Genomic DNA, 72,089 nt, shown 5'->3' with positions numbered 1-72,089 from the left:
CTGTGACGGCGTGTCAAGGCGGTCACATGACCCTAAACGCTGCCCCGCCTTCTGGCTTCTGAAACCCTTAAAGGGCTGGGAGGCGCCAGCGCGAAGGGGTTAAAACATTGCCATTTCAGACATTTCACCTTTTGATACAGGTATTTCTTAGGGCTTGGAGGGATTGTTATTCTTTATTCAAAGAGCATCTAAACAGCAACCACATCCCTATACCTCTTAGCACACTTGAAGCCCTAGTTCCTCATATCTCAGTTAAATCTTGGTATCATAAAAGGTATTATGGTTATTGGAGACCTATATAAAAAACACACCCTCAAGTAAATCTTGAGGGAATTTGGCCTTTCACATTTAGAATGTTTTAAATATTTGCAGATCACACATTGCTTATCAAAACACCCAAATAGAATATTGTCTAGCCATAAAACGGCTCGGACATTTTACACATCCTCTGCACCTAAACAGAAATGCATCTCTCTACACCTTTTCTAAAAGTGGGGGCACCTTTGGGTATATACCTGTTACATTTTTATATAATCCTTTATTATATATAGGATTACACCTGTCAGGGATCCCGGGTATGACCAGAGGTGTGTGACTGACGCAGGGAAATGCAGACTTCAGATATGTTATAAACAATGTAATTTATTCACACTAACCATACAAACATAAACGCAGTGCAATACTAAAACATAACACAGTGCAAACAAACCAACCAACCACCCACAGATAACAGTACATACAATGCAAGCGTCGTCAGGCAGGCCGGGTCAATATCAGTCAGGCAGGTAGGTACAGGGGGAGCAAGCGGAGAATGGTCGGGGTCACAGGCCAGGTTCAGCAGGTAGCGGGCAGCGTGGTACAGAGGGTCAGGCAGAGGAGAATGGTCAGACAAGCCAGGGATCAGAGCAGGGTCAGCAGAGAATCAGACAGGAACAGAGAGCAGGAACAGGATACAGGGCCCAAGAGAAACACAACACCAAGGCAGAGTCTGCAGGTCTGAATGTCCCTTAAATACACCAGTATAATTAGTTCCAGGTGTTTGACTGGCTGCAAGGTTGAGTCTCTGATTGCTGGGAGCACCCGCTGGTCAGCCCTGGTACTGCAGCTCATAAGGCAGCTGAGTCCCACTATTGCTGGCCAGTCCATTCCTGACAACACCAGAGGACTATGGGAAAATAGGTTATGAGCTGGATCCAATAGTGGGGGTGTCAGTGTCCTTCTACTCTCCCGTATGTTGTTATGTCAAATGCATATCTTAAGTAACTGCAAAGATAATAATTAGGCTTTTATTGATCTATTAATATATGCATATATATTGATAGTCTGGGTACAACAAGAAAATAGTTGTCTCCCTCTGATGATCTTTTCAGCATCTTTCTGGTTTGCTATATGGACAGCACTCATGCATGTGGATAAACAGGTGTTGTGATATTGTTTTTGTAAGTACAAAAATGCTGCAAGTGTTGGCAAACATCTCTTGATTATATATAAATGCCACATATATAAAATAATATACTGTTTATCAAAATTTGGGCAGAAAACACCACAAATGAGTTCTATATGTTGGCTGTAAATTGGTGAGATAAGGTTTATGCATTGGTATTGCTTTTTTGACCTTGTTGTGTAAAAACCTTTGTACTGACATGCCAGAATTGGAAACCTAACCAAGAATACATGTAAATTGGTGGTCCCCATGTATGGGTTTGTCCTCATACATGAAAGAGAAAATCCACTTATTACAATTTACTGAAGGTATAAATGTTCCTACACGGGCTTGTCTTGTGGCTCTAGATATTGAGGTTCTGTAAGATTACAGGTCATTGTGAAATTTCTGATAGAAAGGAATTTCTAATAGAAAGAGGACAGGTGCATTGACATTACAATATGTTAAGTTTGACATTGTTGGAATTTATTCTAAGACATAATATCTTTGCTTGTGATGGATTCCACTGATTTACACTGCCATGTAGGGTGTAGCACCTATTCAGTGAAGTCTAGATGACATTTTCATGGTATGGGAAGCATCCAGGATGGGTTTTACCTTTTTCCAACTAGCCTAAATCAAAACAAATTTAATTTAAATGGCCTGTGAATGCCATCAAATTTCATTTTTATATTTTCAAATTGGCAAACAATCTGACTGCATTTTTTTTTACAGTTCTTCATGTCAGCAGCACACATCCTGCCTTCCTTGTCTGAAGCATACCTTTAGCCAATACCTGCAGTTAAGGGAGAACTGCTCCAATGAGAAAGATTTCAAAAGGGACTAGACATCACAGCCTTGTGAAAAGGTAAATCTACAAACTACCCTTTCTGTAGAAAAAAAATATTTTTCTTTTCTTGTTTGTTTATTTTTTTGTTTATTAGTATTATGTATAGCGGAATGTCTTGTAAAATTGATGAATATGTTTTTAAATTAAGTATTGAACATGTAGAACACTTAACAACTGGGAAATTAGCAGGTGTGAGTGCTCCACCAAATGGTTACTAGGTAAAGCTGTATGGGCATCTGGCAGATCCTATTTACACACTAGGATCTATGGCTAGGCTAGGATTTGTCTGGCATTAGGGATCTTCCTGACTCCACCCTTCTTCCCTTGTATCCTCTCCAGGGAGCAGGGTCCGGGTGTGATGACAACAGGGTTGATACCCAGGGCAGAGCGAACATCAAAAATAAAATATAAAAATAATAAAGCAAATAATATCTGCGTTATATCTAAAGATATAAGGCAGCTAGCACCAATAGATAGTATACCAAACCTAAATAAATATGCACAAGAGTAAAAGCACAGCATCAATCGTACAAAAACTTCCAGTGAAAAACTTGAACGTAACCCAGAATCGTGCAGCAGCATGATGTCAGCACTGTATAGGAGTTTACAATGCTGACATCATGCCACTGTGCGATTCCCGGGGCGGCAGCGGTCATGTATGTAAGCTAACATTGCTTTGATGTACTTGGCACGTTTTATGCATATTTTATAATAAATACTACACTATTGGAGGAATATCTGCTCCTTGTGAGCTTTATTTCATCACAGCCCGTTCACACAGAGTGGTACCTGCGAATACAGTCATTTGGCAGTTATGTGCATTTATGGAACTTCTGTTAAGACACAGGGATGTTCATGCTATTGTAATGACAGTCATCAGTTTTGGAGAGTGTTTAATCCACAGGGAGACGGTGACAGTTACTTTATTGGAAGCAAGAGCACTTTGTGGCGGTGGACTGTTACTTTCAAGTTTTTTCACTGGAAGTTTTGATTATATGGATGGTTATTTTACTTTCACCTGGTTCTTGAATTTTGGTTTTTTGTCATACGCTGGTTTTTGTCATATGTTTTAATTAGATACACTAATTTGGAAAAATTTGGCACTGCACTTTTACTCTTATGATGAGAGAAACATCTCTGTAAAACTCTGTTTAACAATAAACAGACTGTAGATGATACATCGGTGTATAATTGGCAAACAGTGGGACAATTTTAATGAGTAATGCAAAGCTGAAATTTACTAGAGACAAAGATCACAGGCAAAGGTTTTGCTACAAGAAATAGGATACTGTAGAGGATACAGCAACATAAATTTGGCCAGTATCAGGCCAGGTTTAATCAAGGATAAAAGAATAAAAAAAAGCAAGAATTTATTTTACTACAATAATTAAAAGACTGCAGATCACATGCAGCAGTGTAAATTGGCCAGCAGAAGAACAGTTTTAATGAGCCAAGCTAGGCCCAAATTTGCTTGTGACAAATAGCATACGCAAGTGTTTTGCTAGAATTAAAATATTGTATAGGATACAGTAGTGCAAAACCTACAGCAGGACAGTTTTAACTGGCCTAGCAAGTGTATGCCTATCTTTTATTTTTACTCTGGGGTTTAGTAGTGTACAGTGAAAGTCAGTGATGTAACTTGAGGTTTTTTAAGCGCAAACTGTATTTGCACTTGCAATGAAATGAAAGCTTGGGAGTAGCACACCTGAAACAAAAACAACCTTTTTTTGCCACAAAGCTTTAAAAGAAAGTGTATTTAACCACAAAATAAAACCTTAAACTTAACTCTATGAGTTACTGAGCTCCATTCACAAAGTGGTATTTATCGCTTTAAAAAATGTGGTAAGATAACGCTTTAAGAAATGTGGTAACATAACGCTTTAAGAAATGTGGTAGAATACCACTTAGCATTTTTCAAAAAGTTTTTTGACATTCACTGAAAAAATGCTTCTGAAATACCGCATGCGGTATTTTTCCGAAATATGCAGTATTTATCTCATGAAGCCATGTGGTATTTTATCTCATGCAATATCCAGTGGGATGGATAAAGCAGAGGTGGATTAGAATCCCTTTCAGATTTTATGGCTAATAAAGAGGTAAAATTCTTTAAACCGTAGAAATATGCCAACTCAGTCCATGAGGTCCCTGCAGCATATATTAATAAATCAAATTTAAGAAAGGTGACTGGAATACCAGTCAAAAGGAAATTGCTTTCACAGGACATGTGGTATATCAAACACAATTATGTTCATTTAGGTAAATGGAAAATATATTTAGAAATGTCAAATATTGAACAAAAACAGTATAAAAAAGCACACACGTATAAAAATATTCTTCTTCCACCAGTAAAAAATACAATGTGTGTCATTTTGTATACTATTTTTATTCAATTCTTGACATCTATATTTATTTTGTATAGAGTTTTGGATAGGGTGGAGAGGTATTAGAACACAGGTCAGTTTTTTTTTTTTGCTGTCTGTGCTCTCATTAGGGAGATTTACCTTCTCTATTTGTCCTGTTTACCACTCTATCTAAAACTAAAAAAAAATTACTTTAGTTATACTTTAGGTAAATAAACCTCAGTGATTTCCATATGTACAGTAGGTTTCTATACATTACTGTGTAGAGAACTGATCCAAAAAAAGAGTGGTTACTCAAAATTGGCTATTACATTTATACATTTCTTAAATACCACATGCCTGGACCACTACTTAATTACTGCATGCATTTAATTATTTATTTCCTAATGTGAATTGACTTTAACCCCTTTTTTTATGCTGTATTTACAGTGTTTCCAACAGTTTGAAGAAAATGCTGCAAAACGTCCTAGCGAATTTCAAATTTCAGGTCCGTATGCAATATTTAGGGGAAATGTGTCTAGACACATAAATACAGCATGCAATCTGCTTTAGTGAATGGAGCCCATTGTCATTACAAAGACAAATGGGAATTTTCTTTAGACTCCCTCAAGAACTAGTTTCAGCCACCTCATTATCTTACATTAAAATAAGGTTGAATGCATTCCTAAAAGGCCAACATATAACTGGATATTAACATTTGTAGGTAATAACATTAGAGATTGTTGATCCAAGGAATATCTGTTTGCCTACTGGAGTATCAGGAAGGAATTTATTTTTTCCCCACTCCTCTGGATCAAACGATGGATATAGAACTATGTACATGGGGGTTTTCTATTTATTTATATTTTTTCTATTTTTTTAACTAAATAAACTGTATTTTCAAGCTGAGTAATTATATAATTATGTGAAAGACAATGCATTGCTTGAAGCACTACTTCACCTGAAAATGAAGTTCCAATTTTTCTCCTCCTTCCCCTTTCCTTCCTCTTCCATCTTTTTAAATGTTTTTTTTTCTAAGAGCAGGTACCTATTTCTGGCTAGGTGAGTTGAGCCAAAGCTAGGCCCCCTTCCCTGGCTACAATCTCCTACCACATATCACAAGTCCCAGGATGCTGCAGGACCATTCAGAAAGTGCAGCATATCACATGAGCTCTCCCGCTGGGCCTTGATGCCTTTTTTAACACTGCATCCAACAGACCACATGTCACTCAACAGAGAGGGAAGGGGGATGAGGAAAGAGGGGGAGAGAGAGAGATACAAGATGGAGGGTTTGGAGCAAAATGGATGACCGTGTCCATCTCTGTGTGCACGATTGCTACAACCTCCTTTGACATCAACACACCCAACCAGGGAAATAAGTTTAATGTTAGTTAAATAATATTGGGGCAGAACAAGATTCAGCAAACTGTTTCAAGGACCAACTCTTACCACTCATCCTCTCCAGAGACATTGCCTCAGTCAGGGACATGGACATTGAGGAAGCTCCCTACACCTCTGTTCTGTCACATCTGCCCCATGTCACATCTTCCTCTCAGCTCTTGTAAGAGACTGAGGAGGCTGGTATACTCTACAACATACACCATGCATGAAAGTTTAAAGTAAAAGGCATTATTTTATTGACAACTTGAAAACTCACTAATGCTTGGAAACTGTAGTCTTTGTGCTGATAACACTTGTAAACATTCTAGGTATGTATTATTTCAGTTTATTAGAAAATATGAATGTGTGAAATGTGTGTATACCTAAACTGTGGGCTATTAGGCTTTATGTTTTCTATTATTTATTGTAGTATGTTTTTTGATGTTTGTGTAATATCGATTTTGCAATATCCCTATCCACAGTAAGCTAATACTTACAGAAAGAAGAAGATCGGTTGCACGGTATACTATTTAAAATGTTAGGAAAAAGTGTCAAATGAATGTGTTCTGTTTAATTAATTTGTTAATTTGTTTATGCAACCGAAAGTGTAATTTGCAAATGTGATCAGTGATCATGTTCTGCTGCCTTCTTTCAAAGTCTATTAATAAGGAAAGTGACATATGACATTTAAAAAAGAAAGAATGGATTTGGTTTGAAGCCATGTTTGGTATTAGCCTTGGCGTAATGAATATATTTCTGTTGATATATATTGTAATTTACATGTAGATCATAGTTTCAGCCAAAACCAACACGTAAGTAAAAAACACATTTAAGGTTTTTTGAACACTGTGGTGGGACCTCTTGAATTACATTCTGCAAGTAGAATTTGCTTGGTGATAATTGTTCAACATTCATTACAAAAAATATATTATGAGTTTAAACGCTTGGTTCCTTCATTATCTTGCGCTTTGCAGCATTCAAAAAAGATGTACCAATGAAAATGATTGTCCATTATTTTTTAGAAAAAACATACAAATGTACAAAATGTATAAAAAAAATGATATAAGCTCTACTGGAACATTTATTTAATTTTCCATATTTCTAAAGCACTTTTATATTCTGCACCACTTTATAGAAATATTTGCATCAGTCCTTTAATAGGTTTATGGCAAATTTACACTCATGCCATCACAAAAACAAACACACATTCTAGGTCAGGAGTCAGCTTGCCTATCATATTGCTTTTGGAAAGTGGAAAAAACAGGATCACCTAAAAGGAAGTCTGCATTAATATGGGAAAATATTTAAACTCTTGAAAATAATTTACCAAGTAAGAACTGACCCCAGTGCATCAGTAATATACTGTAAGTAAAGAGATCAACTTTTTATTGTTGTTTTTAAGAAAAGGAAGTGTGTCCAATCTACAACTTTATAATGCATTATTTTGGTAAATTAAGACACAAAGGGAAACATAACCAATTACATACAAGGAATATCCTTTGTAACGGAAACTGTTTACTACTGCCATTGCACGTTCGCCTGTATGGCACAAACTGGTGACTGACAAAATAGTAGTTACCTGGCATTTATAAAGCTGTCAAAGACTGTCACCAAATGTAAGCTGGCTGTTCATTGTTGCCCCAAGGCTTGGGAGGATCTTCCAACTTTGTAATGGCTAACCACAAAATATATTTTTTACGTAGACCTAACACTTCAAGTTGAAGGTCTGATAGCTGTGCAATGTGCAAGATTGTATATATATATATATGAAACTTGCACATGAGAGTAGTTCAAGTTCAGAAAATGTGTATCTACTAACAGTGAAGTGCTCCTTAAAGAAGAACTCCAGGATAGGGAAAAAAATCAAACATTAGTACACCCTGCACAAAACACTATGCAGTTAATACAAATTTGAAAATCCTTACCATTTAGGAGAAAAGTCAAATTAATTTTCATGACCTCATCTCTGTAATTCAAAAGATAACAGCATCTGCTCTGCCAAGGAGGTGTAACAGAATGGATTACATTATATCCTCTCCTCTCTGTGCAGTAAAGGAAATTACAGTTCCCATCAATAACAGGGAACTGTAGTGAATGTGTGCAGATACACTAGGCCTGTACATGTTGGATGTGCCTGGGAGTGCTGGTCCGCCCACCACTGTAAGTGGTGCTGAATTACATCACTGCTTCCTGAAGAAAGAACTACAGAAGGGAAGTGCCAAGACCAGTGGCTGTGGGAATAGGAAGCACAGCAGCCACCGATCTAACAAACAGGAAACCAAAGACAATTGACAGTTTGATTTGAAAATGAATAGGCTATTCAGAGCAACTACTGAGTGAACCAGAAGATAGACGACATATTCAGTGAACGTAGGAAATCAGCAACAAGGACTTGTAAAATATTTTTTGCTTGGAGTTCTACTTTAATATAAATTACAAAATGTAGACTCAAAAAGTGAATATAAACAACACGGCTTATAAATGACACATTCATCTTAAATTATGTGCAGAAAAAAGTAAAAAACATGAAAGCAATCTCATATATCATACAATTAGATTGTATGTGAAAAAAAATCCCGCAAGAACAGTCTCATATACAGTATCATCCAATTAGGTTAGATCATCCAAGTGTTCAGAAAACACACCACCACAGTTATTTTGTTCCATGAGTAAAGGTAAATCTTCCACAGTATCAGAAACCTTCCACCATGGACTTCCACCAAAGAATATCATACACATGCCCAATCGGGTGTCTCCTCACCTGATGCAATGGAACCTTTAAAAAAAAAAAAAGGTCATTAGAAGTGCTTTTAACACATCGGAAAATCAGCAGCACCCAGGTCACATCTCCATATTCTGTAGCCCTTGCTTAAAAAAGCTCAAAGAGATATATCCAATGTAGATCCAATAGTGTAGTATTTCCAGTGCCTTTTTAATAAAAGAATAAAAAGGAGCAACACTCACAATACGCAGAGACACATACAAGTGTCAGTTCACAGCAATTCATATACACAGTGGTGTATATATTTAAAAAATATTATTATTATTGTAGATTTATTGTTCAATGGATAATTTTAGACAATTAGTGGTTTTAAAAATAGTAATCGATCATAAGCAGGGTGTTGTAATGTTTTCTGGGAACTATGTACCCGACCTAGCTGGACACTCACACTAGTCATAATCTACGTTTATTGCACAGAGAGCCAGCGGTGATGCAATTAGAACTAAAATACATGCCTAAAGTGAACCTCTGGGGGCAAAAATAGCAATCCAAACTTCATTACTTTTTTATTGCACAAATGTCCTACAATCTTTAGTGTGATGGCTCATCTTTCACAGTACCTGCATAAGTGACAAATATTTGTTATACTTAACAAGCAAAAAGTATGTTTTTTGCATTATTTTTGCGATAGGGAGAAGAGTTTTTTTGAGTGGGGATGGAGTGGGATTTGGTGCATGGACACGTATCTCTTTTCCCCCATACAATGTAGGTGCATGTGCTAATTTTTGCAGTTCCTTATTGGATACTACAATTTGATGGGATGAGGACATGTCTGTATGAATTATTTTTGCTTCCAGAGCACTAGTGATTAATAGTAAACTAGCATGCATATTGAAATTAATTGAATGCTTAACTGTGTTTTATTTGCCTTTGAGTACAGAAGAGAGTTCAAACATTTTTGTTTTTAATGTTTTTGTTTTTTAGGATACATATACTGTCAAGGCTAATTAAACAATCCTTCTGACAATAAAGTTCCAGGATTCTCTTGGGGACCTATATACTTTTTCTATCGTGTCTAACTGTTTATTGGTCCCTAATGTTTCTTTTATATTTGCTTCTTTTCCTCTTGCTATTTATTTTTTTATTTATTAAAATGCTTCTACAGTTTTGTATGTTATTCTTATCATAATAGATTCATTTTAGTTATCTTTTAGGCTTATAAAGGACAGCAGATTTTGTCATCAACAGAAAACATTTTCCTCAAAATACACAATAAACCACCCATAGCGCTGTGTTTGCGGAGAAACTTTTTTTCTTTTTTTTTTTTTTTTTATTAAGGAAGCCCTTTAGTGATCAAATGGCATGGGATCCTCCAAATATAACCTGGCCCTTATCTAATAAATCTTTTTGAACATGTACAACATGGTCAAAAGTCCTTTACTGCTAATAGGAAAATGTATCTCATTAGTGCCTTTCATAATTGTTCTTCCATGTATGTGGTTTATTGCCTTTCATGCCCTTGTGGCATCTTGTAAGTTGGCCTCACAATTAGAACTCTACGTAAGAGGTCTGGTGAACACCATGGATTTCTCTGAATACCACAATAAATCATCCCAAGACCTCCGAATATAGGTCATTAAATCCATACCAGAGATGTTTCAAGCGACTTTGTCGACAGGAAACTTACTGGATTTTCCCCCTGTGCACTCTGGGCCCTAAGGATCTCAATGAAGAAATCAAAATGAATACTATTATTTAAGATAGGGAGTTGTTCACCATCTGTTTTTCTGTCCCAAGCTCACTGTCTGCATTTTCTATTACATTTACAAACATATTTTAGACTAGTTAATAGTATAGTATCTTTCATTTACATAATACATATGATCAGTCACATTATCTATCATTTTTGGTCACCTTATCTGATGACTAATTTTTTACCTAATTTCAGGTTTCTGAAATCCTCTCTCAACCTTCTTTTTCATACCTTCATTTACCCTGGGGAATAAGTAACCTATGATAATATATCATCACTTGGGTGGTGGTTCTTGTATGCATAGGAACGTGTGTGTGCCTGCATGCGGGCAGATGGAGGTTGGCATGAGCGAGTGTGCTCCAGTGCCACCAAGTTGCCACCATGTGGATACATAGGTATCCCCTTATCCAACCACCCCTATACTGAGATATGAATACATATTTGTACATTACTATGTGGTATATTGTTTTCCTCCATACTAAATATAGTTAATGTATTAAATGTATGTGTACATATTGTGAGCTGGGGATAGGCAGCTGGGATATATGCTTCCTGGGTTAAGCAGTCTTTCAGATGCAGATACCAAATCCAGTGAGATTAGTGGCAAACAGTGAAGGTGTTTATTTGTGCTATTTACAAAACTATACACAAAGTACTGTACAGTGTTTAACCAAAATAAACAGGGCAAGAAAATGTTAAACAAAAACCTAGCTATGTCCCAGCTCTCACTACACAGTACTGTAGGTCCTAACTACCAGACTGATGAAGCCTACCACTTGTCAGCCACAACATACACAGCTTGTTAGTTTCCACCAACCTTTCAGCTCTCCAGACAGGACTTGTCTGATCCCCAGGCTGAGAGCTCTGGCTGCAAGACTTAGGTGGATTGAATTGCCCATGGAGAGAGAGGTAAACCCTGCACTGGAATTCATGTCAGAGATCCCTAAAGATATAGGAAAGGAACCTGGGAGATCTATAAATCCCAATCAGGACTTTTCCCAGGGTTCCTTTGGGACACTCTGCCATAGTATACATAATAGAAGCCTTTAGGTGTATGTGGTTATTCATTTGGATAGATATGATTGACATTTGTGACCATCATTATTCATGTAATTCTGCTTATAGTTATTTATTGTGGAAGGTCTATTTTATAATTTAATACATTTTTATTGATATAAACATATTTCTTATATGTTTTTATTGCACATTACATTACGTTCATAGAATGGGAATTATACTCATTTATATCGATTGTGTCCTTTTTTAATGGACTGTTGGAATTTTTTCCCGCTAATATTGGTAAGTTGTCAGCATGTTTTATACAGTACACTTGCTGTTTTGTTCTTTCTGTGTAATGTTAGAATTCTCCTTTAATATTGGCAAGGGTATAGTCGGCTGTCCTTTACAGTTCCTCCTTGTTTGGAGCCAATATAAGATGGATATTCCTTTCCACCAATTAGATCTGACGAAGAAGAAACAGCTTTGCAATGTGTTATCGTCCACATCCACGGCATCATATATCTGTGCTGATGTCACTTCCGGCCTGAGCGATCTTGCATTCCACATCGGTTACAGCGATGGCTGGACTTTTCCTGGAGTCCATCACTCACCGAAAGGCCGCATTGTGGCTGTAAAAGAATTGGCCACTGCCTCAGTCTTTAACTGGCCTTCACAGCAAGGAGTACATGGAAGGGTGACGCATGTCAAACAATAAAAGAGAGAAATTCCCAGCTCAACTTACCAAATAGCTTGAAAACAAACTGAATTAGCCTGTCTAACAGTATGCATTAAAAACAGGGGTTTAGTTAGCACACATTTGCTAACACATGCGTAAGCTGCAGAGCCTCTTCATGGTACCCCGATATTCTGCAGTTCCTAACTCTAAAGTTGTTGTTATGTCTCCGTACTGATGTCAATTCTGGCCCGATGCCATCTTGCATTCCACACTGGTTACTGTGGCGGGCCGCCCGCTTCCTGGAGTCCATCATCACGTACCGCAAGGCCGCATTATGGCCGAGGAGGGATCTGTGGATGTATGAACATGCCTCATTTTTCCATGCATCTGTGAATTACTAATTGTACAGTTTAATAAACCCAAGTTTTATAATGCTGCACTTAGTCTGGCACCAATTTGTTTCCCTTTTTCTTCATTACCGAGTCCCAGCTTCACTCTAAGAGTGCTGCCACGCCGCAACTGTTTCTCACTGAACTTTTCAAGAACTGTTTTTATTTATCTATATACTTCTCCAGCACCATTTCTGCTGGTTTGCAAGTTCTCAGACATGAAACCCAAGCTTAGGGCCCAAACCCAGATGCTTGAAGCCTAGTGCAATAAGATTTTTTTCCCCTAAGATTTGTGTTTTAAGCATAGTGTAGTAATTAGCAGAAACACAACTTAGTGGGGGAACACATTCAGGTCGTATGATAGGCAAATGTTGAAATATAGGAAAACTGTTGACAAAAGGGTCATGGTGAGCTGAACAGAGCCAAAGGACAAATGTATATGCCTCAAAAATCATAAAGTGTATTTATAGCCAAGACTTTGTTTTCTAGTTTGGGATGGAGTGGGGAAAGGTTATAACTCCCTTTCAGATTTTACTGCTGTACAGGGCTCTGTTACAGAGATCTCCCCTCACTTCCTGTTCTGGTGACACGGTTTTACCAGAAAGGAAATCAGTTAAAATCTGCAACAAGGAAACAGACTACAATAAATGCTGACAGAAGTTCTTGCATTCTCCCACTTAACTTAAAAAAAAAGTCATTGGTGCTTTATTCTGTTCTATTCTAATTTTCTTTCTGGTGAAAAGAGTGTCTCCAGAACAGAAAGTAAGGGGCAATTCCTATAACAGGTCCCTGTCCAGCAGTAAAACAATAACAGGGGTTCTAATCCTTACCTATTCCACCCAAAACTAGAAAATCAAAACAGAGACCATTCAGCAACATCCTGTAATCCACATCAATCACTACAATCATAACATTCCGTTGCATGGCAGTCTGTACCTGACAGATTCTCTATGACATATGAAACATTTCAAGTGCTGCAGAAGTATAAACGTATTGGGGAATTGTCTATGACACCTTTTAGAATTCTGACATGCCTCCACAGAATGAATGCCAGTGTGGGTGACAAATTTATGTACCTGTTGTGAATCTGGGGTACGCACCACAAGTGCGTCACACGTGTCCATACAGACCATCCAGCCTCAGTACAGCTGAGCTTCCTCCTGCCATTGCAACTATTAGACATCTGCATATAAAAAAGTGCAGCGCATAAATGTATAATAAAAGAAATTATATTGCCGGTGCAATTTGTATGATATGAATCATACAAATGTATACTAAAGTCAAAATGATCAATCCATAAGCTAAATAATGCAATTCGCACATAAATAGCATCCAAAAATAAAACAGTGTGAATTACGTGAAGTAACGTGTCCGTGACACTACAAAACACAGCAAACACAGCAGTGCTCAGTTCCAGATAAATCAATCAAAGTGACAAAAAATAATGTATCCATGGCATTACAAGGCACAGTAGTGTTCAATTCAAAATTAGTGCTGTGGAATCCAGTGAGACAATCTACCACCGCTATGCACTCACCAGAAAGCTACTGGTATGGCAGCATTGTAAAACCTCTCTCAGATGGATACTTGTAATCTTTAACCAGAAAGGACTTCTAAGGAAGAAAGTTCCCCACAGGAGTCCAGAAATCGATATATAGTGTAGTACTTTATTTGATTGAGGATAAAACATTCCATGTGGAGATATAAAACAAACATGTGTCTTTACACATACCAAGATGGCCACCACTCCTGTTCATGGATGCAGCGGTGTGACATCAGCAGGTAGGCTCCACCCAATGCATTTCGTGCACATGCATGTCCTCAGGGGTACGCCCATACCATAGGTCTCCATCTGAGAGAGGTTTTACAATGAATGCCATACCAGTAGTTTTCTGGAGAAGTCCTTTCTGGTTAAAGATTTCAAGTCTCCATCTGAGAGTTTATACATTGCTGCTATACCAGTAACTTTCTGGTGAGTGCATAGCGGTGGTGGATTGTCTCACTGGATTCCAAAGCACTACTTTTGAATTGAACACTACTGTGCCTTGTAGTGCCATGGATACATTATTTTTTGTCACTTTGATTGATTTATCTAAAACTGAACACTTCTGTGTTTGCTGTGTTTTGTAATGTCACGGACACATTACTTCACTTTATTCACACTGTTTTATTTTTGGATGCTATTTATGTGCTAATTGCAGTATTTAGCTTATGGATTGATCATTTTGCCTTTAGTTTACATTTGTGTGATTCATATCATACAACTGTTATTATACATTTATGAGCTGCACTTTTTTATATATTTATTTATGAGATTTTTTTTTTTCTCATATCAGTGCTCGCCATATATTTACATTGGACATGTGCAGTTTGTTTCGTTCCAAATCAAAATTCGGACTAAATTTTTGTTATTTGGATGTATCCAAGTTTCCAAATTACAATAGTAATGAATTGAAACGAATCCAAAAAAGAAGATAAAATTTTGTCCAAAATTAAAAATGAATTTGAAAACGAAATCAGATTTAAAAACAAATTTGAAATATAAACACATTGCTGACTCCCTGATTTCATTCAAAGACTATGCGTATTATTATTAGAATATAGCTGTCTTTCGAAAAGAATAGAATAAAACAGAATAGAATACAAAGTAAAGGAATAGAACAGAAATTAATAGAAAATAAAACAATAGAATAGAATAAATGTATTAAATAAGTGTGTTAAATAAATGTGTATGTGATATTTATCAACACCTATTAAATTGCGCTTGGTGTATCAAATATATTTAACAAATATATACATATATATATATATATATATATAAATAAAAAAACTGCTGCCACTTTAAATAAACCATAATAAATAGGTGACCCCTATGAGTAAGTCGGAAGTGACGAAACGAGTCAGGGCGTGACAGTGCGGTGATGAGAGGCGATGTTGCCAGGAACCGGAGGTGATGCGACGGTGTCAGTGAAGTAATCCAGAGGTGGTCAGAGCACCACTCTGTCACTCCAGGCTTATTCAGTAATATTATACTGGGCTTTTTACCACTGTTTGCTTATGAGTAATGTCCATGTGGATTAATAAAGGATCTTGGTTTTAATACTACACCATTGGAGCGCCTCTCTGCTGTTTGTTTTACATGGTGATCATGGGAAAGAGGAATGTCATGCTTGTATGATACATAAGCATTGGAATGTATGGAATCCTTAATAGTCTGAACCATTATAACTCTATGATAGTTGTACCCCATTGGTTATAATCTACTTATATTTGGAGAATTATTCTTTGAAGCCTGTTTTGCCAACAATGAAAGTGGGAGGCAACAACTATTGGTGAGTGCACATCCATGTGGGGGACACTTTGAGGCACCTGGTTATTATTAGACAGCATGTAATAGATTCCAAAGAAGGAGGAACAATTTCTGTGGACTTTAGATTATTATATATAATTTTTGCATTCACAGTAATTCACTGATATCATTTTATTGATTTATTCACATTTTATTGTGTTGTACTCACTACATCACCCCATCACTATTAATGTAGCGCCGCTATATCACTTTATGTGTTGTTTTATTCACTCAATAGAATAGAATAGAAAGAATATAGCTGTCTTCTGAAATTCAAATTTTGAAAAGAATAGAATAAAACCGAATAGAAAATAATAGAGTAAAACAGAACAAAATAGACTAGAATAGAAAATAAAGGAATAGAATAGAAAATAATAGAATAGAGTAAAACAGCACAGAAAGGAATAGAATAGAAAATAAAAGAATAGAATAAAATAGAATATAAAATAAGGAAATAGAAAATAATCTAATAAAAAATAAAACAATTACCGTATTTTCTGGCATATAAGGCGACTGGGTGTATAAGACGACCCCCTAATTTTCCAGTTAAAACATAGGTTTTGGGTTATACTTGCCGTATAAGACTACCCCCCTTCCGAGGCATCACCATTTAAAAACATCAGATTTTTTAATTGAAATGGTTATGACTTACCAGTACTTAAAATCCTTCAAAATCCTCATGTTCATCCTCTGACATCATAAGTTCATGAACGACATCTTGTGATACATTTGTAAGACAGTCATATGGATCAAATTCCAAATCAGATGGTTACCGCTGGATGTGCGGTAATACGGTAGCTTTGGCTACATACAGTATATATACAGCCCGCTGGATGTGCGGTAATATGGTAGCTTCGGCTACATACAGTATACAGTATATATACAGCCCGCTGGATGTGTGGTAATACTGTACATACAGTATACCGCGCTGAGCCAAGCTGGCTCAAAACAAATGTCCCTATGACAGATGTGTGGTATATACAGTATACTGAGCCAAGCTGTTTCAAAACGTAACGGTACGTCCCTACTGTAATCAGACCTCTGGATGTGTGTATCTACAGTAGCTGAGGATACATACAGTATACGCTGGGCCAGTCACGGTGAGCGATGTATTCTAATGAATACAAAGCCTGCTCGGATTGTCTGAGGTTGTGACATCATCAGCCCACCTCTCTGACTCAGCCAATCCGAGCAGGCTTTGTATTCATTAGTAGACTACATTACTCGCCGTGATTGGCCCAGTGTATACTGTATGTAGCCACAGCTACCGTACATACACGCATCCAGCGGTCTGATTACAGTAGGGACGTACCGGTACGTTTTGAAACCACTAGGCTCAGCGCAGTATACTGTATATACCGCACATCCAGCGGGCTGACAGATTCATCTGTCATAGGGACATTTGTTTTGAGCCAGCTTGGCTCAGCACGGTATACTGTATGTACAGTATTACCACACATCCAGCCAGCTTGACGCAAACAAACTTAAGGTTCACATTTTATACCCCGCGTATAAGACGACCCCCAATTTTTGGGGTATATTTTTAAGTATAAAAAGTAGTCTTATATGCCAGAAAATACTGTATTCACAATGAATTTGGATCAATTTGATATTTTCAGCTTTATTGTGAATACTTTGAATCCATTGGAAAAATTTGAATCCAGTTGAAAATGAATAAACAAAATGAAACAAAATTTTGTTAAGAATGCAACAAAACAAAATTAGTAACTTATATGAATTGATCTGAAACTAAACAATTGTTTTTTCATTCTGCAGCTATTTCTAGCAGCTATCACACAGAGTGCAGTGGCAAGGGAGTTTTGAAGATGAGTGAAAGGAGCCTGATGGAGATTCTCAGACACTAGATCCCCATCAGGTCTGCTCTCCTTGTAATTGATAGCAGGGAGTGAGCAGATACTTAGCCAACAGACAGCCTGCAATTGGCTACAGAATCAGCCCACTGCCTGATGTCAATCACAGGGAGAAAGCAGACCTGATGCAGAACAAGTGGCTCAACTTCTCCATCAGACTCCATCCATCCACTGTCAGCATCATTGATTGCTAGAAGGCTGACTGCTCTGATGCTGACAGCATTCCTAACAACCACTGACAGGTGGGGAGGGGAAGAGGGAGCAGTGGCAAATATGCCACCTGCTACACTGCATACAGAGACAGGAACTCTGCCTTTCTCTGTATGCCAACCTAAAGGTAATTCTAATTACCTCCACCTTTATTATCTACAAACTGGAGGTAACTATTTTTGAATGTGATGCAGTGCATTGCAGAAGAAAAAAGCATGACCTTTAAATCCTATGGAACTCTTCACACTGGCCAGTTGCGGGTGCATTGTGTTTTTCAAAGTCCTGCTTGCTACATTTTTGGTGCGATAAAAAAAAGCACCAAAAACGCACCTCCCCATTGAAATGAATGGAAAACGCATAAAATAAAGGCAGAACCACATCAAAAATACACCCTCGGTTTTTTGGTGCATTTTCTGAGTCACTTTCTTTCACACAGGTGCAGAATGCTCTAGAAATGCAGATAAATGCGGTAAAACATGATAAAAACATGGCAAAAACATATATTCATTTTTACTGTGTTTTTACAAGGGTGCAGTGTAAAAGTAGCCTAAGGAAGAATGTAAGGCAGATGGGCTGGATATAGCTAGCTAAATCAACAGCAGATGACTAACCAGACTTTAAAGAAGTTCAAACAAAGCTCTTTTGGCTGTACTTCCCCTGTAGATCACAGGAGTGCAGTTCATTCTGCACTCCTGGAACCCGCTGTCAGCTGATGTCACTCAGCCAGTCCAGGCTGGGAAAAGATGGCAACTTCAAAGTCATTATCCAACCCAGAGTCTGGAGCAGCACCTGGCTCAGCCTCTCAGTGATCTGCTGAGAGCCTGAGCCAGCTGCCCCCTCCCCCTTCACAGCCTAGAGCTCCAGAAAGCGCAGGGAGTGCAGAGAAGAGAGCATTGACTGATAGTCCCACTCTCTGCTTAGAGCGCTGTGAGAACTCAGCGATCATGTGATCGCTGCATTCTCACACTTAGAGCCAGTGGGGGACACATGCTGCATCTGACCCAAGTATGCTTGGGCAAAAAAAAATATCCCACATTTCTCTTTTAACACAAGCCTTGTAGGATAACTGGTAACAGCATAACCTTGCATGTTAAAGATATTGAACTACATGTACCAACACGCCTGCTGGTCTTTGGGAACAGAGTTGCAAAATTAGCAGCAAAGCTGCAAATATGACAGCAGGCCATTTTAAAGGACCTTAGCCTCAGAAATGTGTTGTTAGGGATTTACTGAATTTCCCAGACAGTGCTATCCTGAAAAATGTGACATCATTGTCCAAATGTGTTATCACACACTTGACTTCAATGGTTTTCAATTTCAGTTTAATGGAATACAGGCCACCAGGTAGACATTCTAGTCAGCACTAAGTATAGTTTCATATCAGTGTGCTTTATTCTGCCATTACCCATGGTTCACACTATTTCGGGCTGTGCAGCCCATATTTGTTCAGGCATGGTAGCCCATTCATTTGAGGTGAAGGTGCATGCACCTTTTCAAAAATGCGGCTGGCAGGGAAATTGTATGGCCCTTTTGACCATGCAATTTCCCTGTGGTTCCTGCACCAACAAAAGCACTGCAGGTTGTGATACATGAAGGTGCCATTCAGCACATCTCGTAAGAGCATCACAATTTGGCTGTAAGTGGTTGTAGGTGTGGGAACGGGTGCGATTCCTGTATCTGCAACCAGCCTGCAGACTGTGGGCAGCTGTGAACCTAGGCTAAAGTAAGAGGTTCTGAATGTATATATTATGTCAACACTAGTCACTTAGAAAGTAAAAAACAAAGCATGCAGGATATGCACATAAATAAAGATTTTCAATAATGTTCCCCAACAATCTCAAATGATCCACAACTATTACGGCAAAATATTAATTTAGGTGCATTCTATCAGGGCACATGCACATATTCAAAGCTTCTCTCCTCTCATGCAGTGGAAGTATTTGTTTCAACTCAACCACTTATTACATAGGGATAGATTGGTTCGTAGTAACTATCAGGATTGCTTCAAAGGAGACCCAGTTTATGAAGGAGCGATGTCAGTGGTGATCTGTGTGAAAATTCTTTCTCCCAGATTCTGCAGCCCAGAAGTGGAGAATCAGAGAGAGAAGAGTGAATCCCGGGATAACTGAGGAGGAAGATTATTGACTTCCTTCTTCCTCAGTCAACCCCAAGACAGTGAAAAGCCCCCCTGTCTTTCACAATCCCTGATGGGGTAGAGCAAGTTAGAAAGACAATATATATATATACTGTATGTGTGTGTTGAGGTACTCAGTGGTCTCCTCTGAAAGATCCACCAACGAAGCAGTGGTTATAAAACTGTGTGTTTGGCTTATCTCTTACTGTAATCTCACTATATCTTGTGAAATTACAGTAACAGCACCCGTTTTCTAGAGTTCAAAGTGTTTGTAGATCGCTTCACTCCTCATTAGGAGAAGCGATCTACACAGTTTCATAAACAAGCACTCAGCAGAGAGCTGTCTCCTCTTTCATGCATAGGCATAGATTTCCAGTGGAAAGAACAAATATGCTGTTCTCTCCCTGCTGTCCCGAGTACACTGGCCTGCTGTACATAGCATTGCACTCTCTAGCAATGTGCCCCAGTCTATGACAACAGAAATGCCTAATGTGACTGAATCTACCGTTCCCAGCCACTTGCTTCAACCTCTTAAGCAATGCTAGTGTTGGAATCCCATCTATTTCCTCTCTTAGAATACCCACCTTAAGTATATAAGTCCACATGTATCTTCTGGAGATCATAGGCCTTGCTTTCCTTTTATCTGACCATCTCTGTTTGAACTGATCGGATTCCCCACTTATGGGAAGTACCAGTGCCACATGTTCTACTTCTATTTACAGGCTTAGAGCTTTTGTCCTTTGTTAGGGCATCATTAGACTTTTTTAATGAGGGCTGCACACTGCTCATTCAAATCTTAAGCTTTACCTACAGGGGTTTGAACACACTTTAAAGCCACTGCAGGCTTGACTTTGAGTGCCCTACTTTCTAAATCCCTTGTCTTGCTTGCAGTGTCTTCCAAACACTTGGTCACCACTGCCAGCTGCTCTTTCAGAAAGTCTCATTCTAATTCTGCCTTTTTCCTGTTTTCAGATTCAGTATGTAGCTCATACAGAAAGTGCAAACCAATCACAGCTATTGCCCGCATTTCTCCCTTATTGAACCCAAAATATTTAAGACTAAAATCTGAGGAAAAAATCAGAGACTCCGTCACTCCATGTTCTTTTCAAAGGAGAAGCATACCTAGCAAGCCTCTTTACAACAGACATCCACTCATTGTCTCTGGCTCAGGTAGGCAAGGTGTATGTCCCCTCCTGGACACCAGACATTTCTGCAGCCTTACTCATCCTAAACAGTGTAAGCAGCATTTTCTCAGAAAATAGGTCTGCTTCAGCAGAACTTAAGGGCAAATCCTGGCATGAGCCCCCAATTGTTTTGCTTCCATCTTTTAAGGATTTTTTGCAGTTTAAGCCAAGGAAGATTAGACCTCTGTAGTGTATTATTATTTGCCTTACTAAACAGAAAATGCTGCACATACAACAGGAAAATAGGTCATTACAGTGCATAGTATATCAAAGCATGTATACAATATACATGTGACAAAACTATCTATCCTTCCTAACAAATAGGCATCAGGGGTGGACTGACCATTTGGAAACTCGGGCACTGCCCGAGGGTCCGGGGTCAGTAGGGGGCCCCATGAGATGCCCCTGGTACCTTTTTCATAGGCTTTTTTGAGTTTGGGCAAGGACACAGGGGCCTCATGATCCCCTATTGCCCGGGGGCCCCATGAGTTGTCAGTCTGCCCCTGATAGGCATGGACCATATATGTGATGCATAAGCATACTAATCAGCTACTCAACTTGTGCTTTCCATTGATGGAATCCTCTTCATGGTTTCTTCCTTCAGAGTCCACCACAAAACATCTATTTGCTCAAAAGGCTTCAAGAACAAATCTGTCTTTGTCTGAGCACATGGCCTGTTCCAAAGTCCCATTACCCCCTTATTTCCTGTTATATCCTAACCTGTAGCCTGGCTTCCTGTGCTGAGCTCATAAACCATTCCAAATAGGTTTATTTGCATATCAATAGAGGAGCCTAGCTTCTAAAAAACACGCATGTAACTAATTCTATATTTATGCTATAAAAAAATCACAAAAATAGCCATAGCAACACAACTGTCTGTGTGTTGGCCCCATAGTTAGTGTATACATATATATATATATAATTGTTAAAGATTTACCATTGGATCACAACAACATATCACCAGGTCTACTATTTTTAACAACTACCTGCCACCAATTTCTCTTTGCATCTGTAAGCATGTACACTGTTATGTTGTTGCTTTATGTAATACTTTCTGATTGTCTATTTATTTTTCTTGACACATATCTATTTTTGCAAAGTTAGGCTTTCTTATGCCCCCAACTTATATTCAAAACACATTGATCAGCATCAATATCCTAGAGCAGGCATCACTAAATGGCAGACCAGGGTCTGGATGCATACCGAGTCACTGTCCCATACAGACCCATGCGGTCCTGACATTTTGGAGCCTTTTCTTCCCTCAGTCGTCTCACGGTCATCCTCACAGAGCTGACAGCAGGAGGCAGGACAGTTCTAGATGGAGAGCGGGAGCTGTCCGAGGTTAACAAGCAGGTGGTTGCTAGGATGAAGGGCAGTTCTACCAATCGCTCATTGTCTGTCAATCACTGTCTGTGTAAGGTAGGACAGTGGGGGGGGGGGCGAAATTAAAGGGGCTAAGGATATTAGTGTGAAGGGGGGCTGATGTGAAAAGGAGCCGAGGACTGAATGTGGGGGAGCTGAGGACTGAATTTGGGGGGCTTAGAACAGTAATGTTGGTGGGGAGCTTAGTACATTTATTGGGGGAGGGCTGAGAGCAATAATGTGGGGGGACTGAGGACAGTAGTGTGGGGGGGGGGTTGGGAACATTAAACTTAAAATGGAGGAGCTGAGGCCTGAAATGTGAGGGGCTAGAGGCTGTGATGTGGAGGGCTAAGAGCATTAAAGTGTGGGGGAAGGTTCTGAGGACAGTCATTTGGGGTACTAAGGAATGTGGTGTGTGGAGGCTAAAGACATTAAAGTGGGGGGCTTAGAACTGTAATGTGGGGTGCCTGAGGACATTAACATGGGGGGACTGAAGACAGTAATATGGGGGGGGGGCTGAGGACAAGGGGAGGGGTGGCTGAGGACAGTAACATGGGGAGGCTGAGGATAGTAATGTGGGGGCTGACGACAATAATGAGGGGGCTGAGGACAGTAATGTGGGGGCTGAGGACAATAATGAGGGGGCTGAGGACAGTAATGTTGGGGCTGAGGACAATAATGAGGGGGCTGAGGACAATCATGAGGGGGCTGAGGACAATCATGAGGGGGCTGAATACAGTAATGAGGGGGCTGAGGACAGTAATGAGGGGGCTTAGGACAATAACATGGTGAGGGGGGCTGAGGACAGTAATGTGGGGGCTGAGGACAATAATGATAGGGCTGAGGACAGTAATGTGGAGGCTGAGGACAATAATGAGGGGGCTGAGGACAATAATGATAGGGCTGAGGACAGTAATGTGGAGGCTGAGGACAATAATGAGGGGGCTGAGGACAGTAATGAGGGGGCTGAGGACAGTAACGTGGTGGGGGGGGCTGAGGACAGTAATGTGGGGAGATGATGTAAAAAGTGAAAGAGTACTCTGCAGTGAAGGGGAGAGTACTGTTGGAAGTATGAGAACACTACTGTGAAGGGGGTGGAGGGGGGGATGTAAAGGGGGAGCTGAGGACACTCATCAGGAAGGGATCTTGCTATGAACGAGGAGGGGACTGTGATGTGCAGTGGGGATTGAGGACACTGATGTAAGAACAGGCTCAGATGTGTACATGTACATTTGGTGCACACATCGTAGATAGGTCAGCCCATTCATTTGAATGGGCTGCACTACCCGTGAGAAACACATAGAAGTCCCCAACCCCCCACGTGGTTTGGTGCACACAAAAATACACTGCAGGTGCCTATATGAGATTTGGACCTCTGATACATGACAATTTTACTGCCTGGACCTCGGTGAATTTTAATTCAATACCCCTGTCCTAGAGTATCAGGATTGCTATATTTGAACTCATGAGAATCTCTTTGGGGTCTCGCTTTTTCACAGTCTAATCCTACAGTATACATATTGGTGTATGATTATATTTATTGAAATACAGATGTAATAATCTGATTTTAAACATTATGTTTGCTTTTGGGCTTTATTTGGTACCATTAAAGTCCCACACATGATCCTTTTTGTTGGATAGAATATTTTGGAATGTTGGCATCTAAATGGCCTCCTACACGTGTATGTTCTTGCTGTTCTAGCACCTTGACACTTTACCTTTTTGCAATTTAACATTCCTCTACTACTTTTTTGGTGAATTAGTCTGTGAAGCTCTAGAGTCTAGACACATCATTTGTGTCCTCTAGCTTGTGTCAGTTCTATCTGGCCTCACATAACCTCCTTCCCATCCTCCACCAACAACAATCAGCAATGAAAAGCAATCCTGTGACATTTTGAAAGGATAAGTCTCACTAAGAGATATTTTAAAGGGAATGAAAGACATGTTTAAGGAGAAAAAAATACTCCAGCAGAGAATATTTACTTCCATTTCCATAATAGAGATCTTAAGAGAAGACAAGTATGAGGATGACAAGTAGAGTTTACAGCATGTACTTATCTCTACACTGCCAGAATACTCGTACACCAGTGCTATTAACTAACAGTCTGAATAATATGATCTGTTGATGGTACTTGAGAAATGCAGATAGAAAATACTGGTGCTTATTCTTTCATTTTTGTAGGAGCATCCAATTTCTTCTAATAATATAATAATAATAATATACATTTATAGTGTACCTAAACCCCAAAATGAAAATGTAATGTAGTGCAGCTTACCAATAGGGAAGAGATTTGGGTTCTCACATTTGACCCAAACCCAGTTTGTTTGTGATTTAGATGAACCACTGAAATCTCCCAAATGTACCAAAATCTCCTGGGTGATACACTGACCTGCCCATATTTACATTACAACAGTATCATGGATTCTGTAATTTCTTTCTTGTCATGGCTGTGGGTAAACAACATTGGGTGGCAGGTCATTGTGACTGATGATAGATTTACCATCACTGGACAATTTGGTTGACAATGGATGTACATCAGGGAACATTGTTTACGTTTTTAAAAATAAAATATGGACAAAGACATCACCCAGGATCCCAGCTCTGAGTTTACATTACAGCACTGCTCAAGACTTGTTATTAAGCAGCAAAAGTGCTATTTTCTGTACTTGCTGTAAAATGTTTATCTAAAATACTTATGAAGTTTAACCACTTTTTTTTTTTTTAAACAAAGCTTTATTTGAATTTTTCAAATTACATAAACTCAGCGGATGAAACACTCCAAAGATGCTTCTTGGCAACAAAGTAACCTTTTTTTTTTTTTTTTTTAACAGTACTGATAGATTGACCAATATGAGCAATACAAAATGTTGCATAGAAAACTGATCAGAAAGATTCACGATATGTCAGCAGTTAGAGCCTCTGAACAGAAACTCTGAAGGCAAATGAGACAAAAGATGGGAGGCATTGTAAGTCAGTATAGAGTGTAGGGAATGTGTAGTGGTAAGCTATGATATATATCCAAAGATAAGAAGGTCAGGCAATACCACTAAACTTTGAATGAGAACTGGGGTGCTTAGAGTATGTCAGTTATCATGCGTAAGACATGAATGTTGAAGTAGGAAAGAAGCGTATGTAGAGGAGATAATCAAAGAAGAAGAATCAGGGAGATAGGTAGATCTATTCAGAAGGAGAAAAAGGTTGAGAAGGAAGCTAGTATGGAGAAAAGATGGAGAAAAAGATGGAGAAGGAAGAAAAAAAAAAAGAAAGAGGTGGGAAAATGATGTTGGAACGGGCCAGAGGATCCCCTTCCAGGAAGTCGTTAAGAATATTTGGTGATGAGCCAAGCGCTGTGGTTTGAGAGAAAAATAGAGCTAGAGACGACTCCCTGTAACAAAAAGTGATATACGTGTTGTGAGCCCTCGCTGATTAAGGGTGGGAGGAGAAGTTATAAAAGAATGTGCGATGAAGATGAAGTATAAAGAAAATGATAAAGGAAGTAGATGAAAGAAAATGTGGCTTGGTTGCCTAGGTTGGCTAGAAGCGGTGTGAGAGTAGCAACAAACGAGTATTGTAAATGTTTTAGATATAGACATGCACAACTTAAACCCTCATAAATCAAAACAATAAGTCTAGGTTTACTGGATCATGTTTCCAGATTGGGGCATCACAGAAGAGCCATGAAGGAAAAACTGAAGCTCTGTGGTTGGAAAGGATTTTTGAACATAGAGTCTCCATTTTCGATTATATTGATCCTCACTGTGCTGGAGGGATGAGGTGAGAAAGTTAAGCTGGTCCAGACGAAGAAGTGCATTAAGAGCTGACTTGACATCCGAGATATTAGGAGGACTGTTGGAGACCCACTTTTTCAATATGGCTCTCCTCGCGACCAACAGGCAAGAGGACAGCCACGGTTTTGTGGCTCGGAGAATGGCAAGCTGAAGTGGATGAGCCCCTGTGAAGATTGATTCCAAGTTGCCGAAGAGAAGAGGTAAAGGGTCCCTTGGTAGTTGTAGAGAAGTGATGAAGGCGATATAGCTGAGTAGTTGGGACCAAAAAGTAGATATTAGTTGGCAATCCCAAAATCTGTGTTTTAGCGAAGGTTTATAGTGTCCACACAAAGGGCAAGTAGAGACCAAGGGATTCCCACGGACATATAGGCATGGCATATAGGCATGGTGCATTAACTTTAATTGTTGCTCCCGCCAGAACTCATTGGAGTTGAAGGCACAGGTATTGTTGAAACCAGTGAGGATTTGATCCATTGAGAGTGTATTGTCAAAGTCTCTGATCCAAGGAGAAGTAGGAGTGGATGCCTCTAGAGGGTGCACATAATGTAGATTTAATGGTCCATAAATGTGGGATATCTTGTATTTCCGATTTCTAACTAAAATATCTATGAATGAGGAACGGAAGCGACTAGATTTAACCAATGTTATCTTGTTCACATAATTACAAACTTGCGAAACATACAGAAAATGATGAGGCGGTAGATTGAAAGAAGTTGAGATCTGAGAAAAAGATAAAGGAAAGCCAGAGGCCGTATCGTATAATTGTCTAACTAGTTTGAGGTCCCTTTCCAACCATAGATCATAAGCTGCGTGTTGTTGAGGGACAGAAAAAGCAGGATTACGATGTATGGGGAGGAAACGGGAAACCCATGGGGATACGCCTAATTTACGTCTGATCTCCCTCCATGTGATAAGGGTATCACGAATGAGTGGATTATATTTTAAGTGTGGAGGGAGTGAGTTAGGGTTTGAATGTAAAAGGGCTGCAAGATCAAAAGGATGGGCCATGGCAGATTCTATTTGCAGATTAGAATAGTTGGAGGATTTGGTCAGCCAATCTATACACACCCGTAAGATGCATGAGAGATTATATACTCTGATATTTGGAAGACCAATTCCCCCCTCACATCTAGGCAGATATAGCTTAGGCAGGGCAATGCGTGACCGACGTCCTTTCCAAATAAATGTAGAGAGCGCTTTGTTTAGTCTAAGAATGTCCGTATGTTTAAGTAGTAGAGGAATGGTCTGAAGAGGGTATAACAATTTCGGGAAGCTCACCATCTTGAAGAGGTGGGCTCTCCCTACAAGTGACAATGGTAACTCTTTCCATACCTCTAGTTCGCCTATAATTTTTTGAATTGTTGGTGAAAAATTGAGCGAGTAGAGGGAAGAGGCAAGTTTTCCAATTTTGATTCCTAAGTATGTAATATGATGAGGAGCAATTTTGAAATGAGAATTATGAGCCCATGGGGGAGTGCGTGCATGGAATAAGGGAAGGACTTCGCTTTTCGTGAAGTTAATACGAAGACCCGAACAGTGCCTGAAGGCTGTGAAAATATCCTGTATATAAGGCAGGTCATGAGTTGGGTTGGCAGTGAAAATTAAAATGTCATCGGCAAACAAGGCTAAACGTAGATCTTGTTGAGCTATTTGGACTCCGTGCAGCTGTGAGTGGAACAGAAGGAAGCGGGCTAAGGGTTCTAGGGCCAAATTGAAGAGCAAGGGGGATAGGGGGCACCCTTGTCTTGTTCCTTTATGCAGTTTAATAGGGGTAGATGTGTGTCCTGCAGCAACCACCTGTGCTGTAGGAGCTGAGTACATAGCTTGGATTACATGAGTGAAAGGGCCTGAGAAGCCAAATCTATGTAAGACCATCTGCAGCCACTGAAAGTTAACATTATCGAAGGCCTTTTCAGCATCAAGAGAGATTATCGCTAGATCTAGGTGAGGATTGATTTTAGCATGATTTAACACTGCTAGTACTTTGCGGATGTTTGAGGCAGCAGAGCGTCCTTGTATGAAGCCCGCTTGAGAGGGATAAATGATGGAAGGTAAAACAATAGCTAAACGATTTGCGATAATTTTCGATAGAATTTTGGCATCTAAATTTAGAAGGGAGATCGGCCTATAGGAACCTGGGTCAGACGGATCTTTGTCTTTCTTTGCAATCAATTTTATATGTGCCTGAAAGGCAGACGGAAGATAGGCACCCCCTTCTTGTATAGAGCAGTAAACTGATTGCAGGGTAGGAGAAAGGGTTGTAACCATGAGTTTATAGAACTCAGAAGTGTATCCGTCTGGGCCAGGGGCTTTACCATTAGCTAGAGTTTTTATAGCGGATTGAATATCGGATTGAGATATAGGAGCATTAAGAGATTGGAGTGCTACGAGATCGATTTGAGGAAGAGCAATGCCGTCTAGAAAAGACAAAGCCTTTGATTGGTCAATAGGGTCGGGGCCATATAGTTTAGTGTAGAAACTTTCCAATATGGAAACAATTTCTTCAGGGGAGTGTTTCAATATACCCTGTGAGTCTTTGAGGGAGGTAAATTGTGTAGGAGTAAACGGTTTACGGCACAAGCGAGCCAGGAGTCTGCCCGGCTTGTTGCCAAACTTATGATACTGTAAGTCGAGATGTGATTGGTGCATGGATTCTTGTGCTGATGCCCATGTTTCGAATTGGTTTTTTGCCTCTAGCCAAGCTGTCCTGTGTTCATGTGTGTTGGAGTCAGCCAAATTTTTTTGCGTCTGTCGGAGTCGGTTACTAGCTTCTGTGTATTTTAGAGCGACCTTTTTCCTATACGCAGATGTAAAGGCGATGATTTTACCCCGTAAAACCGCCTTTCCTGTTTCCCAAAATAGGTTAGGATTGGATAAGTGAGCTGCATTGGTGATCTGGAAGTCTGCCCAAGTATCTTGGAGTTGACGTAACAGCTCCTGGTTATTTGCTAAGAAAGAAGGAAAGCGCCACGTTTTGTGAGATTGTGTGTTGTGAAGATAGTTGAGGGTTATGGATATGGGAGAATGGTCCGAAATAACTATGTCATGTATATCTGAGGAAGATGCGTATTGCAAAGCAATAGAATTGCAAAAAAAATAGTCTATTCTGGAAAGCGAATGGTGCACCGGAGAAAAGAAGGTGAATTCCTTCCCATCTGGGTGGGCTAAACGCCAGATGTCTGTTAGTTGCATTGCTTCCGCAAATGTAGACAGTAGTGTGAGTGTTGATTGGGACTCCGCAAGTGGGCGGTGATTGTGTTCTAGTGATTTTGACTTATCTTCATAGGCATTCATAAGTGAGTTGAAGTCCCCTCCGACTACTAAAGGTAGATGTATGTAGGCGGACAGCTTTGATGACAGGTCCTGAAAAAACTGTTTTGACGGTGAGTTTGGAGCATAAATATTGGTGAGGACCATTGTTTGAGAGCCTACTTTGAGGTGTACCGCTAGGAATCTGCCTGCCTCATCAGTGTTTACCGAGATTATGTCAGGTGCGAGCTTTTTGTGAATCAGAATGAGCACACCTGCTTTATTATTGAGTGAGGGAGAACCTATAACGTGTCCTACCCAAAGTTTCTTCATACGAACAAAGTCAGATTGGCCTAAATGTGTTTCTTGGAGTAGTGCTACATCCGCCCTAAGTCGGCGGAGATGGCGGAGAATAGCCATTCGTTTATGAGGTGATCTTAAGCCCTTGACATTCCAAGAATAAATACGAATCATTAGGTCATATGATATGAGGTGAATACAGAGGTAGTGAACTTACAGTTTTGTAGGGTGGAGCCAGCTATCCGCCCATTACCGCCCAATCTCTGATGAAGTATGGTCGACTCCCAAGGAAGGGGTGATTCTCCAGAAAAATGTAAGGTAGGAGAGCAGAAGAAGGGAGAAAGAGAGTGGAACATGGTGGCCCAACTGGGGCCTATCAGAAGAGCAAAACAAACAAAAAACCATAACAGTGTATTGGACTTCACATAAATCTGCATGCTGTCCCTGTACTGCGACCAGCGTGTCCGGGAAATAGCAGAGTAGTGATCTGCAGCAGTGACTCATTGGAGTTGTTGAGAGGGCAGGGGAGCATGACCCCCTTGCCTAAATGGCATCGCCAAAGGGAGAAGAGGCTCAACAAATCGAATGACCAGAGCGGAACTGTGGTCGAGGCAAGGCACAGAAAAGGGATGACACAGACAGTATATGTATATGCTATCAAACAAAATGAGAGGAAAGTACCACAGGACCAACTGACTTATTGCTTTCTAACAACTGGTATAGCTATCTGTGGACTGAAGATGATAGCTAAAGGCACAAGAAATTTACATTCAGTTAAACAAGGCAGGTGGTCCAAGTCGTGAGGTAAACCGTATAGCGCCTGAGAGAGTGCGCCAGCTCAGGATTGGCGAGATTTAGAGGGAGCAAAGTTAGTACGTGGGCGTTTCGGTGGATCTTTGCGAGGGCTTCGCTGATCTCTAGGGCCCGAGTTGCGAGGGTGAGGAGACGGCACACCATCCGTAGCCATCAAAGAATCTTGTAAATATTGAGCGGCTTCTTCAGGGTGGATGAAAGACTTAGTATCACCCGAAGGTGTAGTAAAGCGGAGAGTAGCCGGATAAGCCAGGGTGAATTTGTAGCCCCTTTGGTGGAGCGTGGCACATATTTCCTGAAAGGCCTTACGTTTGCGGGATACTTCTTGCGAGTAATCGGCAAATAGGAGTAATTTGTGACCGTCTACTTGTAGGGATCGAGAATTGCGGAAAGAATTAAGAATAGCCACTCGATCAGCATAGTTGAGATACTTGACTATCACCGATCGCGGTGTACGGCGGTCATTCGAAGGCGGCCCCAGGCGATGAGCTCTCTCGACCTGACACAAAGTGGTTAGACCTAGAGCTGAGGGTATACGTGTGGAGCATAATTCTGGAAGCACCCCGGTGGAAAATGATTCTGGAAGGCCCACTATGCGCAGATTATTTCTGCGTGAGCGATTTTCTAAATCATCCAGCTTGTCCTGGATGGATTGGTGCGTACGATTGGTTTGAAGTGCACCTGAGCGCAGCGAGTGAACATCGTCCTCCAAATCTGACAAACGCTGTTCCACTTCAGTTAAACGTTTACTATGATCACCTATGTCTTTTCTGATCTGTTCAATGCCTGTGGCTACTGCATGATCCACAGCTTGTGTGATTGTGGGCAGTAGAATGGCAGCAACTGCTTGTGCAATCTGGTCATATATTTCTGTGGGACTACAGGTGCCAGGAGTAGAGGTCAGGGCTGGTATAACATGATCACTGTGTGCAGGGAGGGTGTGTACATCTGCACCAGCGTGTGTAACAGCCTCTGTGCCTGTGTCCATTGACATATTATGGGCGGCGGCCATCTTGGCTGCAGGAGGGGGAGAGCCGCATCCCTCTCCCCTCGTGGTGGGACCTGAGCTCTGCGGATTCGGCAGGAGGAATCGCTCCATGCCGAAGGGACCGAGGATCGTGCGGGGGGGCCAGTGGGGAGCTCCTGAAGCAGCTGACAGGAGTCCCCTGCGCAGAATGCCGGCTTTATATGCGGGGATCCCGGGAGCCGCGGGTCTCACCTCTTCACAGCATCAGCGCCGGAACCGGAAGTCAAGTTTAACCACTTAACCACTTAAACTGCAGAAGATTTTACCACCTTCCAGACCAAGGAATTTTTTTTTTTTCAGCATTGTTCTACTTTAACTGGCAATTGCATAGTCATGCAACACTGTACCCAAATTAAATTGATATCTAATTTTATCACCACTGGGTTTTTAAATGAAAGAAAAGACTGAACATTTTGAAAAAAAAACCAATATGTTTTACTTTATGCTATAAAACATCTAATAAAAAATTAAAAATCAAATGTCTTCATGATTTATGACAAAATGTATCCTGCTACATGTCTTTGGTACAAAAAAAAATCCCAATAAGCGTATATTAATTGGTTAGCATGAAAGTGATAGCATCTACAAATGATGGCATACAGTACTGGAATTTTATTTTTCTTACTAGTAATGGTGGTGATCAGCGACTTATAGTGTGACTGTGATAGTGCGGTGGGCAATCTGACACTAACTGGCACTTTGTAGGAACTGACTAGCTGACACTGATATCAACAGTGGCACTAATACAGTGATTAGTGTTAATATTATACAGTACACTGTCACTGTGCTAATAACACTGGCTGGGAAGGGGTTGACATATAGGGGCAATCAAAGGGTTAACTGAGTGCCTAACGATGTTTACTGTGTGTAGTGATTGCTTCTTTTACTGAACGATGTGCCTGTTTTTACTCCCTTCTTTGCAGGGAGAAAAAAATGACACTGCTGCTGTCTGTAGAGTCTCTTCTGTCATTCCCTCAGCTGATCAGCCATAAATCATTGGCCATTACCTGCTAATCCACTTGTACTGTAGCGAATAAAAGCACAGCTGGGGCAGCAGGAATGTATGCACCCTCTACCTGAAAATGCTGGATCGTGTACAGTATATACACATGATCCAACACAGTGGGACTGCACTGTAGCAGTAAGTGGTTCAGGGTCCACAATATCCCCTCTTAGCACAAGCACGATCACTATCTCTTAGAAATGACCATTATCCAACCCATATGTCATTTACCAGCACCAAGGTTGGATGTAAACATTTTGTGAACATCAAACAATTTTTTGCAAATTTTGAATGTTAGAAATCAAATAGCTTCACGTCCAACATGCCAGAATTAATATACCATTAAAAGCAGGATATATGGATGTTTTAAATGAAGTTGTCCAGAGCAAACCAGAGCCAAAAAATACATTTGGAATGATTTCAGAATATAGTATGTTACTCTAAATTCCTTCCAACTTCTTAATAAATAATCAGCATTAATAATTAAAAACCTGTTAAATTCATTTCTATCAGAAATCCTCTCTCTTTAAACATATAAAGTGACACTAGACAGGATTTATTTTCTCATTTACTATTGTGCATATGAGCTTAAAATAATGAAATATGTATGTCTTTCCAATTATACTTGTTGTAAAATTGTTCCACTGCTTAGAGACATTTTGTTAGATTTGTTTGTGTTGAGTAAGATTGTGTTTGCTGTCAAAGTGTTATATACTAGAGCAGACTAGCATTCATTTAATGAGGCATTCTATGAACAATGAAGCAAATTCCTTATACTACAGTCTTTCACTGCGGCACACATTTCTCAATAGAAGTGGCCCATTATTTTCAAAGAAACAAAATCCATGCATAATTGGACTAATGGTTCCAAGCTTAAAGAAAACAAAACATAAAATTATTCTAGAGTTATAGTGTGCATACAGATTTCTAAGTTTTCTCATTGTGCATTTCAGAACTCTGCAGCAGACAAATTTTTCAAAACTGGTTACAGTGTGTGTGACACTGTTTGGTTTAAACACAGTGTGTGAGATTTACTAAAACTGGAGAGTGCAAAATCTGGTGCAACTCTGCATAGAAACCAATCAGCTTCCATGTTTTATTGTCAAAGCTTAATTGAACAAACTGAACTTAGAAGCTGATTGGCTACCATGCACAGCTGCAGCAGAATTTGCACTCTCCAGTTTTAGTAAACGTCCCCCAAAATACCATGGATATAAGTTCTGTGAAGAGAAATTAAAGAAAGTAATGGGAATATTAAAAGTATGACACTTACCAGCTACTATCTTATTTGCTTTCAAAGACAACATTGGCATGAATTTCTGATATCTGACCTTATTTAGGTTGAATTTATAAACATCTTTTTTTTAGGCTCATCCCCTCCAATTTAGCTTCACATTCTGAACACAAAATGCTGTGTACATTTACTGTTTAGCAAATCAGTTAACAAAATAAAAATAAATAATATATCATTCCATTTTTTTTCCTCATTTGCTGATTTCTCAGGCAAATTAAATTGATGTTCACAACATTTTCCACGTTTGGAAGGTATGAAAACATTTTTGACAATAGTAGTTGTTATTTTTAGCTGCTCATTTTACTGATCTTGGGTCTTTTATGTGGAAAGAGAAAGGGTGCATCCATAGTTTCATAGTTGGTAAGGTTGAATAAAGACAATAGTCCACCAGTTCAACGTGTGTGTGTGTGTGTGTGTGTATAACCCTGTATAATGTGTTCACTAAGATGCCCATTTAAAAGTTTTTTTTTAAACTATCAATACTTCCCACTGACACCACCGATCGTGGAAGTGAGTTGCCCTTGACAGTGAAAAACCCCCTATGCAGCTTGAAGGTAAACCACTTCTCCAATTTCATTGAGTGGCCCCATGTCTTCTTATACTCCCTGAGACAGAATAGTTTATTCCTTATGGTAGAATCACCATTGAGGTATTTGTATATCACTATCATATCTCCTCCTAAGTGCCTCCTCTCCAGGGAGAATACATTTAATTCATGCAGCCTTTCCATGCAACTGAGGTCCCTCAGGTCCCTTATTAACTTTGTTGCCCTTCTCTGTACTCTCTCTAGTTCTAGCACATCCTTTCTGAGGACTGGTGACCAGAACTGGAAGGCATACTCCACATGCGGTCCAGTGTTGTAAAGTGCAGAATTATTGTTTTGTCTCTGGAATAAATACCCTTTTTCATGCATGCTAATATTCTATTAGCTTTGCTTGCTGCAGCTTGGCATTGCATGCCATTGCTGAGTCTGTCATCTACTATGACCCGCAGATCTTTTTTCATTCTGTATTCCCCCAGAGGTTCTTCCCCTAGCATGTAACTTGCATTCATATTTTTTGCCCCCAAGTGCATTACTTTACGCTTTTTCAACATGTATTTGCCAACTCCTTAATCCTTTTTGTGAGGTTTCTATATCCTGCTGTGATGTTATTCTCCTACTTAGCTTTGTATCATCAGCAAACACTGAGATTGAGCGATTTATAACAACCTCTATATTATTTATGAAGAAATTAAAAAGAATTGGGGTACCCCACTTACCGCTCCAGACCAGTCTGAATACATGCTATTAATCACCACCCTTTGGACGCAACCCTGTAACAAGTTTTCTATCCATTTACAAACCCTCTGGCCCATGCCTACAGACCTCAGTTTGTAAATTAAGCGTTTATGGAGAACTGTAGCCAATGCTTTAGCAAAATCCAGGTACACCACATCCACTGTCCTTCCTTCATCTAGAAGGCCACTCACATCCTCATAAAATGTTAACAGATCGGTTTGGCAAGAACGACCTTTCGTAAAGCCATGCTAAGTAATGATGCTGTTTTCATCAGCAAAATCTTGGATATAGTCCCTTATTAACCCTGTCATTTGGCCAATCACAGCAGGTCACATGACAGTTGTAAACAATGGATGACTTCCTTTCATGCCATCCATTGTATACAAGTGTGCCTAGCTGAGAATGGTCACAGTAATCACATGCACAGGCTGGACCAATCACAGCCCATCTGTGTTATGTGATTAGCTGTGGCCAATCACAGCTAATCAGAACAAAAAAACCTGAATTAATTGATTTCATTCAGTTAAATGCTTGCTTATAGCAAAGACGTTATTTGCTATAGGCAATCGAATTGTGTAAAAAAAAAATATATACTGATCATTTCCCCAAAGTAGTACAATGTTACTATGGTAACATTATACCACTTTGGTCATAGTGTATTATGAAAAAAAAATCTTAAAAAAGAGAAAAAATGTAATAAAAAATAAAAAAATAAAATAAAAATTGAAAAAAAAAATCATTTTTTTTTTCATACTGTCACCAGTCAGTTTCCTTAATCACCGCCACACCAGTTATATGATGTCTCTGTACTTCTCTGGTGACAATATGTAATAAAAACTTGTGAAAATAATTTTTTTAATTTCTTCATTTTCCAAAAAATTATGACAAAAAATTTACAACTTCAAAAAAACTCGCCATGCCTCCTATGAAATACATTGGACTGTCTACTTTGCAAAAATGGGTCATTTGGGGGATATCTGTACTGTTCTGACATTTTTGGGCCTCAAGAAATTAGATTGGCTGTCGGTACTTCAGGATTGATCAATTTTCAGGTATACTGTATACCATAGTTTGAGAACTCTATAACTTTCCTACAGACTAAATAATAAATACTGATTTGGGTTACTTTTACCAAAGAAATGTAGCAGAATACATCTTGGCCTAAATTTATGAAGAACAATTATTTATTTGGAAACTTTTAACAGAAACAAAGAAAAACATGGGTTTTTTTAATCAAAATTTTCAGGTTTTTTTTGTTAATCTAGCAAAAAATAAAACCCTCAGTTTAAATACCACCAAAAGAAATCTCTAGTTGTGTGAACAAAATGATAAAAATGTAGTTTGGGTACAGTGTTGCATGACCGTGCAATTGCTATTCAAAGTGTGAGAGTACTGAAACCTGAAAATTGAAGGGGGTAAAAGTGTCCAGTATTGAAGTGGTTAAGTGAATATTACCGTATTTGCCGGCGTATAAGACGACTGGGCGTATAAGACGACCCCCCTACTTTTCCTGCTAAAATGTAGTGTTTGGGCTATAATCGCCGTATAAGACTACCCCTCTTCCAATGCACACCAGTGGGAGGAATAGTGCCCCATCATTGATGTCAGTGGGAGGAATAGTGCCCCATCATTGGCATTAGTGGCAGGAATAGTGCCCTATCATTAGTATCAGTGGAGGAATAGTGCCCCATCATTGGTGTCAGTGGAGGAATAGTGCTCCATCATTGGTGTCAGTGGGAGGAATAGTGCCCCATCATTGGTGTCAGTGGGAGGAATAGTGCCCCATCATTGGTATCAGTGGCAGGAATAGTGCCCCATCATTGGTATCAGTGGGGGGGATAGGTGCCCCATCATTGGTATCAGTGGCAGGAATAGTGCCCCATCATTGGTATCAGTGGGGGGAATAGTGCCCCATCATTGGTGTCAGTGGGGGGAATAGGTGCCCCATCATTGGTATCAGTGGCAGGAATAGTGTCCCATCATTGGTGTCAGTGGGAGGAATAGTGCCCCATCATTGGTATCAGTGGGGGGAATAGGTGCCCCATCATTGGTATCAGTGGCAGGAATGGTGCTCCATCATTGGTATCAGTGGCAGGAATAGTGCCCCATCATTGATGTCAGTGGGAGGAATGGTGTCCCATCATTGGTATCAGTGAGGGGTGGAATAGTGCCCCATCATTGGTGTCAGTGGGGGGTGGAATAGTGCCCCATCGTTGGTGTCAGTGGGGGGGGGGAATAGTGCCCCATCATTGGTGTCAGTGGGGGGGAGGAATAGTGCCCCATCGTTGGTGTCAGTGGGAGGAATAGTGCCCCATCATTGGTATCAGTGACACCAATGATGGGGCACTATTCCTCCCACTGAGACTTGCTGACCCTGTTCTCGTATGGTGCTGCTGCAGCCAGCATATGTGGTTGCAGCAGCACCTCTACACAGAACACTTACCTGCTGCTCCGGCACTCAATTTTCGCGGGGTCGCTCGGCTCCGCCCCCTCGCCGGTGATTGGCCGCCTGTGTGCCTTTCCTGAGCTACAGTTCTGGCGGCCAATCACCGGTGAGGAGGCGGAGCCGAGCAGCCGCACGAACATCCAGTGGCCGAACTGAAGGAGACGCCGCGCTTCCTGGACCGGATCGTCGTGGGACTGGATCCAGGTAAGAGACATCAGCCCCTGCAAACCCCTGTACTTAATGCCGCAGCCCCCCTAAACATGTGTACCGGCGTATAAGACGACCCCCGACTTTTGAGAAGATTTTCAAGGGTCAAAAAGTCGTCTTATACGCCGGCAAATACGGTAATATTTTTACTTCCATTTGTTTTATAAAAATGTTCTCCCAGAAAAAAAAGACAGCCAAGCTAGTCAAAGCTAGTCTTATTTCGAATTAGGAATAACTTAAAAATCATTACTGAATTCTGGTTCTTACAAATGCAAATCTCCTGACTTGGGGTTTTAGTTTTCTTTAGGTTACAAGGAATATGTCTAACCATTACAATTGTAGTCAGATTAATGGACAAACAAATCTAAACATAATTCTCCTTTCGGCATCATCTTTGTCACTTCTCAGTCATGTTTTGGAGTTTGGTTTCATCCTTGGTTAGAATTCATAAGCATTTTTCTTGAAGGATATCACTGTTAAGAACACAGCTCATTTATACCCCTGCTGATACAGAATTGTAATATTTCACACTTTTCCAGGAAAATGCTTTGCGATCTTTTGAGACAGAACACAAAAACAATAAAATGCAGGAAGAATGGATTGGAACCACATAATACGCATGTTAGAAAAATGTTAAGCTTTAGTTTATAAGATTATATTTTTAAATAGGTTTCCCTTGTGCACTTTTAAATGACCTTTGATTCTGTTTCAGTATTTTTTGTTACACATTTGTTGCAATGGCAGAGAAAAATCTTGTTTTAAAAAGTGGGACATATGTGTTTGAAAATTTATGAAAGAAAATAACTTATTTACAAAAAATTCTTCTTATACTGTATGTAAAATATTTAAGTACATTTAGTAAGTGATCTGTGAGACTGAAGCTCCAGTAGTCTTGAAGCATTACTAATCTGCATACAGTGACAAGCATCTCACTAGGCACATAGGTTGCCTACCGCTGGGTGTAGAATTACTGGGTCCTCCAAGTTCACCAGGACTTCTGCTGGGACTTTCAGAATCCCTACCAGTACTTCCAGTAATGCTCCCCGAATCCTTGCTGGGACTTCCAGTATCCTTGCCAGCGCATCTTATTGCACTCACAGAATGCCTGGCAATACTTCCAATGATGCTTACAGAATCCCTTGCAGGACTTTCAGTATCCCTGCCAGTACTTCCTAGGGCACTTGCAGAATCCCTACCAGTACATTCAGTGTTGTTTGCAGAACCCTTGACAGTACTTCCAATGACATTAACAGAGTCACTGCCAGTACTTTTAATGGTGCTTTCAGAATCCTTACCGAAACTTTCTGTGCTCTTTAAAATCCACTGGGCGTGTTTTCTGACCCAGAGGGGTATTTAACCATCAGTCCTGAAAGTGGCTGCTGCTGAGCCTTCCCACCAGCTACCCTTTGTTTCAAAGAGCTAGTAACCCTTGAAATCACCATAACCATTGCTGACACAGACTGACCTGACTAATCTCTTGTTTGCAGCCTGTCTTGAGCTTTGCTTGGACTTGACAATTCTCTTTCCAATTCCTTAGTTTACAATCATCATACCATATCATTCCTTAACACTACTTACCCCTTGGTGGTGCAATCCTGGGGGCTACAACCTGGTACCAGCACTTAGCCAAACCTATTTCTATCATCAGGTGCTCTGGTGAACCTGAATGAGGAAAGACAAAACAGAGGGCACACAGGCCTAGTGCATTACCATAAAAAATGTTTAATAAAAAATAAAGTAGGTGTTGTACTCAGAAACGACAATATAGTCAAGGCACAGTCCGCAATAGGGAGTTTAGACATCCAAAAGGCTGGCTCTGTGGAAGAGGCAAGTCCTTCGAAACGCGTCAGCCTATTGGATGTCTACACTCCCTATTGCGGACTGTTACTCAGCGCGGTTTTGACCCAGCTGTTCTTTATGATGTGCCTTGACTATATTGTCGTTTATGAGTACAACACCTACTTTATTTTTTATTAAACATTTTTTATGGTAATGCACTAGGCCTGTGCGCCCTCTGTTTTGTCTTTCCTCATTCAGTATATTTGGATTTCCCCGGTCCATTTGAGGGCAGCAAGGTGTGCATGTTCCAGGACATTCTTAATGTGGTTGTAGCCTGCATCGAGTCCATCCCCAAGCGCAGGAGCATTTGTGTTTGCTGGCTCTGGTGAACCTGGCTGATGCCTAAACTGATGCCTAAACTCTTTGCCTCAGGGGAGCCCATATCATAGCTGGGGGTTTTATTCATAAGGGCACAGTCAGCAACTGTGTTCCTTCGCCTCTGTGCTCCTGTGCATTTCAGACAGATTCTGGAGTTCCTGCTCCTGTGTGCCCCCTGTGTACTTTAGTGTTCTGTATATCCAGAATTCCAGAATTCCAGCACTGCAAGAGTCCCTCACTTCTGTTTTTTCTAGCATCTCTCTGCTCCTGGTATCTCATACAAGCTTGTGACTCCTGTGTCACCCAGCTATCCATTTGGATGCCTATTTTCTAGAAATCTAGTCTCCACTTCTGACAATATCTACCAATATAGTGCCATGCTCTGATTCCTTCCTCGGTCATCTGCTGTCTGCATTTGGTGAATCCTGCTCAGGCCACTATTCACCATGTCTCTGTTCCCTGTGCTTGCTCGGTTTGTCCTCATCACAGTTGTATGTTCTGACTAATAGTCCAGATAGTTCTAAAATTTATGTTCCCTGAGAATCCAGCCATAGGCAATACACTTTATTTCCTTTACATAGATTTGAGAATTGAAATCCCCAGAACTTCTCTTTGTTTCTTCAAGCTATCATTAAACAGCGGCATTAACCCCTTTTTCAACAGTCATCCCTGGCACCATGGATATGTCAGATCATGTATAATCTTCATGTAGAAGATTTGTGTAAGTGGTCTGATATAATTTTAGGGAACAACAGATGTATATTTGAGGATCTTGTAAAGTTTATACATTTTCTAGCCTAAAGGGCCACTCAGAAATCACCCCTCAATTCTTTGTGGATTTCTTTACCACTTATCTAGCTCTTTATCAGATTTCTCCCTATTTCTAAACTCTACTCCTGGCCATTGAACCAGCTGTTATACCAGAGGCTACTGTGATTATATAGTCACAGACTCCCTTAACAACAGCTTATTTCTGCAATTCTGGTTACCTTTGAGGCCCAGCACCCTGAGTCAGTCCTTGAGGCTCAACACAATGAAAACACAACAAACTCTATACTCCTGCTCTGGGGATGGACTCAGCAAAAGCTATGGTAACAAATCAGATTGGACTTTGGACTTGAGGCTCAGCACCTCGAGTATTCCACAGAGGTCCAGCACCTTGGGCCAACTTTTGTTGTGAGTCTGTGTCTTAATATTTTGAGCCCGAACTCTCCTCTACTGTGTTTGAGTCCACCTCTGTAGTACGTGAGTCAGCCTCTGTAGTATGTAAGGTGGCCTCTGTTATATATGAGACGGGTGCTGTTGTATAGACATGTGCGGTGCATTTTATTACAAAGCAAAATTCAGATGAAATTTGTGTTGCAAGTAGTAACACATTTCAACAAATCCAAAATAAATAAAATAAAACAAAAAAAACAACAAATTTATTATTATTCATTGGTTTCATTCAGATGACATGATGCGATAATTTGGGTCCTTTGTTAATATTTGAAGCATCTGAAATAAAGGAACAACATAACAAAATATTGATTCAGATCAATTTGTATTTATTCTAGTGAGTGTAACAGGAATATTCTAGTAAGATTCTATTTGTATTGGGGTTGAACTTCAGAGATCATTCGTTTAATTTGTATTTGCGGAGATCAACAAAGTCAGTTGGAAACAGGGAAATGGATCCAACTTAACCACTTGCCTACCAGGCACTTATACCCCCTTCCTTACCAGGCCAATTTTCAGCTTTCAGCGCTGCCGCACTTTGATTGACAATTGCACGGTCATGCAACATTGTACCCATATGAAATTTTGATCATTTTTTCCTCACAAATAGAGCTTTACTTTTTGCGCTATAAATAAAAAAGTGCAAAAAATTTGAAAAAAAAAAAAAGTTTCTTTGTTTCTATTATAAAATTTTTCAAACAGGCATTTTTTCTCCTTCACTGATGTGCGTTGATGAGGCAGCCCTGATGGGCACTGATAGGCGGCACTGATGGGCACTGATAGGCAGCACTGATGGGCACTGATAGGCAGTACTGAGGTGGCACGGATAGGCGGCACTGATAGACAGCACTAATGAGGTGTCACGGATAGGCGGCACTGATATGCAGCACTGATAGGCGGCACTGATAGGTGACACTGATGATGGGTACTGATAGACGGCACTGACTGGCATCACTGCTGGGCACTGACTGGCGGCACTGACTGGCACAACCCCTGAGCACTGACTGGTGGCACTGACTGGCAGCACTGCTGGGCTGCACTGGTGGGTGGCACTGGTGGGCAGCACTGGTGGGTGGGCACAGGTGGGTGGCACAGGTGGGTGGCACTGGTGGGCACAGGTGGGTGGGCACAGGTGGGTGGCACTGCTGGGCACATGTAGGTGGCACTTCTGGGCACAGGTAGGTGGCACTTATAGGCACAGGTAGGTGGCACTGCAGAGTGGCACAGGTGGGTGCACTGCTGGGCACAGGTGGGTGCACTGCTGGGCACAGGTGGGCGGAGCTAGTGGGCGCACTGCTGGGCACAGGTGGGCGGAACTTGCGGGTGGCACTGCTGGGCACCGATCATCAGGGCACTGATCATCAGTGCCCTGATGATCGGTGCCGATCCCCGCTCTGACAACTGCCGGTTCTCGGCAGTACTTTCCTCACGATCTGACAGCGTGAGGAAAGTGCAGCCGAGAACCGGCACTTGCATTTCCCTCTGATCAGCGTGTCATTGGACACCGCTGATCAGGTGGTAAAAGGCCGCTGTGATTGGCCTTTTACCACATCACGTGATCAGCTGTGTCCGTAGGACACAGCGATCACGGAGATCGCCGGGTGCGCGCCCCCTGGGTCGTGCAGGAAAGCACGTTCTGGGAGGACGTCATATGATGTCCACCCAGAACTGGCCGGCCACAGTGAAGCCGTCATTCGGCTATCTGCGGTCGGCAGGTAGTTAATAACACAACAAAAGAATACATATTAATTAGATACGTTAAAATGCATATAGCCAATCTTCTAATATAACAAAAGAATATCAGAACTTCCGAAAATATGAATTGATTTGTAACAATGACTATACTATATACTCTCCGGAAATATCCAATTGTTCCGAAAATGAATCATTCTAACATAACAAATATGATGAAATGAAATGATTTACTTAACCGCTTCCCAACCGCCCTATAGCAGAAATACTGCTACAGGGTAACATGGGTGCAAAAATTCATGTATATATACGTAAATTTGCATTTCCGGGTAGATGGTGCGTGCGACCTACCCATGCAGCCATTCACGGCCACGGTTGTCAATCACTGGGTCCCAGCCAGTGATTACTGAGAATCTCCGACGGGGAGGAGAACTGTTTTGTTTACTATCAGTGCTCCTCCCTGTTGGCTTGGGCACACTGCTTTGGATGGCACAGCACAGCCATCCAAAACAGTGTGCTTACAGTGAAGCACACAGACACCGCCCCCTAGTAAAATAGTCACCGGAACACAGTTAACCCTTTGATTGCCCCTCATGTTAACCCGTTTCTGCCCAGTGCCATTAGTACAGTGTCAGTGCTTTTTTTAGCACTGATCACTGTATTGGTATCACTGGGGATGTCAGTGACACCAAGTCAGTACCAGTGTCAGAATGCCTGCTGCAGTCCTACTATAAGTTGCTGATCACTGCCATTACTAGTAAAAATAAAAAATAAAAAAAATTCCAGTATATATATTGTCATTTGTAAATGCTATAACTTTCACGTAAACCAAATAATTTACACCTATTGGGATTTTTTTTTAGCAAAGACATGTAGCAGAATACATTTTGGCCTAAATTTATGATGACATTTTATTTTTTTTACTGGACATGTTTAATAGCAAAAAGTAAAAAATATTGTTTTTTTTTTCAAAATTGTCATTTTTTTTTTTTTATAGCGCAAAAAATAAAAATGCACAGGTTATCAAATACCACCAAAAGAAAGCTCAATTGTCAGTTAAAGTAACGCAGCGCGGTAATGCAAAAAATGGCCTGGTCGAGAAGCGCGGGGGGGGGGGCAAATCCTCAGGAAGTCAAGTGATTAATAAATGAAAATGAAATTAAACAAAACAATTTTTTTTGTTGTGCACATCTCTATTGTATGTATGATGACCTCTCCTATCATATAAAAAGTCTTTCCTATTCTTGAATTTGTTGTGCTAGAACTGGAAACTGGCCTACTGCATGCCACTGTTGTGCTCTCCTGAAACTTTGTCAATACCTCACTCTCCTGAGTCCCTCCATTCTCATGCCTAAAAGTGACCCTATTAGTTATGACCTCCTCTGAGGAATTTTCACAGTTTCTTTTTACTGTACAATCCATTACATGGTCTTGTTCCTGTATCAAAGGTTATTGTTTTGACTTCTTTCTGTTGCAGGCACCCCTGGTGCCTGTTCTGTCCCAGCATGCCCAGGCTATGCTTTTGTCCAAGTGTGTCCTGATGATGTTCCTGACTAGACTAGCTCAGGTGTCACATCCATTCAGGCAAGCCCTGTGACTACCTATACTGGAGTAAGGTCTGACGTTGCCTATACACTGGTATGTCATATTACTGGAGATTTCTTTTGTAAGCAAGGTTTTAAGGACGTATTAGAAGCTACTGTAGGTCCTGATATGTCCCTCTGTTCTCCTGCAGAAATCCCTTAGTTCTTGAATTTTCTGGGAGATTCTTACACTCTTCTAGAAATCTTCTATTGGATTTAGGTCAGGCGAGTGTGTGGGCCATTCAGTGGTATCAATTCCTTCATCCTCCAGGAACTGCCTGCATACTCTGAGGCCAGGCATTCTCCTGCACCAGGAGGAACTTGGGATACACTGCACAAGTGTAGGGTCTGACAATGGGCCCAAGGATTTCATCTCGATACCTAATGGCAGTCAGGGTGCCATTGTCTAGCCTGTAGAGGTCTATGCATCCCTCCATGGATATGCCTCCCCAGACCATCACTGACCTACCACCAAAACTGTCATACTGAACGATCTTACACAGAGCATAACATTCTCCTCGGCTTCTCCAGACCCTTTCATGTCTGTCACATGTGCTCAGGGTGAACCTGCTCTCATTTGTGAAAAGCATAGGGTGCCAGTGGCAGACCTGCCAATTCTGGTGTTAAATGGCAAATGCCAATCGAGCTCTATGGTGCTGGGCAGTGAGCACAGGGCCCGCTAGAGGATGTCAGGCCCTCAGGCCACCCTCAGGAAATCTGTTTCTGATTGATGGTCAGAGACATTCACACCAGTGGCTTGCTGGAGGTCATTTTGTACGGCTCAGGCAGTGCTTATTCTTTTCCTCCTTCCACAAAGGAGCAGATACTGGTCCTGCTGATGGGTTTAGGACCTTCTACGGCCCTGTCCAGCTCTCCTAAAGTAACTGCCTGTCTCCTGGAGTCTCTTCCATGCTCTTGAGACTGTGCTGGGAGACACAGCAAACCTTCAGGCATTGGCACATATTGATGTGCTATGCTGGAGAAGTTGGACTGCCTGTGCAACCTCTGTAGGGTCCAGGTATCGCCTCATGCTGCCAGTAGTGATACTGACCCTAGCCAAATGCAAAACTAGTGAAAAACAGTCAGAAAAGATGAGTAGGGAGAAAAAATGTTTTTCTTACTCCAAAAACTCTTCCTGGTAAGCCTTCAGAAGAAACCTTTGTTTGAGTACACCAGTCCAGCCTAACATACAAAATCCTCCCTAATAGCACATTTCCTCCTGAATCTTTGGAATTGACCTCTAGGGATAGCTCTAAGCCAGTGTTTCTCAATTCCAGTCCTCATGGACCCCAACAGGTCATGTTTTCAGGATTCCCATTATTTTGCACAGGTGATTTGATCAGTTTCACTGCCTTAGTAATTACCACAGCTGTTTCATCTGAGGGAAATCCTGAAAACATGACCTGTTGGGGGTCCATGAGGACTGGAGTTGAGAAACACTGCTCTAAGCCAAGATGGATGGTGACAGCCCCACACTAAAATAAAATTATTGTGGTCATTTTTTTGAAGAAAGTTTTTTTCATGAGATGACTGTCACCATCCCTAAAAAAAACCTACTCAAGATAATTAATCTCAGTTGAACTAAAGTCATAAATTAATTTAATCCCCAGGTATTATTATTGGGTTGGTTGACAACATTTTGGAGGGATTCAGCGCCCCCTCTCCAAATAAAGAAGGCATCTTCAATATATTGTTTCCATACCTAGACTCCTATCCATCTTTTTTCTCTTCATGTTAAGTATTTACTGATATTTAATAAGAGGATATCTTGTTTCCTTGTATGCAACCAACTTGTTCATTTGTATTTATTTTCACACATACAATGTGTCCTGATGGTGTGTATTGTTATATTTTATTTTGTAAAATTCAATAAAAAATCTATTGTTTTAAAAGGTAGTAATTTTTCTACTTAACCTGGAGTGGAATTGAATAGTGTATCAAAATGAAATATGTTCTTGAATTAATGATAAATCTTAGCATGTTTAGAAAACAATATCAAATTATTTTATATAAATATATTATTATTTATAATCCTTTACACAGATGTGTTTAATTATGTAATTTCCAGTTTTCTTGTCATACATATTGTCCTTCAGTTTAGACAAATTACTTTGCAGGGAAAAATTTAATTGATAACTGAATTCTGGTAATTAATTAAATGTGATTATACGATATAGTTGCCATGGTGTTTGAAAAATTTCTTGGAGCAATGATCGTTAATCAATGATGAAGTGATATGCCCTGTCCTTGTTTTATCACATCATTTTTAATAAGCTTTCCTGTACCAAATTAAATTCTGATCATTGCTTTTCTGTGTAGAGCATAATACAACCTAAGACATGTCAGCTTCGTTTGTGCAGGCTTTTTTTTTTAAAAATAAAGCTGCCATTATTTTTGTTTCTTAAAACATTTTTTTTACTTAGTACTTGATTTGGTAGCATTGGAATGTTTTACTGCTTTATCTTTTTTATATGTTCAAAAATACTGTGCTGTATTTTCTTCTGTTATAATTTATTGTTTATAATGCACAGGCATTTAAGTACTTTGATAGCTCGGTGATATCTTCTTTGGGCATCTGAAGACCCATCAAATACATTATTTGTCTGCAGTGGTCATCCTTGCCCCTAATTTACGTTGTAGAGAACAGGTAATTACCAGATTACAGTAGTGTATTACCTTTGACCAGCATTGAAGACACCATTACCTAGAAAGCCCAAGCTCATCCAATTGTTGTGGCTTTGTGAGTTCACCTCATAGAATGATCCCCTGCCAGAGAAGTGGGTGTTGAAAATGGTGGCACAAAGGTCAACATTCATAAAACTGCACCTTTAAATGCTAGAGAAAATTGCACATTTAAACACTGCAGCTTATCAGTCTTTAGATGTGGTTGCTACATTAGTTTTTTTTCAGGCTTTTTCTACTATATTTATAGAGAAGCAGAGCTGTCACCCTAGGAAGCACCATAAAACCTCTTCCTTTCCTCTTCTTCATAATATAGTGGGGAGGGGTTCTATAGTTCTCAGAGAGGTTAATAAATAGAGTACAGTAAAGGCCGAGAGCACAAGTATTTATCAGCTGACAAGATTTCTGGATGGACCAACATGTATTTTTTGCCCTTATCTATAAGAGAATATAAAACAACACTTTTAACAATATATTTAACAGATAAAAAGAGAGAAAATACGGAAAGTTCATTGTACACTTTAACCCTTTCTGTCATCACTGTATTACACAAGTATTACTGCTATGGAAAGGATGGCTTATATAGCAGACAGAAGTTTATACCTTTTCTCCCAGGTGCTAACTATATAGTAGAAGTGATTTAGACTGTAAACCCACCCAATCAATTTTACATGCTGCAAAAGATGCCTATCCCCTGTATCAGTAATATATATATAAATTGTATTCCTGAATGGATATGGATAGACAGTTAGCAGTCCATACACAAAGGAAGAGTCATCAAGACTGATACAATTGATGGACTCTTCCTATGCTAATGTTTAGAGATGAGCGAATTATTCAAAAATGCGAATTTATTTGCCGCGAATTTAACTTATTTAAAGGGTTTCTAGGCTTCAGAGAGCCTTTATATTAGTGCAGAACACTGTACCTTTAATTTAAATGCCCTTGGAGTCTGCTGGGGAAGAGAAATAATACTGTCAGTCAGTATGACATGCAGATGAGTGCCGTCGATCTTAGAATCACCGCACACTTCACTCATTTGGGCAGTCACGGGGCACGACGAAGAAGAAGAATGAAAAGAAGAAGAAGAAGAATGAAAAGAAGAATGAAAAGAAGAATGAAAAGAAGAATTGAAAAGAAGAATGAGAAGAATGAAAAGAAGAATGAAAAGAAGAAGAAGAAGAATGAAAAGAAGAAGAAGAAGAATGAAAAGAAGAAAAAGAAGAATGAAAAGAAGAAGAAGAAGAATGAAAAGAATAAGAAGAAGAATGAAAAGAAGAAGAATGAAAAGAAGAAGAAGAAGAATGAAAAGAAGAATGACAAGAAGAAGAAGAAGAATGACAAGAAGAAGAAGAAGAATGAAAAGAAGAAGAAGAAGAAGAATGAAAAGAAGAATGAAAAGAAGAGGAAGAAGAATGAAAAGAAGAAGAAGAAGAATGAAAAGAAGAAGAAGAAGAATGAAAAGAAGAATTAGAAGAATAATGAAAAGAAGAATGAGAAGAATGAAAAGAAGAATGAAAAGAAGAAGAAGAAGAATGAAAAGAAGAAGAAGAAGAATGAAAAGAAGAATTAGAAGAATAATGAAAAGAAGAATGAGAAGAATGAAAAGAAGAATGAAAAGAAGAAGAAGAAGAATGAAAAGAAGAATTAGAAGAAGAATGAAAAGAAGAATGAGAAGAAGAATGAAAAGAAGAATGAAAAGAAGAATGAGAAGAATGAAAAGAAGAATGAAAAGAAGAAGAAGAAGAAGAATGAAAAGAATGAAAAGAAGAAGAAGAAGAATGAAAAGAAGAAGAAGAAGAATGAAAAGAAGAATGAAAAGAAGAAGAAGAAGAATGAAAAGAAGAAGAAGAAGAATGAAAAGAAGAATGAAAAGAAGAAGAAGAAGATTGAAAAGAAGAAGAAGAAGAATGAAAAGAAGAAGAAGAAGAATGAAAAGAAGAATGAAAAGAAGAATGAAAAGAAGAAGAAGATGAATGAAAAGAAGAAGAAGAAGAATGAAAAGAAGATGAATGAAAAGAAGAAGAAGAATGAAAAGAAGAAGAAGAAGAATGAAAAGAAGAAGAAGAAGAATGAAAAGAAGAATGAAAAGAAGAAGAAGAAGAAGAATGAAAAGAAGAATGAAAAGAAGAAGAAGAAAAAGAATGAAAAGAAGAAGAAGAAGAATGAAAAGAAGAATGAAAAGAAGAAGAAGAAGAATGAAAAGAAGAATGAAAAGAAGAAGAAGAAGAATGAAAAGAAGAAGAAGAATGAAAAGAAGAAGTATTCCAGTACAGCAAAAAGTGTATCTGCAGAGAGCTCCGCTATTTCTGACAGTTCTCTGACAGTTCCTTCACATTTACAGCGGTTGAAACATTGTATCTATTTATTTCCGAATAAAAACATCTGTATCCTAAATGGAAACAAATAGATACAATGTTTCAACCGCTGTAAATGAACTGTCAGAACTGTCAGAAATAGCGGAGCTCTCTGCAGTGACACTTTTGCCGGCTGATCGGGAAAAATTCGATTCGTGCACCCGAAGTTTGCTAAAATTCGGATTCGATGCGAATCAAATTTTTCCTGAAATTCGAAACGAATTCCACTTCGCCAGGTTCGATTCGCTCATCTCTACTAATATTATACACAATGTTCATTCTATTCAAATGGGTAATTGTTAATTGTTTAGTGTTCTAAGAAACAAAGATTGTAAAAACTACAGTGGCTTTAGTTGTTATTTTTAGTAAATACAGGCTTAACAAACAGGACCAAAGGCGTTTGATCCATCAATCAGCTGCCCTTATATCTTAGTAAATAAGGAAAGAAAATGTATATCAAGAAAAGATTTTGATCGCTGCATCAGTAACATGGAAGGAAGGGTCTAGAATATAGTATAGATTATTGCATGCATGCAAACCACTTAAGTGCATAATATGGATCGATTATATAGGCTGGATGTGTGGAGTGTTCATACGCTTGTTATGACAAGAGAACTGAGGACTCTGAAGGTGTCTGATCCTTCTGTTATTTGCAAGTACTCTGTTGGACTTTGTCATTTGTTCTGGGATCCAATAAACGTTACTCTCTGGAAACAACCAAGTTGCTGTGTACATTTGTTTGAATTAGAGGAACTTGTGTTCTACACCTGTGTGCACACTCCTGTTTCCACAGCAATACTAATAGTTACACTGAATTATGAGTCAGGATCATACATTATTTAGAGCACTTGAGACCTCCATGGTGGAAGTCAGGATGGAGAGCAGTGGTAGATCAATGAACATCTATTTGTTCATGTCCCTTGTAAATAATGAACCCAGAAGAACTGAACTTCCAGGTTCTGTCAATCTTTGGTCTCACTGGCCAGGAAAGAAGCTGATCGGCTTCAACAAAGTGCCCCAGTTGCACCGTGAAGCTGCAAGCACGAAAAGTGAACAAATAATCACCTGCAAATGCATGTGTGTGTGTGTGTGTGTGCTGCACTAATAACAATAGTTCATTTGTATAATCCAAAAATACTTGAGCAAACATACACTAACCGGTCACTTTATTAGGTACACCTATTTAATTGCATGGTAACACAAATTGCTAATGAGCCAATCACATGGCAGCAACTAAATCCATTTAGATATCTAGATGTGGTAAAAATGACTTGCTGAAGTTCAAACCGAGCATCAGAATGGGGAAGAAAGGGGATTTAAGTGACTTTGAATGTAGCATGGTTTTTGGTGCCAGACAGGCTAGTCAGAAAATTGCAAAAACTGCTGATCTGCTGAGATTTTCACACAGAACCATCTGTATGGTTTACAGAGCATGGTCTGAAAAAGAGAAAATATGCAGGGAGCAGCAGCTGTGTGGACAAAAATGCCTTGTTGATGTCAGAGGTCAGATGAGAATGGGCAGACTGGTTCGAGATGATAGAAAGGCAACAGAAACTTACGTAACTACTCATTACAAACAAGGTATGCAGAATACCATCTCTGAACACACAACATGTCGAACCTTGAAGCAGATGAGCTACAGCAGCAGAAGAACACACATGGTGCCACTCCTGTCAGCTAAGAACAGGAAACTGAGGCTACAATTAGCACAGGTTTACCAAATTTGGACAATAGAAGATTGGAAAAACATTGCCTGGTCTGATGAGTCTGATGAGGTATTTCAGCTGCAACATTCAGATGTTAGGGTCAGAATTTGGTGTAAACAACATGAAAGCATGGCTCCATCCTGCCTTGTATCAAAAGTTCATGGATTTGCATATGACAAATCTGCAGCAACTATGTGATGCTATCATGTCAATTTAAACCAAAATCACTGAGAATCTTGTTGATTCTATGCCATGAAGAATTAAGGCAGTTCTGAAGGAAAAAGGGGTCCCAACCCGGTACTAGCAAGGTGTACAGTTGCAAGAAAAAGTATGTGAACCCCTTGGGATTACGTGGAGTTTTGCATGAATTGGGCATAAAATGTGCTCTGAACGTCATCTAAATCACAACAATAGAAGAACACAGTCTGCTGAACATAATACTACACAAACATTAGATGTTGCCATGGTTTGGAAGAATAAAGTGGCCAGTGAGTGTAAAACACCAAATAAACTCAATCATGTAGCATAAAATAGTGAAACTCAAAGTAATAAATACCAATCAAAAATTGTTAAATAATAAAACACTGTTGAACATAAGTAGGGCAAAGTGAACCATAAGTATATAGTGCAAGGCTATGGGTCAGTTTACAATTAATAATATTATAATAAGTAATCCATTGTTATTCGCACAGCGCACAAGCGCACATACACACACACACATACGCCACTGGCACGTTGCTATTACAAATGAACAAATAAAGAAAAAAAACCACACCTACAGGAATTCAAAGGTCCCACCTGCCCCAGTGTACACACAAATGCAAATGCTGCAAAAAACAATGATAGCGTCACATATTAGGTATAACTGTGCTTGCTGGAGTGGGAACAATAATTCTAAGGTGGTCACTTACTAGTAAATCTATGAGCTGATGAGTTGTAAAGGCTTTTGAAGTGTTGCCTATAGACATTTTAGTGTACCTGTTTCACAGCATGATCAGTTTTGAGCCTTGACACATTTGGTATCTATGTACTTGACACAAGCTCATCTTCTAAATTCCATAAAAAAAAACAGAGTACTATATCTCGTTTGTGTTTACCAAAATTAATTTTATGGTATTTTTTTAACTGGAAATTTTGATTTAATAAGCAGTAGTGCAGTTATTGTGTGACATAAAAAAATTGAAACACCGCTATTTATTCTACAGTGCCCCTGCTTTCAGAAAATATATGCCATTTTTTTCAGTTTAACATGCATTTTAACTAGAGATGAGCGAATTATTCAAAAATTCGATTTGGCTGATTTGCCGAATTTGCGGGAGAAATTCGATTCGATGCTAATTTATTCGCTATGAATTTAACTTATAAAAAGGGTTTCTAGGCTTCAGAGAGCCTTTAAATTAGTGCAGAACACTGTACCTTTAATTTAAATGCCCTTGGAGATGAGGAAGGAGAAGGAGAAGGAGAAGGATGAGAAGAAGGAGAAGGAGAAGGATGAGAAGAAGGAGAAGGATGAGAAGAAGGAGAAGGAGAAGGATGAGAAGAAGGAGAAGGAGAAGGATGAGAAGAAGGAGAAGGAGAAGGATGAGAAGAAGGAGAAGGAGAAGGATGAGAAGAAGAAGGATGAGAAGAAGGAGAAGGAGAAGGATGAGAAGAAGGAGAAGGATGAGAAGAAGGAGAAGGATGAGAAGAAGGAGAAGGATGAGAAGAAGGATGAGAAGAAGGAGAAGGATGAGAAGAAGAAGGATGAGAAGAAGAAGAAGGATGAGAAGAAGGAGAAGGATGAGAAGAAGAAGAAGGATGAGAAGAAGAAGAAGGATGAGAAGAAGAAGAAGGATGAGAAGAAGGAGAAGGATGAGAAGAAGGAGAAGGATGAGAAGAAGGAGAAGGATGAGAAGAAGGAGAAGGATGAGAAGAAGGAGAAGGATGAGAAGAAGAAGAAGGATGAGAAGAAGAAGAAGGATGAGAAGAAAGAGAAGGATGAGAAGAAGAAGAAGGATGAGAAGAAGGAGAATTCCAAGCCGGCAAAAAGTGTATCTGCAGAGCTCCGCTATTTCTTATCGGAGCTCTGCAGATACACTTAGCGGAGCTCTGCAGATACACTTAGCGGAGCTCTGCTGATACACTTTTTGCAGGCTTGGAATTCTTCTTATTTTCATCCTACTTCTTCTTCTTCTTCTTCATCCTCATCCTCAGAAGAAGAAGAAGAGGATGAGGATGAGGATGAAGAGGAAGAAGAAGAAGAAGTAGGATAAAAATAAGAAGAATTCCAAGCCGGCAAAAAGTGTATCTGCAGAGCTCCTCTATTCTGCAGATACACTTAGAGGAGCTCTGCAGATACACTTTTTGCCGGCTTGGAAATCTTCTTATTTTCATCCTACTTCTTCTTCATCCTCATCCTCATCCTCAGAAGAAGAAGAAGAGGATGAGGATGAGGATGAACAAGAAGAAGAAGAAGTAGGATGAAAATAAGAAGAATTCCAAGCCGGCAAAAAGTGTATCTGCAGAGCTCCGCTAAGTGTATCTGCAGAGCTCCGCTATTTTTGACAGTTCTCTGACATTCACTCCATACAGCGGTTGAAACATTGTATCTATTTGTTTCCATGAATGGAAACAAATAGATACAATGTTTCAACCGCTGTTTGGAGTGAATGTCAGAGAACTGTCAGAAATAGGCTATTTCTGACAGTTCTCTGACATTCACTCCTCAACCGCTGTATGGAGTATTGAATGTCAGAGAACTGTCAGAAATAGCCTATTTCTGACAGTTCTCTGACATTCACTCCATACAGCGGTTGAAACATTGTATCTATTTGTTTCCATAAATTTGTTTCCATAAATGGAAACAAATAGATACAATGTTTCAACCGCTGTATGGAGTGAATGTCAGAGAACTGTCAGAAATAGCGGAGCTCTGCAGATACACTTAGCGGAGCTCTGCAGATACACTTTTTGCCGGCTTGGAATTCTTATTTTCATCCTACTTCTTCTTCTTCTTCATCATCATCATCCTCATCCTCTTCTTCTTCTTCTGAGGATGAGGATGAAGAAGAAGAAGAAGAAGAAGTAGGATGAAAATAAGAAGAATTCCAAGCCGGCAAAAAGTGTGTCTGCAGAGCTCCTCTATTCTGCAGATACACTTAGAGGAGCTCTGCAGATACACTTTTTGCCGGCTTGGAATTCTTCTTATTTTCATCCTACTTCTTCTTCTTCTTCATCCTCATCCTCAGAAGAAGAAGAAGAGGATGAGGATGAAGAAGAAGAAGAAGAAGAAGTAGGATGAAAATAAGAAGAATTCCAAGCTGGCAAAAAGTGTATCTGCAGAGCTCCTCTATTTCTGACAGTTCTATGTCAGAGAACTGTCAGAAATAGAGGAGCTCTGCAGATACACTTTTTGCCGGCTTGGAATTCTTCTTATTTTCATCCTACTTCTTCTTCTTCATCCTCATCCTCATCCTCTTCTTCTTCTTCCGAGGATGAGGATGAAGAAGAAGAAGAAGAAGTAGGATGAAAATAAGAAGAATTCCAAACCGGCAAAAAGTGTATCTGCAGAGCTCCTCTAAGTGTATCTGCAGAATAGAGGAGCTCTGCAGATACACTTTTTGCCGGCTTGGAATTCTTCTTATTTTCATCCTACTTCTTCTTCTTCTTCCTCATCCTCAGAAGAAGAAGATGAGGATGAAGAAGAAGAAGAAGAAGTAGGATGAAAAGAAGAATGAAAAGAAGAAGAAGAATGAAAAGAAGAATGAGAAGAATGAAAAGATTCTTCTTCTTCTTCTTTTCATTCTTCTTTTCATTCTTCTTCTTCTTTTCATTCTTCTTCTTTTCATTCTTCTTTTCATTCTTCTCATTCTTCTTTTCATTCTTCTTATTCTTCTTCTCATTCTTCTTTTCATTCTTCTTCTCATTCTTCTTTTCATTCTTCTTCTTCTTTTCATTCTTCTTTTCATTCTTCTCTTCATTCTTCTTTTCATTCTTCTTCTCATTCTTCTTCTTCTTTTCATTCTTCTTTTCATTCTTCTTCTCATTCTTCTTTTCATGAAGAAGAAAAGAAGAATGAGAAGAATGAAAAGAAGAATGAAAAGAAGAAGAAGAAGAATGAAAAGAAGAAGAAGAAGAATGAAAAGAAGAATGAGAAGAAGAATGAAAAGAAGAATGAGAAGAAGAATGAAAAGAAGAATGAGAAGAATGAAAAGAAGAATGAAAAGAAGAAGAAGAAGAATGAAAAGAAGAATGAAAAGAAGAAGAAGAAGAATGAAAAGAAGAAGAAGAAGAATGAAAAGAAGAAGAAGAATGAAAAGAAGAAGAAGAAGAATGAAAAGAAGAATGAAAAGAAGAATGAGAAGAATGAAAAGATTCTTTTTCTTCTTCTTTTCATTCTTCTTTTCATTCTTCTTCTTCTCATTCTTCTTCTTCTTCTTTTCATTCTTCTTTTCATTCTTCTCATTCTTCTTTTCATTCTTCTCATTCTTCTTCTCATTCTTCTTTTCATTCTTCTTCTCATTCTTCTTCTCATTCTTCTTCTTCTTTTCATTCTTCTTTTCATTCTTCTCATTCTTCTTTTCATTCTTCTTTTCATTCTTCTTCTCATTCTTCTTCTCATTCTTCTTCTTCTTTTCATTCTTCTTTTCATTCTTCTTCTCATTCTTCTTTTCATGAAGAAGAAAAGAAGAATGAAAAGAATGAAAAGAAGAATGAAAAGTAGAAGAATGAAAAGAAGAATGAGAAGAAGAATGAAAAGAAGAATGAAAAGAAGAATGAGAAGAATGAAAAGAAGAATGAGAAGAATGAGAAGAATGAAAAGAAGAATGAGAAGAATGAAAAGAAGAATGAAAAGAAGAAGAAGAACGAAAAGAAGAAGAAGAATGAAAAGAAGAATGAAAAGAAGAAGAAGAAGAATGAAAAGAAGAAGAAGAAGAATGAAAAGAAGAAGAAGAAGAATGAAAAGAAGAATGAAAAGAAGAAGAAGAATGAAAAGAAGAAGAAGAAGAATGAAAAGAAAATGAGAAGAATGAAAAGAAGAAGAAGAAGAATGAAAATAAGAAGAAGAATGAAAAGAAGAAGAAGAATGAAAAGAAGAATGAAAAGAAGAAGAAGAATGAAAAGAAGAAGAAGAAGAAGAATGAAAAGAAGAATGAGAAGAATGAAAAGATTCTTCTTCTTCTTCTTTTCATTCTTCTTTTCATTCTTCTTCTTCTTTTCATTCTTTTTCTTCTTCTTTTCATTCTTCTTTTCATTCTTCTCATTCTTCTTTTCATTCTTCTCATTCTTCTTTTCATTCTTCTTTTCATTCTTCTTCTCATTCTTCTTTTCATTCTTCTTCTTCTTTTCATTCTTCTTTTCATTCTTCTCATTCTTCTTTTCATTCTTCTTCTCATTCTTCTTTTCATGAAGAAGAAAAGAAGAATGAGAAGAATGAAAATAAGAATGAAAAGAAGAAGAAGAATGAAAAGAAGAATGAGAAGAAGAATGAAAAGAAGAATGAAAAGAAGAATGAGAAGAATGAAAAGAAGAATGGAAAGAAGAAGTATTCCAGTACAGCAAAAAGTGTATCTGCAGAGAGCTCCGCTATTTCTGACAGTTCTCTGACAGTTCCTTCACATGTACAGCGGTTGAAACATTGTATCTATTTATTTCCGAATAAAAACATCTGTATCCTAAATGGAAACAAATAGATGCAATGTTTCAACCGCTGTACATGTGAAGGAACTGTCAGAGAACTGTCAGAAATAGCGGAGCTCTCTGCAGGGACACTTTTGCCGGCTGATCGGGAAAAATCCGATTTGCGCACCCGAATTATGCAAATATTCAGATTCGACGCGAATCAAATTTTTTCTTAAATTCGAAACGAATTTCACTTCGCCTGGTTCGATTCGCTCATCTCTAATTTTAACATATGTGCACAAAATAAATAAAAAAACTGGTTCTAGCAGAAAAAGGGCTATTGACTAAAATTGTCTTTTAAAAGGATTTTAGATTTTTTTTCCATTATTATTGAACACTCTGGAACTTTGCCATGTTCATCAATAAAATAGTAACTAAATTCCTATTTTAAAACCAGCAATATTCTGGATCCTGTTCCATTCTAGCAAGGTAGACTTTGCCCAGTATCTAGTGCATCTATATAAATCTTTTATTGCCCAATCCCCAGTGCATAAATGTTAACCCTTCAGTGCCCAGTCCCCAGCTTATAAGTGTTAACCCTTTGGTTCCCAGTCACCAGTGAATGTAGGTTAAACCCTTTAGCAGCCAGTTTGAGGTGCGTGTGCCTTAGCTTCTTATCAGCAAGTATCCAGCGCAAAGTCTCCAATGCATGTAAATTAACCCTCAGTGACCAGTCCTCAGTGATTCTGTGTACAGTGGACTTTATGGTTATAGTGGATATCAGGCACTGAAGATGTCCTGACCCTCATTCTCTCATTTGCCCACATTTGCTCCAAAAATCATCTAAAAATGCAGCATTAATTCTATAATTCATGTATGCATAAAAATGCTAATATTTTATAGGAATCATTAAAGAAAAAAGAAAATCAATAGACTGTACTTACTTTAAAAATGACCCCATTTATGAATGGGTACACATTTGCTAATTTTAAATTAAAACAGAAATAATATTTTTTAAAGATGCTCAGAACATTTTGAATAAACAGAATTTTTTAGCTGCAATAAAATTATTATTTTTTTTTCATAATTTACTGCCAAACAGATGCAATTTATTAACAAAGATTTATTTGTAAGTTTTCAATGTCAGACTTTACTAAGGTAAATGTCCCTTACGGCACATCATGCTGACAGTAGACTCTTTTCCTTAATTTTATTTGCTTTGATAACATTTTTTATTACTTGATTTACGTTCTCCAAAATGTAATTTATGATATATATCTCAAGCAGTGCCGTGCAGGAGATGTAAACATTTCAACTCCTGATTCCTGGTATATTGTCTTAAGTCTGTAGCCTTTTAGCTGTCTCAGCAGTACAAAATTAACCTAGCATAAAAAAGCAATAACACTAATGATCTGATGAACTAGAATTATATATAAAAATAAAAAGATTATCAGTATTTTGCAAAAACTAATTTATTATAGCTGTGTTGGATTTAATCGTTATAAATAATTTGATAAAGCCATGCTGAGAGTAGTATGAAGCAATCCAAAAATACAGCCTATGAAGACTTTGTTTTTAATGATTTCTTAGTCTGATAAGCATGGTGATATAAAATTTTGGATTTTTTCTTATATACGGATAGATCAAACATTCCTTTGAACTAACACTTTGGCTTAACACATACAGGCTGAACATCTCAGACTGCTGTTTTGATTGTGATGGTTATATGTGTTTAAACATTCTTTCCCTACTGTTCACTATATCAGTAGCAGATTTCTGCATAACAAGCTCAGTGGTGCAACGCAAAAACTACCAAGGACCCGCAGACCACTGAACATGTATAAACAATGGTAAATTCTAATCCATTTCATTGTAGTGAAATATAATGTGAAAATGCTTATCATGTTATTGTATTCAGTTTAAATCCAAAGCCACATGTAAATTTGCATTTAAATATTTAAAAGAGACTTTACCGCTAAGGAACAGTGATTAAACAATTGCCAAACTTATTAGTACCTGGTTTGCCAAAGGAGCAATTTTTACCATAGCCTGTGTTTAGTTCAGAGGAAATTTAATAACAGGATTTTCTCCATGATATATGATTACATGATTAGGTGATTAAATAAACATGGGTTAGGTGAAAATTATTCTCAGTCCCTTGATGATGATGATGATGATGATGATAATTAGAGATGAGCGAAGAAATGAAAAATTCGATTCGACTGATTCGGCGAATTCGTGGACAATATTCGATTCGAGTCAAATAAATTCGCTGTGAATTTAACTTAAAAAAGGGTGTTTCTAGGCTTCAGAGAGACTTAATATTAGTGCAGAACACTGTACCTTTAATTTAAATGCCCTTGGAGTCTGCTGGGGAAGAGAAATAATACTGTCACTCAGTATGACATGCAGATGAGTGCCGTCGATCTTAGAATCACCGCACACTTCACTCATTTGGCCAGTCACGGGGCCAAAACCAGTGTTTGGAGCCACAGTGTGGCGGTGGAGGCAGCAGCAATGGGAGGCCATACAGCAACCTATGACAAAATGGAAACCAGCAGGAGTGTGAGGAGACCTGAAAGTGGCACATGGCAGAGTGGGAGCAATGGGAGGCGGTACAAGGACCCATGTCACACTGTGGACCCAGCAGCAGCGTGACGAGGCGGTACGGGGGCCCATGGCAGATTTGGGGCCTGGCAGCACCTATGGGAGACCTGTAATCTGCCAGCAACCTATGACAAAATGGAAACCAGCAGGAGTGTGAGGAGACCTGAAAGTGGCACATGGCAGAGTGGGAGCAATGGGAGGCGGTACAGGGACCCATGTCACACTGTGGACCCAGCAGCAGTGTGACCAGGCGGTACGGGGGCCCATGGCAGATTACAGGCCTGGCAGCAGCAATGGGAGGCCCGTAATCTGCCAGCACCCTATGACAAAAAATGGAACACACCAGCAGCGTGTGAGGAGACCTGAAAGTGGCACATGGCAGAGTGTGGCGATGGAGACAGCAGCAATGGGAGGCCATACAGGGACCCATGAGAGACTGTGGACCTGGCAGCAGCATGAGGAGGCGGTATAGGGGCCCATGGCAGATTAGGGGCCTGGTAGCAGCTATAGGAGGCCCGTAATCTGGCAGCACCCTATGACAAAAAATTGAACACACCAGCAGTGTGTGAGGAGACCTGAAAGTGGCACATGGCATGAGAGACTCTGGACCTGGCAGCAGCATGAGGAGGCGGTATATAGGGGCCCATGGCAGATTAGGGGCCTGGCAGCAGCTATGGGAGGCCCGTAATCTGCCAGCACCCTATGTCAAAAAATTGAAAACACAAGCAGTGTGTGAGGAGACCTGAAAGTGGCACATGTTTGGGGCATGATTCATGGCGGATTTAGTCAGTTGTGTCAGGAACTGGTGGTTTGAAATCCAGACTAATCCACGCCTGATTCATTTTCACAAACGTGAGTCTCTCCACACTTTGGGTGGACAGTCGTGTCCTCCGCGGAGTTGCAATACCTCCTGCCGCACTAAACACGCGCTCCGATGCCACGCTACTGGCCGGGCATGACAGCCTTTCAAGGGCAAATTCAGCTAGTTGGGGCCAAAGGTCAAGTTTCGTTGCCCAGTAGTCAAGGGGATTGTCTACCTCGGTTGGCAGGGTGCTGTCCAAGTAGGCCCAAGCCTGTTGTTTGAGCTCCTGCTCCAGGTCCACCTGATGCTGCTGCTGCTGCTGCGGCTGGTTAGTAGTTTCCTCACTGCGCTGGTGAAGAAAGCTACTCATCATCGACTGCAGACTGAGGCAGCCGCTGCTGGTGGAGCTGCCACTGCTCCTACCACCCCACCCCTCCCCTGCTGCCATGCCAGCGGAACGCGAGCGCACAGGGCCCACAGTGTCTGAGGATGGACGTTGGCGCAGAAAGGCAGAGACCAACTGACTACATAGGTAATTTTTATAGTACGTAATTTTGGCCTCCCTCTCAGCAGGTGTGAAAAAGGCCACCATTTTGGACCGGTAGCGAGGGTCCAACAAGGTGGACAGCCAAAAGTCATCCCTCTGTCTGATGGTTATTATTCGGCTGTCGCTACGCAAGCAACCGAGCATGCTATGGGCCATTTGTGCCAAGGAATGCGAGGGACTCCCTGCCTCCATCTCCACAGCATACTGCCACGGTGCGTCTGGGTCCTCTGTCTCCTCCTCCTCCTCCTCTACCAGATGCTCCTGCTCCTCCACTCCTGTCCGCTGAGTGGAAAAACCACCCATTTCACTCAATAATTCCTGAGCACCAATGTCCTCCTCTACCTCCTCCTCTTCTTCCTGTCCTGCCCCCACAGGGGTCATGTGGCGTTGAGATCTGTGCACCACGTCTACCGCACCCTGACCAGCCATTGTTAACAGCATTTGTTCCAGGACGTGCAACAGAGGAATGACGTCGTTCATCCCATAGTCCTGCCGACTCACGAATAGCGTGGCCTCCTCAAAGGGCCTGAGCAAGCGGCAGGTGTCACGCATGAGCTGCCAATGGCTGACATCTAAGTTACACAGGGAGTACCTTTATCCGCTTTTAACATCAGGAAATCTGTGATGGCCTTTCGCTGTTCGTAAAGGCGGTCTAACATATGTAGGGTTGAATTCCACCTTGTTGCAACGTCACAGCATGAGGAGTCGATACGGGGGCCCATGGCAGATTACGTGCCTGGCAGCAGCAATGGGAGGCCCGTAATCTGCCAGCACCCTATGTCAAAAAATTGAACACACCAGCAGTGTGAGGAGACCTGAAAGTGGCACATGGCAGAGTGTGGCTATGGAGACAGCAGCAATGGGAGGCCGTACAGGGACCCATGACACACTCTGGACTTGGCAGCAGCATGAGGAGGCGGTATAGGGGCCCATGGCAGATTAGGGGCCTGGCAGCAGCTATGGGAGGCCCGTAATCTGCCAGCACCCTATGACAAAAAATGTAACACACCAGCAGTGTGAGGAGACCTGAAAGTGGCACATGGCAGAGTGTGGCGATGGAGACAGCAGCAATGGGAGGCCGTACAGGGACCCATGAGAGACTCTGGACCTAGCAGCAGCATGAGGAGGCGGTATATAGGGGCCTATGGCAGATTAGGGGCCTGGCAGCAGCTATAGGAGGCCCGTAATCTGCCAGCACCCTATGTCAAAAAATTCAACACACCAGCAGTGTGAGGAGACCTGAAAGTGGCACATGGCAGAGTGTGGCGATGGAGACAGCAGCAATGGGAGGCCGTACAGGAACCCATGAGAGACTCTGCACCTGGCAGCAGCATGAGGAGGCGGTATATAGGGGCCTATGGCAGATTAGGGGCCTGGCAGCAGCTATAGGAGGCCCGTAATCTGCCAGCACCCTATGTCAAAAAATTCAACACACCAGCAGTGTGAGGAGACCTGAAAGTGGCACATGGCAGAGTGTGGCGATGGAGACAGCAGCAATGGGAGGCCGTACAGGGACCCATGAGAGACTCTGGACCTAGCAGCAGCATGAGGAGGCGGTATATAGGGGCCTATGGCAGATTAGGGGCCTGGCAGCAGCTATAGGAGGCCCGTAATCTGCCAGCACCCTATGTCAAAAAATTCAACACACCAGCAGTGTGAGGAGACCTGAAAGTGGCACATGGCAGAGTGTGGCGATGGAGACAGTAGCAATGGGAGGCCGTACAGGGACCCATGAGAGACTCTGGACCTAGCAGCAGCATGAGGAGGCGGTATATAGGGGCCTATGGCAGATTAGGGGCCTGGCAGCAGCTATAGGAGGCCCGTAATCTGCCAGCACACTATGTCAAAAAATTCAACACACCAGCAGTGTGAGGAGACCTGAAAGTGGCACATGGCAGAGTGTGGCGATGGAGACAGCAGCAATGGGAGGCCGTACAGGGACCCATGAGAGACTCTGGAACTGGCAGCAGCATGAGGAGGCGGTATATAGGGGCCCATGGCAGATTAGGGGCCTGGCAGCAGCTATAGGGGGCCCGTAATCTGGCAGCACCCTATGTCAAAAAATTCAACACACCAGCAGTGTGTGAGGAGACCTGAAAGTGGCACATGGCAGAGTGTGGCGATGGAGACAGATGCAATGGGAGGCCGTACAGGGACCCATGAGAGACTCTGGACCTGGCAGCAGCATGAGGAGGCGGTATATAGGGGCCCATGGCAGATTAGGGGCCTGGCAGCAGCTATAGGAGGCCCGTAATCTGCCAGCACCCTATGTCAAAAAATTCAACACACCAGCAGTGTGAAGAGACCTGAATGTGGCACATGGCAGAGTGTGGTGATGGAGACAGCAGCAATGGGAGGCCGTACAGGGACCCATGAGAGACTCTGGAACTGGCAGCAGCATGAGGAGGCGGTATATAGGGGCCTATGGCAGATTAGGGGCCTGGCAGCAGCTATAGGAGGCCCGTAATCTGCCAGCACCCTATGTCAAAAAATTCTACACACCAGCAGTGTGTGAGGAGACCTAAAAGTGGCACATGGCAGAGTGTGGCGATGGAGACAGCAGCAATGGGAGGCCGTACAGGGACCCATGAGAGACTCTGGAACTGGCAGCAGCATGAGGAGGCGGTATATAGGGACCCATGGCAGATTAGGGGCCTGGCAGCAGCTATAGGGGGCCCGTAAACTGGCAGCACCCTATGTCAAAAAATTCAACACACCAGCAGTGTGTGAGGAGACCTGAAAGTGGCCCATGGCAGAGTGTGGCGATGGAGACAGCAGCAATGGGAGGCCGTACAGGGACCCATGAGAGACTCTGGACCTGGCAGCAGCATGAGGAGGCGGTATATAGGGGCCTATGGCAGATTAGGGGCCTGGCAGCAGCTATGGGAGGCCCGTAATCTGCCAGCACCCTATGTCAAAAAATTCAACACACCAGCAGTGTGAGGAGACCTGAAAGTGGCACATGGCAGAGTGTGGCGATGGAGACAGCAGCAATGGGAGGCCGTACAGGGACCCATGAGAGACTCTGGACCTAGCAGCAGCATGAGGAGGCGGTATATAGGGGCCTATGGCAGATTAGGGGCCTGGCAGCAGCTATAGGAGGCCCGTAATCTGCCAGCACCCTATGTCAAAAAATTCAACACACCAGCAGTGTGAGGAGACCTGAAAGTGGCACATGGCAGAGTGTGGCGATGGAGACAGCAGCAATGGGAGGCCGTACAGGGACCCATGAGAGACTCTGGAACTGGCAGCAGCATGAGGAGGCGGTATATAGGGGCCCATGGCAGATTAGGGGCCTGGCAGCAGCTATAGGGGGCCCGTAATCTGCCAGCACCCTATGTCAAAAAATTCAACACACCAGCAGTGTGTGAGGAGACCTGAAAGTGGCACATGGCAGAGTGTGGCGATGGAGACAGATGCAATGGGAGGCCGTACAGGGACCCATGAGAGACTCTGGACCTGGCAGCAGCATGAGGAGGCGGTATATAGGGGCCCATGGCAGATTAGGGGCCTGGCAGCAGCTATAGGAGGCCCGTAATCTGCCAGCACCCTATGTCAAAAAATTCAACACACCAGCAGTGTGAAGAGACCTGAATGTGGCACATGGCAGAGTGTGGCGATGGAGACAGCAGCAATGGGAGGCCGTACAGGGACCCATGAGAGACTCTGGAACTGGCAGCAGCATGAGGAGGCGGTATATAGGGGCCTATGGCAGATTAGGGGCCTGGCAGCAGCTATAGGAGGCCCGTAATCTGCCAGCACCCTATGTCAAAAAATTCTACACACCAGCAGTGTGTGAGGAGACCTGAAAGTGGCACATGGCAGAGTGTGGCGATGGAGACAGCAGCAATGGGAGGCCGTACAGGGACCCATGAGAGACTCTGGAACTGGCAGCAGCATGAGGAGGCGGTATATAGGGACCCATGGCAGATTAGGGGCCTGGCAGCAGCTATAGGGGGCCCGTAAACTGGCAGCACCCTATGTCAAAAAATTCAACACACCAGCAGTGTGTGAGGAGACCTGAAAGTGGCACATGGCAGAGTGTGGCGATGGAGACAGATGCAATGGGAGGCCGTACAGGGACCCATGAGAGACTCTGGAACTGGCAGCAGCATGAGGAGGCGGTATATAGGGGCCCATGGCAGATTAGGGGCCTGGAAGCAGCTATAGGAGGCCCGTAATCTGCCAGCACCCTATGTCAAAAAATTCAACACACCAGCAGTGTGTGAGGAGACCTGAAAGTGGCACATGGCAGAGTGTGGCGATGGAGACAGCAGCAATGGGAAGCCGTACAGGGACCCATGAGAGACTCTGGACCTGGCAGCAGCATGAGGAGGCGGTATATAGGGGCCTATGGCAGATTAGGGGCCTGGCAGCAGCTATGGGAGGCCCGTAATCTGCCAGCACCCTATGTCAAAAAATTCAACACACCAGCAGTGTGAGGAGACCTGAAAGTGGCACATGGCAGAGTGTGGCGATGGAGACAGATGCAATGGGAGGCCGTACAGGGACCCATGAGAGACTCTGGAACTGGCAGCAGCATGAGGAGGCGGTATATAGGGGCCCATGGCAGATTAGGGGCCTGGCAGCAGCTATAGGAGGCCCGTAATCTGCCAGCACCCTATGTCAAAAAATTCTACACACCAGCAGTGTGTGAGGAGACCTGAAAGTGGCACATGGCAGAGTGTGGCGATGGAGACAGCAGCAATGGGAGGCCGTACAGGGACCCATGAGAGACTCTGGACCTAGCAGCAGCATGAGGAGGCGGTATATAGGGGCCCATGGCAGATTAGGGGCCTGGCAGCAGCTATAGGAGGCCCGTTATCTGGCAGCACCCTATGTCCAAAAATTCAACACACCAGCAGTGTGAGGAGACCTGAAAGTGGCACATGTTTGAGGCATGATTCATGGCGGATTTAGTCAGTTGTGTCAGGAACTGGTGGTTTGAAATCCAGACTAATCCACGCCTGATTCATTTTCACAAACGTGAGTCTCTCCACACTTTGGGTGGACAGTCGTGTCCTCCGCGGAGTTACAATACCTCCTGCCGCACTAAACACGCGCTCCGATGCCACGCTACTGGCCGGGCATGACAGCCTTTCAAGGGCAAATTCAGCTAGTGGGGGCCAAAGGTCAAGTTTCGTTGCCCAGTAGTCAAGGGGATTGTCTACCTCGGTTGGCAGGGTGCTGTCCAAGTAGGCCCAAGCCTGTTGTTTGAGCTCCTGCTCCAGGTCCACCTGATGCTGCTGCTGCTGCTGCGGCTGGTTAGTAGTTTCCTCACTGCGCTGGTGAAGAAAGCTACTCATCATCGACTGCAGACTGAGGCAGCCGCTGCTGGTGGAGCTGCCACTGCTCCTACCACCCCACCCCTCCCCTGCTGCCATGCCAGCGGAACGCGAGCGCACAGGGCCCACAGTGTCTGAGGATGGACGTTGGCGCACAAAGGCAGAGACCAACTGACTACATAGGTGGTTTTTATAGTACGTAATTTTGGCCTCCCTGTGTGTGTGAAAAAGGCCACCATTTTGGACCGGTAGCGAGGGTCCAACAAGGTGGACAGCCAAAAGTCATCCCTCTGTCTGATGGTTATTATTCGGCTGTCGCTACGCAAGCAACCGAGCATGCTATGGGCCATTTGTGCCAAGGAATGCGAGGGACTCCCTGCCTCCATCTCCACAGCATACTGCCACGGTGCGTCTGGGTCCTCTGTCTCCTCCTCCTCCTCCTCTACCAGATGCTCCTGCTCCTCCACTCCTGTCCGCTGAGTGGAAAAACCACCCATTTCACTCAATAATTCCTGAGCACAAATGTCCTCCTCTACCTCCTCCTCTTCTTCCTGTCCTGCCCCCACAGGGGTCATGTGGCGTTGAGATCTGTGCGCCACGTCTACCGCACCCTGACCAGCCATTGTTAACAGCATTTGTTCCAGGACGTGCAACAGAGGAATGACGTCGTTCATCCCATAGTCCTGCCGACTCACGAATAGCGTGGCCTCCTCAAAGGGCCTGAGCAAGCGGCAGGTGTCACGCATGAGCTGCCAATGGCTGACATCTAAGTTACACAGGGGAGTACCTTTATCCGCTTGTAACATCAGGAAATCGGTGATGGCCTTTCGCTGCTCGTAAAGGCGGTCTAACATGTGTAGGGTTGAATTCCACCTTGTTGCAACGTCGCAGATCAGGCGATGCTGTGGAATTCCGTTCTGCCGCTGCAGCTCAATGAGGGTGTTCTTTGCGGTGTAGGAATGGCTGAAATGCATGCACAGTTTACGTGACATTTTAAGGATGTCTTGCAGTGGGATGGTGGATTTTAGGAACCGCTTGACAACCAGATTGAACACGTGAGCCATGCATGGCGCATGGCACAACCTTCCTTGACGCAGAGCAGACACCATGTTCTTTCCGTTGTCGATCAACATGGTTCCGATTTTCAGTTTGCGCGGAGACAGCCATCTGTCGATTTCTCTGTTCATTACACTGAGAAGTTCCTCCCCTGTGTGACTACGTTCGCCAAGGCATACCAGGTGCAGCACAGCGTGACACCGTTGCGCCCTGCACATGTGATATGCCGGTCGGGTAATGGGACTTGGCACGGGGGTGGCGGCTGAGGACACGGCGGAAAAAGAGGTGGTAGAGGCGGACATGTTTGCTGGACCAAGGACGTGCAAACGTGGAGGCAAAAGCGTCGTGACCTGTCCAAGTTGCTGGTGCGGCTGTGCCGGCACCACGTTCACCCAGTGGGCCGTAAATGACATGTACTGTCCCTGACCGTAGTTACAGCTCCACACGTCGGCGCTGCCGTGCACTTTGGCAGAGACCGACATGCTCAAAGACTGGCCCACCATCTCTTCTACATGTGAATGCAGGGCTGGCACTGCCTTTTGGGCAAAGAAATGACGGCTTGGCACTCTCCACCGCGGCGCGGCACAAGCCATCATTTCTCGGAAAGGTGCTGAGTCCACCAGTTGGAAAGGGAGGGACTGCAGCACCAGCAACTTGGACAGGAGGACGTTCAGCTTTTGCACCGTCGGGTGCGTGCTCGCAAACTGTTGTCTCTTGGAAACGGATTCCAAGAAAGACTGTTGACGGAATCCGAGAAGAGGAGTAGCAGGAGAAGGAGCATCTGAACGAGCGGAAGATGCCAACGAGCGACAACTCCCCTCAGCAGAGGTGTTGGAGCCTTGACTGGCTGATAGAGGGTGATTGACGACGTCGGGTGACGGAGCAAGTAACGGAGCGGGTGATGGAGCGGGGGCTGGGGCAGGCAGAACCGCCGTATCTTTATCACGGTTTTCCCAGGCCAACGAATGGTGACGCTGCATATGCTGACGCAACGCTGTAGTCCCAACATGGGCCCCCTGGCCACGCTTGCATTTCTGGCCACATAGTCGACATACGGCTACGTTTACTTCCTCGGGCGGCTTGACGAAAAATTGCCACACCACCGAGTAGGAAACTTTGCCCCCGCTACTCCTCACTGGCTGACTGCTACTTCCTCCGTGCGCACCGGCACCACTACTGGCCGTGGTGGTAGGCTGCAGTGGAGCTGGTGCTCTACTCCGTGGCCGTTTGGCTCCACTGACACTGATGCGACCCTGCTGCCTCCTGGGCAACCCACCGACTGTTTCGCTCGCTGCCAAGCTGGCACCCTCTTCTCCTGATGATGCGGAAGAAATTGCCTGATGACGACGAGGCAGCCAAGTGCGATCAACCTCCTCATCATCAGGTACGGTCTCCGCCTCACTACTAGCCCCCTCGGCTGCGTCTGGGTCAGGAGACAGACCTGTCTCTAGACCGGCTACAGAGCCACTCTCCTCGCCAGTACTTCTTCGCCTGGCTGCTGAAAAGGCCGATGTCTCCCCCCGTTCCTGACCGCCCTCTGTTAGCTCTTCCTCACTGTACAGTGGGGCTGAGCCCACAGCATGCGATACTTCGCTTGGTGAGGGAACAGCAAAGGACAGGGGCAGGTAGAGGACATGTGATTTCAGTGGGCTTGCTCCCGGGCCATGCCAACTAACGGTTGTGTCTGACGTACCCACCGACCGTTGGCTGTAGGTGTCAGAGGTGACCTGGGAAGAGGAAGACGACCGAGCCAACCAATCAATGACGGCAGGGTTCTCGGTGGAGACACGACCGCTGGATGACACCGGGAGCACTGGCCTCTGGCTGCGAATAGTGCTGCCTCGACCCCTTCCTCTGCTGCCACGTCTGCTCGCTCCTAAAAAATTGCCTCCTCTGCCACTCCTCTGCATGTTGTCTGACATACTCTTTAATTCAACGATTATGTGTCCCTGAGTAACAATTCTCTGGCACTCCGTAACAATTCTGTCTGTCCCTGAGTAACAATTCTCTGGCACTCAGTAACAATTCTGTCTGTCCCTGAGTAACAATTCTCTGGCACTCAGTAACAATTCTGTCTGTCCCTGAGTAAAAATTCTGTGGCCCTAAGTAAAGTTTCTGTGGCCCTGAGTAACAATTCTCTGGCACTCCATAACAATTCTGTCTGTCCCTGAGTAACAATTCTCTGGCACTCAGTAACAATTCTGTCTGTCCCTGAGTAAAAATTCTGTGGCCCTAATTAAAGTTTCTGTGGCCCTAAGTAACAATTCTCTGGCACTCAGTAACAATTCTGTCTGTCCCTGAGTAACAATTCTCTGGCACTCCGTAACAATTCTGTCTGTCCCTGAGTAACAATTCTCTGGCACTCAGTAACAATTCTGTCTGTCCCTGAGTAACAATTCTCTGGCACTCAGTAACAATTCTGTCTGTCCCTGAGTAAAAATTCTGTGGCCCTAAGTAAAGTTTCTGTGGCCCTGAGTAACAATTCTCTGGCACTCCGTAACAATTCTGTCTGTCCCTGAGTAACAATTCTCTGGCACTCAGTAACAATTCTGTCTGTCCCTGAGTAAAAATTCTGTGGCCCTAAGTAAAGTTTCTGTGGCCCTGAGTAACAATTCTCTGGCACTCCGTAACAATTCTGTCTGTCCCTGAGTATGAATTCTGTGGCCCTAACTAGCGTTTCTTTGTCCCTAAGTAACAGTTCTGTGGCCCTGAGTAACAATTCTGTGTCTGTGCGAGTAACAATTCTGTGGCCCTAAGTAACAGTTCTGTGGCCCTCAGTAACAGTTCTGTGTCTGTGCGAGTAACAATTCTGTGTCTGTGCGAGTAACAATTCTGTGGCCCTAAGTAACAGTTCTGTGGCCTTCAGTAACAATTCTGTGTCTGTGCGAGTAACAATTCTGTGTCTGTGCGAGTAACAATTCTGTGGCCCTAAGTAAAGTTTCTGTGGCCCTAAGTAACAATTCTCTGGCACTCAGTAACAATTCTGTCTGTCCCTGAGTAACAATTCTCTGGCACTCAGTAACAATTCTGTCTGTCCCTGAGTAAAAATTCTGTGGCCCTAAGTAAAGTTTCTGGGGCCCTGAGTAACAATTCTCTGGCACTCAGTAACAATTCTGTCTGTCCCTGAGTAACAATTCTCTGGCACTCAGTAACAATTCTGTCTGTCCCTGAGTAAAAATTCTGTGGCCCTAAGTAAAGTTTCTGTGGCCCTAAGTAACAATTCTCTGGCACTCAGTAACAATTCTGTCTGTCCCTGAGTAACAATTCTCTGGCACTCAGTAACAGTTCTGTCTGTCCCTGAGTAACAATTCTCTGGCACTCAGTAACAATTCTGTCTGTCCCTGAGTAAAAATTCTGTGGCCCTAAGTAAAGTTTCTGTGGCTCTAAGTAACAATTCTCTGGCACTCAGTAACAATTCTGTCTGTCCCTGAGTAACAATTCTCTGGCACTCAGTAACAATTCTGTCTGTCCCTGAGTAAAAATTCTGTGGCCCTAAGTAAAGTTTCTGTGGCCCTGAGTAACAATTCTCTGGCACTCCGTAACAATTCTGTCTGTCCCTGAGTAACAATTCTCTGGCACTCAGTAACAATTCTGTCTGTCCCTGAGTAAAAATTCTGTGGCCCTAATTAAAGTTTCTGTGGCCCTAAGTAACAATTCTCTGGCACTCAGTAACAATTCTGTCTGTCCCTGAGTAACAATTCTCTGGCACTCCGTAACAATTCTGTCTGTCCCTGAGTAACAATTCTCTGGCACTCAGTAACAATTCTGTCTGTCCCTGAGTAACAATTCTCTGGCACTCAGTAACAATTCTGTCTGTCCCTGAGTAAAAATTCTGTGGCCCTAAGTAAAGTTTCTGTGGCCCTGAGTAACAATTCTCTGGCACTCCGTAACAATTCTGTCTGTCCCTGAGTAACAATTCTCTGGCACTCAGTAACAATTCTGTCTGTTCCTGAGTAAAAATTCTGTGGCCCTAAGTAAAGTTTCTGTGGCCCTGAGTAACAATTCTCTGGCACTCCGTAACAATTCTGTCTGTCCCTGAGTATGAATTCTGTGGCCCTAACTAGCGTTTCTTTGTCCCTAAGTAACAGTTCTGTGGCCCTGAGTAACAATTCTGTGTCTGTGCGAGTAACAATTCTGTGGCCCTAAGTAACAGTTCTGTGGCCCTCAGTAACAGTTCTTTGTCTGTGCAAGTAACAATTCTGTGTCTGTGCGAGTAACAATTCTGTGGCCCTAAGTAAAGTTTCTGTGGCCCTCAGTAACAGTTCTGTGTCTGTGTGAGTAACAATTCTGTGTCTGTGCGAGTAACAATTCTGTGGCCCTAAGTAAAGTTTCTGTGGCCCTAAGTAACAATTCTCTGGCACTCAGTAACAATTCTGTCTGTCCCTGAGTAACAATTCTCTGGCACTCAGTAACAATTCTGTCTGTCCCTGAGTAAAAATTCTGTGGCCCTAAGTAAAGTTTCTGTGGCCCTGAGTAACAATTCTCTGGCACTCCGTAACAATTCTGTCTGTCCCTGAGTAACAATTCTCTGGCACTCAGTAACAATTCTGTCTGTCCCTGAGTAAAAATTCTGTGGCCCTAAGTAAAGTTTCTGTGGCCCTGAGTAACAATTCTCTGGCACTCCGTAACAATTCTGTCTGTCCCTGAGTATGAATTCTGTGGCCCTAACTAGCGTTTCTTTGTCCCTAAGTAACAGTTCTGTGGCCCTGAGTAACAATTCTGTGTCTGTGCGAGTAACAATTCTGTGG

Source organism: Staurois parvus, unplaced genomic scaffold (assembly GCF_062004578.1).
Source record: "Staurois parvus isolate SC_StPar_1 unplaced genomic scaffold, SC_StPar_1.0 ptg000155l, whole genome shotgun sequence".
Classification (NCBI taxonomy): domain Eukaryota; kingdom Metazoa; phylum Chordata; class Amphibia; order Anura; family Ranidae; genus Staurois; species Staurois parvus.
Note: the sequence above shows the minus strand (reverse complement) of the source record.